We start from the raw sequence: 67190 nt of genomic DNA, 5'->3' as shown, positions 1-67190 counted from the left end.
TTGCATCTATGACATACAGCTATCTACTGGGGCTTTGGGGGAAAAAAATAAATAAATAAATAAACATTTAAAAAAAAAAAAAGTACTATCCAGGAATAGGTTGAAGGTGGTTTAAATGATCCTGGTTAACCTGCTGACATCCTCACCGCTTTTGAGGCGCTGCGTTCTCTTATTTCCTCTTTAGCATGAGCTCTTCTCCTTGCTCTGAGGGTTAATTATTCATCTGAGACTGTAGTGTCATATTTACAGAGCTAATACTATGACTTCAAAGGTTCATTATCTCAGTTTACTTTATGGTCTGTTGGGGGCCTGGAGAAAAGTCACTTGAATGAATTTTAGTTAACAAAGATCTCAAGGGAAGGGTAGATCCTACAATTCCTCACCCACAAGAAAAGAAACTTTGTAACTATGTATGGTGACTGATGTTAACTAACTGTGGTGATCATTTCACAATATGTACAAATATTGGATCATTATGTTGCATACCTGAAACTAATATAATGCTGTATGTCGATTATACTTCAATTAAAAAAAAAAAGAATAAGAGGAAGGAAGAGAAGGAAACCAGAATGGAAAGTGTGTGGAACATGGAAATGGCCTTTCTTTTCCAGAGTGGTAAAATGGTCCCTTGCTGCTAATGTGAATTCACTTCACATTCCTCCTTTGCTAGACTCAGACCAGTGATAATATCCGTACTGTCCTATATTTGGACAGAATACTTAATCCTCCCAAATGTGAAATTAACTCACAACTACTAGCTTTATATTTTTCACGAAAATCTTCTCCTAAAAATAAAAGGCACGTGTTTTCTGAGGAGCAGGAGAGCCAGCTCACTGGAGTCAGATGATTTACCTCACAACAATAGATGAGAGGAAAGCCTAACTCCAGCTTCCAGCTGCCAGGAGCCTTTGTTTACCAAGAAGCTACTCTTTTTTTCTTTTGCTATTCTTTTTTTTTTTTAACTTTTATCTTTGCTCTCTTTTCCTTGACCAAGTCAGTATAATTGAGTGCAGAAATAGCATATGGTCATTATGATCTGGACTTATATCCTAAAAGCTGAAAAACTTTTTGGTTGATCTTTATAGAATAAAAACAAAACAGAACATTTTTACCTCTTTTACAGTGATTCCTTACCTTTTTAGAATTCTTTGATTTTATTGATACTTCTCCTCTCCCAAAAGTACCTTACCACAAATCTGAAGTAATATAGGTAGTAGGACTGACAGGAGAGTGTTATGATGCTGTCCTAGGACAGTGGGACTAATTTACAGCAAGAAACACTTTCTGTCCTAGGCCAGTACCCAACACATATACAGAAGTTATGCAAAACAGTACTTTCCCCTTCTGCATGCATGACATCTGGTGTTTTCTTTATTAAATTTGTCAAAATACTAGTTCAGGTTTGCCCAACTAATATCACAATCCAGCAATGTTAAAAAGTGTTGCCTTAGGATTTATTATTTTCAGAGTTGAGTCCCTGATCTGTACATATTTTAACTATATAGCATTTAATATTTCAAAATATGATGCTCATTTTAAGTACTTATTTTTATCTTGATTGATTCTCAGTAGGGCAAGATAAGTTACATTTGTATTCGTCAGTGTGACGGTAGTTTTAATCCAGTAATAAGGGGCTCATGGTTAAGTTCTTAAATTGAACCAGCAAAAGCAGGAAAGCAGTGATTGCCAGCCTCCGGTGCTGACAGCAGGACTCCTTTTGTTTGTGGCCACGTTGGAGATGTGGACGTGGATGCTGTTTTGTTATGTCTGTGCTAAAACTCTATTTCTCCAGCCTCTCTTTCATCCAGGCATCCTTGAGCCTTGAGGTAATGGGAAAGTTGTGTCTCTCAGGTTCTTTACGTGATCATTATTTATTGTTTTTCCCAACAGTCTTCCCCACTTTAACTTACAGCAGACACTGTTAACAGTCCTGCAGGGTAAGGGTGTCCTGTGGGTGCCCAGGCTGCTGCTGACCCCTCTGGGGCACCTGGCTTTGCTCCCTGCAGATGCTCTTCTCTGTCCCTACCATGAGCCTGGTTAGATTTTCTCAGCGGTGGGTCCCCCAGCTCATCCTGCTGCCGCCTCCCCTTCCTGACCTTCCCGCCCCTCACTCAGCCCAGAGACCCCACACTCAAATGTGCAAGCCTGAGGCCCAGGGCAGCGAGAGCTGCAGAGGAGCAGCTGCCCAACCAAGGCAGTCAGTTATGTGTCCTCTGATTCATTCCTGTAGCCGCTTCTGCAAGGCCTGGACTGGAGAGAAACCGTTTTACTGTGAGGTGAACCTATCCACAGACCCACTCAAAATAACGACTAGAATTTGGCCACCTCAAATACATTCATACAACTTGACTTCGAGTCTTGAAACCTGGGTTCAACTAAATTGTTTTTTGTTTGTTTGTTTTCAGAGTTTCTAAAAAGGGACAGTTCAAAAAACTAATTTGCATGCATTTGAAAAGTGTTAACATCGTAGGAGGAATTCAAGAAACTTGTTTCTAGGTAGTAGAAAATTCAGTGTTTCTGTGTATTTTTTTCACACCTAAAGCAGTTAATAACAATTTAGCAATATCATATATCCAATCAGTGTTCAGTCAGGAGCCAAGCAGATATCTTTTCAGTTGATGTTTTTTGATGAGTAGCCAAACTGTGCCATTGCACTGCATTTGCTTCATATGTCTCTTAAGTAGCATCACCATATAATTTATTGTCTAAATTAGGAAACTTTTGATTAACAAAAGACAACTCTATTAATTATTATGCTGGGACAACAGGCAGAAACCTGAATTGTCATGGACAAATTCTACTTTTTATTTTAATTGTGGTAAAAAATACACAACTTTAAATTTACCATCTTAACTGTTTTTAAGTGTGCAGCTCAGTAGTGTTAAGTATATTCACAGTGTTGTGCAACAGATCTCTAGAACTTTTTCATCTTGCAATACTGAAACACTATACCCACTAAACACTGATACTCCCTCCCCCTTCTTCCCAGCCCTTAATAACCACCTTTCCACTTTCTGTTTCTATGATTTTGACCACTTTTGTTACTTCATATGAGTGGAATCATACAGTACTTGGCCTCTTGTGACTGGCTTATTTCGCTTAGTATAAGGTCCTCAGGGTTCATCCACACTGTAGTATGTGACAGGATTTCCTTCTTTTTAAAGGCTGCATAATATTCCATTGTATGTATATGCCACATTTTCTTTATCCATTCAACTATTGATGGACATTTGGGTTGCTTCCACCTCTTGGCCATTGTGGAAAATGCTGTGATGAACAAGGGTGTGCCAATAACTCTTTGAGATCCTGTTTTTAGTTCTTTTGGATATATACCCAGAGTGGATTGCTGGATCATATAGTAATTCTATTTTTAATTTGTTGAGGAAGCTCCATACTGTTTTCCCTAATAGCTACACCCACCAGCAGTGCACAAGAGTTCCGATTTGTCCACATCCTCCACAACGCTGATTTTCTGTTCTTTTGATAGTGGCCATCCTGATGGGTGTGAGGTGATATCTCATTGTGGTTTTGATTTACGTTTCCCTGGTGATTAGTGATTTTGAGCATCTTTTCATGTGCTTATTGACCATTTGTATATGGAGAAATGTCTATTCAAGCACTTTGCCCATTTTTCATCGGGTTATTTGATTTTTGTTATTGTTGTCGAGTGGTAGAAGTTCCTTATATATTCTGGATATTAACCCCTTTTCAAATATATGATTTCAGTTATTTTCTCCCATTGTGTAGGTTGCCTTTTCACTCTGTTGATTGTTTCCTTTGACATGCAAAAGTTAAGTTTGAGATAGTCCTGTGTGTCTATTTTTAATTTTGTTGACTGTGCTTTTGGTGTCATATCCAAGAAATCGTTGCCAAAACCAATGTCCTGAAGCTTTTCTCCTATGTTTTCTTCTGGGAATTTAATAGTTTTCAGTCTTATGTTTAAGTCTTTAACCCTTTTTGAGTTGATTTTGTGTATGGTATAAGGTAAGGGTCCAACTTCATTCTTTTGCATGTGGATATCCAGTTATCTGTGCCTTTTTTTAAATCTGTAGAAACAAAAGCCTACCAGTTGCTGAAGTGGTCTACCCTTCAGGATAATACAAATCAAACTGAAGACAGGTTCCAAAAGGCAGATGCTTCTGCATCACAACTGTCAGGTAAGTGAGCAGATTCAGCACTCACAGCCAGTGTCTAGGTGACCCAAGGCAGCAGCTAGTGCTGTGCTCAGGGAAGGGTGGTCATTCTTTGAAAGTTTCTGGAGTTTGCTTTGTAATAAGCTATCACTGGATCAGAATCAGCCAGTACTTTTTCAGTCCTTAACAAACAAGAATTTGGAAGAGTCTTCCCTCCTGGATATGTGCCAGCCCTGGCATGGCGATGGTCCTTACAGGCCCTTGGATTATACCTGGCATGTCATGATAGTAACTTGTCGCTAAGTACCACAGGAGACACCCCAAATTCTTTCTTTTCCCACATCTTCCAGTTTCTTAATCATCAATGGGGAACATCATCCTGGGCTATTTTCCCTCACCAGAATGTTGGAAAACTTTGGGTTTTTTAAATGAAAAGACTGTAAATCCCAGTAAAGCTAAATTTTAAGCTTAAGTGTATTTCCTTCAATCTAGGATTTTTGTTTTAATTGTAATTTTCTTTGTTTTCGTATACTTTATTGCATTTTTATTATTTTCATTGGTTTTTATTTTATTACACGTTTTTTTTAGTATGTCACTTCAGCTCCCTTTGTGCAAGTAAATGGATTCATACAGAAGGAAGTACACCTTAGTCACTTCCTTATCCTTACATAAACCACCATTCCATAATTTCACCCATCAGAATGAACAGTGATCTCTTAACATCACATAATTCCCAGGCCATATCCAGATTTCCCAATTGTCTCAAAGATGTCTATATCAGACAGGCATTTTTTCGAGGGACATATGGTGCATTAGACTTAGCTGTCTGTCTTCAGAGAGCTATTTCCTAGATAATATTAGTGTTAGAATTGGTTGCTGCAAAATTCTGTTATTTTGGTTGTTTTGAGGATTCAGTGAGCCACTGCAGGCGAAATGCCCAGCACAGGGCCTGTTAGAGAGCAGCCCTCGGCGACTGCTGGCCGCGGTGGTGCTGGGTGTTATGTGAACTCCGCGAATGTGAGACATTGTAGTTGGCTGAGGTATGAAGCAGGGCCTCTGCCCCGATGGAGGGCTTCATCACTTTGGAAAGATGTAGCACTCGTGAGCCCTTAACCGTTTGCTTTTCACCACTTTCTTCACATTTGAGTCACAGAATTAGAATCCAGAGAGATTTAGAAAGTATTTATCCAACCCCCTCATTTCACAAAAGGAGGCGACAAGAGAGTAGCACCTCCCTCGGAGCCTTACAGCCAGTTAGCAGACACACGTGGTTGGAAGGTGACTCCACACATCTATGTTTGGTAAGTTTATTTTATATGGATAGTTAATTGGACAAGTTCAAAGGATGAGTAAATTTGACATAAGTTGTAGTCCCTTGGATGTATATCAAAAATGTTGGGGGCCGGCCTCATGGCTTAGCGGTTAAGTGCACGTGCTCCGCTACTGGCGGCCCGGTTCGCATCCCGGGCACACACCGACGCACCGCTTCTGCAGCCATGCTGAGGCCGCGTCCCACATACAGCAACTAGAAGGATGCGCAACTATGACATACAACTATCTACTGGGGCTTTGGGGAAAAAAAGAAGGAGGATTGGCAATAGATGTTAGCTCAGAGCCGGTTTTCCTCAGCAAAAAGAGGAGGATTAGCATGGATGTTAGCTCAGGGCTCATCTTCCTCACACACACACAAAAATGTTGGTACTGTTAATATACTAATGATTAATGTATTTGTTTATTAATTTATTCATAAGTGATACTTTATAGGTTGTATAATCAAGCACCCCTAGATTCAGTTCCCTCACTCCACACTCAAATTTACACTATGTGCTTTGCAAGATTCCACATTTTCCTGCGTTGGGATCATAGAAGTCCTTCTGGTGGTGTCAGCCGTTTCTCAGGTCAGATACGGCCTCTGGCGTTTAGTTTACGTGTGCTCACACAATACTTTTCACTCTCACTCTCACTCTCTCGCTCTCACTCTGATCCTGGGGACTTCTCTGAGCTCCAAAGAGAAGCAGGAGGCAGGCTGGCAGGGTGGAGGGAAATGGAAGCCACGTACCCCGTGGTTAGCGTACCCCGCTACTGCTGTTACAGGTAGTGGTGAGGATGGGCACCCTGAACTCAGGAGCCACCCCAAATCTGACTATTGCAGAAGCAGTGCATGTTTCAGTTACTTTCTGCATCAGATGTGTTAGGTCTCTGCCTCTGGACCTGTCACTAAGGAAAGCCACTGCAACCTTGCGCCTTCCTTTCCATGTCTGAAAAGGCCTTATGCTGGTAAGCACATGGAAACCCTCTTCAGGCTGAGCACGGACACATTGTTAAGAGAATGGCTTGGCTGCAGAGGTTACATGCAGGCAAGCAGGTTACAGGATAGAAACTCAGCAAATGCCTTTTGCAGAGACACCCATGCACTCTCTATCCATGATCTCAGGTGACTGCCAGTTAAGAATCAGAATTGAAGCAGAAACATCCAAGGCTGAAGTCACCCAGGGGGCAGAGGTCAAGGATTGCCCTGCACGCTGATAGCATCATGGGAACAGTCTGGTTCCCCTGGCTCCAGGAAAGAGGTGGATTGTGCATCTTCCCCATCAACTTTTTCAGGCTGGTTAAAGAGTGGCCTTGATGGTTTTCAATGGAGATTCAGTCTCTCCTGGGAGATGGAAAAACAGAGGATTTGGCAGAGGGCTTAAGGGTGGGTGGGGTGGGTAACTGTCATCCAGCGGTGTCAGTTATTTCTGAGACCTGGTTCCCAGCACCCATTATTTTGATGATCCCTTGCTGCCCATGTGTTATAACAAGGTGAATTATCCAGTGCATGGTGCTGTAGTAGAGACCCGTGTGCTCACATGTGCATCGTGGTCATTTGGAATAGAGCTCTTCGAATGATTTTATTTTTTATTTTTTGTGGCTTCTAAGTATCACCGGAAAACGCTCCACTTCCTTTCAGAGTTCTATCAACATGTTCCTTGCCTCAGAAGCTCCCTGCCTTCTGTGGCTTGAGCAGCATCTTCCCCTGTTGACATTTGTTTCACCAAAGTTATTGTGAGCCCTCTTCTTCACTCGTTGCTGCGTGGTGGCTGACACTCCCTCTCCATGTTTGTGCTTCTCACAGGTTTGAATATTGGCAGCGGTACATTCAAGACAAAGACAACTAACAAAATCGCTTCGGAAGCTAGTTTTTCATCTAGTGAAGGAAGTCGTTTGTCAAGGTAAAGTCCTGAAAGCCTGTCTAAATAGTGGCAACAAGATGAGAAATGTCGCTACGCAATGAATTAAACTCCGGCCGCGTGTTCTTTTGTTTTGTGACTTGATGGAAGGTTATGGTTTGGGGTTTTGTTTATCTAAAATAACAGTTGAAACTTTAGTCTACCTTTGAAAATATTTGCACCAGAGCCAAGTATTGTTTTGCAGCTGTTGTTTCCTTGGTTTAAGACTCAATTGACACCTCAGTGAACCACGAATTAGCGTCTACAGCTGCTCACAGTAGGGCTGCTTAGAGACCACACAATGGAGGGTGTAGGAAAAGGGCAGAGAGAAAAATGTCAGGCCTTAAAGGAAATAAAGTGGCCTGTTTCTTCTTTCTGAGATGGCTGATACATATACTAGCAATTTCTGGTTATTTGTTTTTGTATTCCTGTTTCTTACCAAGTATTTGGGCTAAATTATTCTTTCCTTTCCTGATACTTTCTTCCTTATTTTCCATAAAGGACAAAATGTATTTTTTCAGTTTTGTTAAACAGTAGCACTTCTTGTAAGTTTTTCAAGCAATGATAAGTGAGTTGTGTGCGAGATTTGTCATCAACATAAAATACTGATCAGGCAAGGGCACTGAGTCACTGGGGAAGAATTTATAGATGGGAGTGGAAGCAGTCACCTGCTGAAATACCTCCCTTGTTGCTTTGGGCTAAATATCATTTAAAACAGCCCAAGTCTCCTTTAGTAATAGCATTTCTCATTAAAAAGATGTCCTTTAGATGACTGCATTCCATTTGAATTAGTTGCTTGCCCCTGATGAAATTTTAAAGCAGGAACTTTACATTTCTCATGTTCCTTAATTTTGATGATGAAGTTTAACTTATTTATTCATTTATTTAGTTGCTTCTGCTTTTGGTGTCAGATCTAAGAGTCCATTGCCAAATACAAGGTCATGAAGATTTATGCCTGTGTGTTCTTCTAAGTGTTTTATAGTTTTAGCTCTTAAATTTAAGTGTATGATCCATTTTGAGTAAACTTTTGCTTATGGGATAAGGTTAGGGTCTAACTTCATTCTTTTGCATATAGCTATTCAATTGTCACAGCACCATTGGCACCCTTGTGAAAAATCAGTTGACTATAGGTGTATAGGTTTATTTCTGGTCTTTCAGTTCTGTTCCATTGATCTGTATGTTTGTCCTTGTACTAGTACCACACTGTCTTGACAACTGTTGCTTTGTAGTAACTTTTGAAATTAGGAAGTATGAGTCTTACACTATTTATTCTTCTTTTTCAGAATTGTTTTGTTAGTTCTAGCTTGTTGCCTTAGAATTCCGTATGAATTTAGAATCAACTTCAGAGTATAAGTTTTGCATTTCTTTGGTTAATTTATTCCTGGTTTTGGATACTATTGTGAATGGAATTGTTTTCTTAATTTTACTTTTGGGTTTTTCAATGCAAATGTATAGAAATTCAATTGGGTTTTGTATATTGATCTTGTATCCTGCAACCTTGCTGAACTCATTTATTACTTCTAATAGTTTTTTGGTAGATTCCTTAGGATTTTCTATATACAGGATCACTTCATGCAAATAGAGATAGTTTTACCTCCTCCTTTCCGATATAGATGCCTTTTATTTCTTTTTCTTGCCTAATTGCCCTGGTTAGAACCTCCGCTACAATTTAGAATAGAAATGGCAAGAGTGGAAATCTTTGTCTTGTTCCTAATCTTAAAGGGAAACCATTCAGTATGTCACCATTAAGTATGATGTTAACTGGAGATTTTTTGTAGATGCCCTTTATATTGAGGAACTGCCCTTCTGTTCCTAGTTTATTGAGTTTTTTTTTAAACCATGAAAGCGTGTTAGATTTTGTCAAATGCTTTTTCCTACATCTGCTGAGATGGTCTTGTGATTTTTTGTTTTTCATTCTATTTGTATGATGTATTACATTAATTATTTTTGGATGTTTAACCAACTTTGCATCCCTAGGATAAATCCCACTTGGTCATGGTGTATAATTCTTTTTATATATTGCTAGATTCAGTTTGCTAGTATTTTGTTGAGGACTTTTACATCCATGTTCGTAAGAGATATTAGTCTGTAGTTTTGTTTTCTTTCTTTTTTTTTTTTTTGGTGAGGAAGATAAGCCCTGAGCTAACATCCGCTGCCAATCTTCCTCTTCTTGCAGAGGAAGATTGGCCCTGGGGTAACATCCGTGCCCATCTTCCTCTATTTATTTTTTTTCATATGGGACACCGCCATAGCATGGCTTGACAAGCAGTACATCAGTCCATACCCGGGATCCAAACCTGTGAACCCTGGGCCGCCACAGTGGAGCGTGCAAACTTAATCTCTACGCCACCAGGCTGGCCCCTGTAGTTTTGCTTTCTTGTGACATCTTTGTCTGATTTTGGTATCGGGGTAATATTAGCCCCATAAAATGTGTTGGAAAGTGTTTCTTCCTCTTCTTTTTTTTTTTTTTTTTTTTTTGTAAGAATTGGTGTTAATTCTTCCTTGAGTGTTTGGTAGATTTCAGCGGTGAAACCATTTAGGCCTGGGCTTTTCTTTGTGCATAGTTTGTGGATTACTGATTCAATCTCTTCACTTATTATAGGTTTATTCAGATTATCTTGAGTCATTTTTGTAGTTTGTGTTTTTCTAGTAATTTGTGTATTTCATCTAAGTTATCTAATTTGTGTACTATTATTCATAGTATTTGTTTATAATCCTTTTTGTTTCTGTAAGGTTGGTAATCTTGTCCTCTTTTTTTTTTTTCCTCCAGTTTTATCTTTTTATTTTATTGATGTTTTAATAGTTTTTAACATTGTGAAATTTTGGGTTGTACGTTTTTGTTTGTCCATCACCATATATATGTCTCCCTTCACCCCTTGTGCCCACCCCCCACCCCCATTGCCCCTGGTAACCACAATACAGTTTTCTCTGTCCATGTGTTGGTTTATATTCCACATATGAGTGAGATCATACAGTGTTTGTCTTTCTCTTTCTGGCTTCCTTCATTTAACATAATACCCTCCAGGCCCATCCATGTTGTTGCAAATGGGATGATTTTGTCTTTTTTTATGGCTGAGTAGTATTCCATTGTATATATATACCACCTTTTCTTGATCCAGTCATCAGTCGAGGGACACTTAGGTTGCTTCCACTTCTTGGCTATGGTGAATAATGCTGCAATGAACATAGGGGTGCATAAGGCCCTTTGGACTGTTGATTTCAGGTTTGTTGGATAGATTCCCAGTAGTGGGATAGCTGGATCATAGGGCATCTCTATTTTTAATTCTTTGAGGAATCTCCATACCGTTTTACATAGAGGCTGCACCAGTTTGCATTCCCACCAGCTGTGTACGAGGGTTCCTGTTTCTCCACATCCTCTCCAGTGTTGGTTGTTTTTTGGCTTGGTGATTATAGCCATTCTAACGGGCGTGAGGTGATATCTTAGTGTTGTTTTCTCTCTTTTGTTTTTGATTCAAGTAATTTGAATCTTCTCTCTTTTTCTTGGTCAGACTGGACAGAGGTTTGTCAATTGTGTTGATCTCTTCAAAGAACCAGCGTTTTCTGATTTCCCTTTAGATTTCTTCTTCGACTCATTGGTTATTCATGAATGTGTTGTTTAATTCCCACATATTGATGAATTTGCCAAATTTATTCCTACTATTGATTTCTAATTTTATTTTATTATGGTTGGAGAACATACTTTGTATTATTTTTATGCTTTTAAATTTATTGGGGTTTGTTCTATAGCCCAACATTTGATCTGTTCTGGAGAATGTTCCCTATGTACTTGAGAATGTATCTTCTGTTGTTGGATGGAGTGCTCTGTAGAAGTCTGTTAGATCTGGTTGGTTTGTAGTGTTGTTCAAGTCGTCTATTTCCGTGTTGATCTTCTGTCTAATTGTTCTATACATTATTGAAAGTGGGGTATTGAAGTCTCCAACTATTGTTGAATTGTCTGTTTTCATTTCTATTAAAAGTTTCATGTATTTCAATGCTCCGTTAATAGATGCATATATGTTTTTAATTGTTATGTCTTGAACTATTGACCATTTCATCATTATAAAATGTCACTATTTCTAGTATTCTTGTTTTAAAGTCTATTTTGTCTGATGTTAGTGCAGCCACTCCAGCTTTCTTGTGGTTGCTGTTTGCATGATATTCTTCCCCATCCATTTACTTTCAGTGTTTTTGTCTCTGTGACTCTCGTGTGTCTCCTGTAGACAACATATAGTTGGATCATGTTTTTTTTAAATCCAATCTACCAATCTTTCCCTTTGGATTGTTCAATCTATTCACATTTAATGTTACTGATAGAGTTGGATTTACATCTGCCATTTTAGTTTTTGTTTTCTATATGTATTTTCTAATGTAGCATTTTAATTTCATTAGTGATCTTTTTTTTAGTTTTTTTTTTTTTTTGAATTTTTTTAAGCAATTGCTCTGGGGTTTACTATACACATCTCATCAGCTTTAGATTTGTACTAGCTGAATTTGGGTAATATGCAGAACCTGTACTGCTATGTAGCTTGATTCCCATTTTCCCTTTTTTTTTGGTATTGTTGTTATATGTATTATATCTGTTAATGTTACAAACTCAACATTGCATTGTTATAATTATCATTTTACCATCTGCAGTCATTTCCTTAGCTCATTGCAACTTTGCTTCCATCCACCTCCTTTTGGGCTGTTACTAGGAAATAGATTACACTTATATTAAATTGTGCGTTTGAAGCCATGATACGTTGTGTGATGTTATTTTATACAATTGGTTTTTAAATCAGTTAAGAATAGAAAGGATAAAAAATATGTATAATTACCTTTACTGGGGTCACTTGTTTTCAGCCTGAAGAACTTTCTTTAGTATTTCTTGTAAATCAGGTCTACTAGCAATGAATTCTCTCAATTTTTGTTTATCTGGCAAAGTCTTTGTTTTTTCTTCATTTTTGAACAGTACCTTTCCTGAATATAGAATTCTTAGTTAACAGTTTTTTCCTTCAGCACTTTATATGTGCTATCCCACTGCCTTCTGGCCTCCATTGTTTTGTCCCAAACTAGCGTGGGACAAAAGGAGAATTTACTGGCTCATAGAATTAAAGAATAGGTTTACCAACCAAACTGCAGGAAGAGGGATTTAGCTGTACTCAAAAACCACTGGAACCAGGGACTTAAATCTGCTTCTCTCATTGCGGACTGGCAGCAAGTCCCATTCTCTTTCAGCTTTCAGCTATCTGGGAGGGACTGCCTTGCCTTCCTATGGTTCTCAGTTCAAAAATACTGGGCAAGGACTCTCAATGGCCCAATTTGCCCAGCTGTTCAATCACCTACCTTGTGTGTGGTCTTACAAGAACACAGCACCTCCTAGGGGAACCAAATACTTGATGAGGAGGGCCTGTTTCCAGAAGAAATGAGGGACTTCACAATAGACACAATACTCCGGAATAGTTCTGGCTGTCCTTAAGTAAAACATGGGCTAACCATTTCTCTTAATTTCCACACCAGCAGTTTAAACAGTTTAAAGAAGTTTAAAGTGGCATCAGACCACAGAGGAAGGGGCAGTAAATATTTGCACACCAGGTAGCAAGGAGAAATACTTTCATAAAGGCCTCTTGAGGTGAGCCTTGAGGACTGAGCGTGATTTGTCAAGCCAAGAGGGGATTCCATGGAGAAACACTTCCAGGCTTGAACAAATGGACATAAATCTCTCTTCTTCCAGATCTCTTTGTATATGCTTAAAAAAAGGATTTGAAGCCATCAGAAAATAAAGGATAAAAGCATCCTGTTAGTGTAAGGACAGAGCAGTAAATGATCTTTACTTGGACTGAAACACAGCAGTATGAATAAGCAAGTAACTTAACCCCTTTACAGCTCGGCTTTCTCATCTGTTACATGAAGATGATAATATGTAACACTCTCAGAAGGTTCACGTGACAATTAAATGAGATAATCCCTTAGCCAAAGCTTTAGTACGTGGTAAGTGCTCAAATAAATGCTGGCGAGTGATATCAGCAATTATTTTATATTCATAAATGTAGCTGGAAGGTTGAATTAGATGCTAAATGCCGGCTAGATCCCATTTTATAACTAAAGGGAGTTACGCAAACCAAACCAGCCATCATTCGTGTAAAATACCTAAAAATATTCCTTTTCATAGTCCAAGTACGTACTGTGGCACAAAACCGGGAGAAACCAGGACATAGAAATAATGAGTGTGTTTAGATGCTTTGATTCTACTCTGAATTGAGATGGGTGAGAAAAAGGAGGTGATCAAACCGGCAAGGAAGACCTACCTCCCCGGGCGCCTGCGGAGCACGGGGATCCCGCCCCAGTGGAACCCGAGGGCTGGGGAAGCAAGACGCCGGCGCAGCCCGGGATTCCCCGCGACTCACATGAGGTCGACCTCGGGCTTCAGGGCTGGCACCACTGAAAGCTAACGCCGCAAGCGAGGCCAGCCGCAGCCCCCACCACCCGGTCAGCCGTAGAACCCCGAATCCGACAACCAGCCCGGCCCCGAGCCTCCTTCCCGGCTTCCCCTGCGGTGGCGGCGCCGTGACATCACTTCCCATCGACGGCGCGCACGTGGGAGGAAGTCCGGGTGCCACGGCTGCGGCTGCCGCTCCCGCCTGTCTCTTCTGGTTATGTTCGTGGGGGGCCGCACCGCTGCTATGGGAGGCCCGGCTTTCTCTCGCTGGCTCAGCCGCAAGTCCCCGTCCATCCTTGTCAACTGCGTGGAAGAGAAGGTGAGGAGGTGCCTGGCGGCAAGCCTGGAGCCCCAGCGCGTCTGGGCCGCGGCCCTCGGGACCCGCCGCCTGTCCCCGGGGTGCCGCGCCGGGGCCCGCGCTGCTCTGTCGGCCCCGCGGGCGGCCGCGGCCCGACACGCGGTTGGTCGCCGACACTCGTTTTCGGGGCCCTGGGAGAGCAGCCTCGGCGGGGCGAGGGCCGAGCGGGGTCTGAACTCGCTGGAGGGCTGCTCCTCCCCTGCCCGCTTTTTCCGGCCCGGAAGGCCCCGCCCGCGGCTGTGTTTCCTCTCGGCGCAGCGCGTTTCGGGTTTCAGAACAGGCTCGAAGGTGTTGGGCTGCGCACGCCTGCTCCGCTGAGTTAGCTGGGGAGCGAGGCGCACGTGTTGATCCCAGCCTCTTGCAACCTTGTAAAGTCACCCCCCGCGGCGAGTTTTTGTTGTTTACTGCCCCTGCTTGAAAGGTTTTCTCCTGGTGTGAAAGGACTGTTGTTGCTGTTTTAGATCCTATGGTGAAAGCAGCATCTTAGAAACGTCTAGGACGGGACAGAAGTCTCATAAGGGCCCCCTTCTCTAGGTGCCCCCACTGCTGGACAGAAGGCTTGTTGAAGTTTTCAGAATTCCTGGATGCACTTAAATACTTTGTTGTTTGTTTGTTAATGTATGTGTCGACTTCTGGCCATGATTGAGTTTTCTCTTTATCGTTCCCGTGATCCCGTCCGAGTTCGATTTTGTGCCTGGAATTTCTGGATTGGGAAGGTTCAGCGGCGCTTCATGCCCCTCGCCCCTTCGTTTTTGAAGGAAGTGCCCGTCAGTCACAGTGAACTGCATTCTTTTGCTGAGGTTGGTGAGATCTTGATTTTTACTTAGCTCCTATCCAGGAGGAACCGAAAGCCTTGTTTTGACGGCAGTTTCAGTATTCCTTGTGTTTTTCCCGAAGAGAAAGTGTTAAACTGAATGCTGGTTTCCTTTGTTTTTAAAACTTCCATCAAACTTGACTTGCATCTCATCCCATTTCTACTCTGTAGAGATAACCATTTTTAACTGTTTTGGTTCTGTCTCTAGATATCATGATTATGCCTGAGTTATTGGTTTTGGATCTATCTATTGAATTCTACCTATGATAGAAGAGGATTTCATCACTCATGCGGCATCCCCTGCCCCATTCCTAATAGTAAATCACTGTCTTTATTTCTTCTCTTGGTAAGCTTTATAACTTTGAGTAGTGTGTCTTTTTTATTACATCTTCTATTTAAAGTATCCCTTGACTTCTCACTTTCTAAGGTTAGGTATTAGCTTTTCTACTTCTGCTGTTCTTACTCTTCACCCTAAGCTTGCCAGCTGTACTTTTGCCTTGTTGGCATCCCAAATTAAATTGTCAGGGCTTTGGCTATATATGGGATTGTTTTAAAAGCTGAAAAATCAAATAGTATTGTAAATTCTTGTCACTTTCCAGATTCAAGTTATGCTGTGATACTGTTTCTTTTCTTGTGCTACTTTTGTCTTTTTCTTGGTGTTCTCTTTCTGTTTTCCTCTTTATACGGTTCCACATCCAAACTCGCTGTTTTATTAGGTATTCTATCAAGTCCTCTTTCTTCTTGGAGACTCCTTCTTGAGGTCTTTATTTCTGTTGCTGTCACACCTGGTTCTTTAAGGCTTGCTGGAAAGCTGCTTCCTGAGATTTTTAAAAATTCCTTTCTTCAAGTGAAGGTACTATTTTCTGATCATCTTTCTTGGCCTAAATCCTTCCTTGGTTTTTATTCTCAATTGAATTCTTAAGAAATGCTGTGCGGGGTGTGAGTTTTCTGAATCTGTTCTACCCTTGTACACATGAGTGGTCATTAGCTAGGCATCAAGTTTGAGCTTGCAAATTAGTTTCCCTCAGATCTTTGAAAGTGCTGTTCTTTTGACTTATGTCATCCAGTATTTTTGATGAGTTTTTTTTTTTTTGTGAGGAAGACCGGCCCTGAGCTAACATCTGCCAATCCTCCCCTTTTTGCTAAGGAAGACTGGCCCTGGGCTAACATCCGTGCCCATCTTCCTCCACTTTATATGGGACACTGCCACAGCATGGCTTGCCAAGCGGTGCGTCGGTGCCCGCCCGGGGTCCAAACCCGCGAACCCCGGGCCGCCACAGCGGAGTGCTAGCACTTAACTGGTTGCGCCACCAGGCCGGCCCTTTGATGAGAAGTTGAATGTTAATGTGATTTATTTATTTAACTGATACTTATGTAGTATTTAACACATACCAGGCACTGTTCTAGGCACTTTATAGATTAATTTATTAAATTCTCATAACAACCACATGACTACTACTACTTACTATTATTACTGTTATAGATGAGAAAACTGAAGCACAGAGGGGTTATGTACTCAGGGTCACTTGGCTAATACATGGCAGAGCCATTGTCAAAATCAGGAAGGCCATGCTCTTAATTTCTATGTTCTGCTTTCGTTCTTTTGTAGTTGATCTATTTTTCTTTCTGAACTTTTTCAAGATCTTTATCCTTGGTAGTGTAAGTGTTCATGATTATGTACTTAGGTATAGATTTTTTTTAAAATTTCAGTTTATTTTGATCGGTGCTTGGCTGACTCTGAGGCTGAGGACTTGTGTTCTTCAGTTCTAGGGAATGCTCCTTGATTGTTTCTTGACCTCCTTTTTCACTGCCCTCTCTGAACTCTGGATCCTGGTCCTCCTGGAGTGATTTCTTTTTCTTTCGTCTCTCTGTTCTCCCCCTCCTCTCCTCCTCCTCTTGCAGCTTTATTGAGGTATTATTGACCTACAACAAACTGCGCATATTTAAAGTGTACAGTTTAATACATTTTGAGATATGTGTACATCCATGAAACCATCACCATAATCAAGATAATGAGCGTCACCTCTAAAACATTCCTTCTGGCCCTTTGTTATTCCTCCCTACAACTGTGTGCTGCCTGTCGTTAGTCAACCACTGATTTATTTCTGACTCTGTAGATAAGTTTTCATTTTCTACAATTTTATATACATGGAATTATATAATATGTACTCTTTGTTTTACCTGGCTCAGTTACTTTCATTCAGAATAATTATTTTGAAATTCGCCCATGTTCTTCCATATATCAATAGTTCATTTCTTGTTATTTTTGAGTAGTATTCTGTGTTGTGCGTGTATCACATTTTGTTTGTTCCTTCACCTGATGGAGGAACATTTGGATTGTTTCCAGTTTTGGGCTATTAAACAAAAAAACTTCTGTGAACATTGGTGTACAAGTCTTTGTGTGGACATGTGCTTTCATTTCTTTCGAGAAAATACTCAGGAGTGAAATGGTTGAATTGTGTGGTAGGTGTGTGATTAGTTAAAAACTTGCCAAGCTGTTTTCCAAAGTGGTTGTACGATTTTACATTGCCGCCAGCATGTGTGCAGGTTCTCGTTGCTCCACTCCCTCTCCAGCACTTAGTCTGGTTAGTCTTTTTTAGTTTTAGCCGTTCTAGTCTAGTGTTATCTCGTTGTCGTTTTAATTTTCATTTGCCTGATGACAGATGGTGTGACCATCTTTTCAGGTGCTTATTTGCGTGCTGTATATCTTCTCGAGCAAGGTGTCTATTCAGATCTTTTGCTCATTTTTAAGTTGGGTTGTTTGTCTTATTGAATTGTAGAGTTTCTTACGTGTTGATATATCTTTTGCAGGTATTTTCTCCTACTCTGTGGCTTACCTTTTTACTTCTTACCAGTGCAAAGAACAGAAGTTTTTAATTTTAATGAAGTCTGTTTTCTATATATTTTTTTATATTTCCGCTCTTTGCATTGTATTTAACAATCTTTGCCAAAGCCAAGGTCACTACGATTCTCTCTTGTGTTTTCTTAGAGATGTTTTATAGTTTTAATTCATTCCATGGTTTCTGTTTTAAGTTTTTTAATATGATGAATTACATTGATTTTGAAATGTTAAACTCGCCTTGCATTCCTTGGGTAAATCCCACTTGGTCATGGTATATTATTTTTATATACTGTTGGATTCAATTTGCTAAAGATTTCTTCATTTACATTTTTACATTTATGTTCAAAAAGGATATTTGTCTGTAGTGTTCTTGAAATGTCTTTGTCTAGTTTTAGTTTTTGAGTAACCTTGGCCTCAGATTGAGCTGCGCGGTATATACCCTCCCCAGTTTTCTGGAAGGGTGTGTCCAGAATTGGTGTTATTTCTTGCTTAAATATTTGGTAGAATTCACCAGTGAAGCTTTCTGGGCCTGAAGTTTTGGGGGAAGGTTTTTGTCTACAAATTCAATTTCTTTAGTAGATATAGAGCCATTCAGATTATCTGTTTCTTTTTGAATGAGCTGTTGTAATTTTTAACTTTCACAGGTTTTGTCCATTTCATCTGAGTAGTCAAATGTGTTGACAAAAGTTGTTCGTAGTATTCCTTATTATCCTTTTACTATTGATAGAAAATGTGGTGATGTCACCTCTCTTATTTCTGATACTAATTTTGTCTTTTCTCTTTTGTTCCATTAATAGTCTGGCTAGACTGATCTCAAAGAACTAGCTTTTGGTTTCATTGATTTTTTTCTCTGTTGTTTTTCTGTTTTCTTTTTCGTCAACTTCTGCTCTTATTTGTTTCTTATGCTCATTTTGTGTTTAGCTTGCGTTTCTTGTCCTTATTTCTTAAGGTGGAAACTTAGGTCATTGCTTTGGTACATTGCATTTTCTCTAATAAAGGTGTTGAGTGCCATAAACAGCCTTCTAGATACTGTTTCAACTCTATGCCACAAATAATGCCATGTTGTGTTTTCATTTTCATTCAGTAACAAATATTTCCTGATATCCTCTTTGACTTCTTCTTTGGCCCATTGCTTATTTAGAAGAGTATTATTTAATTTTCAAATATTTGGGGGATTTTCCAGACTTTTTTTCTGTTATTGATTTCTAATTTAGTTCCCCTGTCAGAGAACATGCTTTGCATAATTTGAATCTTTTAAAAGCTTATCTGATTTGTTGTATGTCCCAGGATATGGTCTTGGTAAATGTTTCATTTTGACTTTAAAAAGATATATGTGCTGCTGTTATTGGGTGGAGTGTTCTCTAAATGTTATCACGTTTGTTGATAGGATATGAAAGACTTGAACAACATTTACTGATTTTCTGTCTCCTTGTTCTGTCAATTATTGGTAGGGGTGTGGAAATCTCCCATTATAATTTTTTGGATTTGTCTGTTGCTTCTTTTAGTTCCATTGTTTTTTGCTCCTTGCATTTTGAAGCTCTTTTATTAGGTACATAAATGCTTAGGATTGTTATGTCTTCTTGATGAATGGACTCCTTTATCATTATAAAGCAGTCCTCTTTATCCCTGGTAATATTCTTTGCTCTGAAGTCTACTTTGTCCAATATTAATGTAGCCAGATCTTTTGACTAGTGCTAGCATGGTCTATTCCCATCCTTTTACTTTTAGCCTGTTTGTGTCTTTATATTTAAAGTGTTTGTTTTTGTAGGCAACATACATTGGGTCTTGCTTTTTTATAGTTTGATGATCTCTGCCCTTTTTTTTTTAATTGTGGCAAAATATACGCAACATAAAAATTGCCATTTTAACCATTATAAAGTTTAGAATTCAGTGACATTAAGTACATTTACAATATTGTGAAACCATTGTGACTCTTCATTTCTGTAACTTTTTCATCATCCTAAACAGAAACTCTATACCCATTACACAATAATTCCCCGTTCTCCCTTCTCCCCTACCTTCTGTCTTATGAATTTGCCTATTCTAGGTACCTAAGATGAGTGGAATCATATAGTATTTGGCATTTTGTGTCTGGCTTATTTCACTTAGCATGTTTTCTAGTTTCATCCATGTTTAGCATATATCAGAGTTTCATTCATCTTTAAGGTTGACTAATATCCCATTGTATGTGTTTATCACATTTTGTTTGGACACTTGGGTTATTTTTACCTTTTGACTATTGTGAATAATGCTGCTGTGATCATTGGTGGACAAGTATCTTAATGCCACATCAATGCTTTGGGTGTATACCTGTGAGTGATTCCTGCTTTCATTTCTTTGGGTATGTACCTATGAGTGGAATTGCTACATCATATGGTAATTCCGTGTTTACCTTTTTGAGGAACTGCCACACTGTTTTCACAATCTCTGCCTTGTAATTGGGGCATTTAGAACATTTACGTTGAATGTGATTATTGATATGGTTAGATTTAAATCTGTCATCTTACTGTTTGTTTTCTGTCTCATCTGTTTTTTGTTTCCCTTCTCCATTTCTTCTTCTTTTGGTTTAAGTATTTTTTATGATCTCGTTTTATCTCTTTTTTTAGCCTTTTAACTATTAATTCATTCAACCATCAATTTCTTCACTTTGTGTCCTTGGCTCATACAGTCCTCCATTCGTTAGCTTTCTGATCTTGGGAAAATGACTTAAACTCTCCTGAACTCTAAAGAAGTGGAGCTTCTTGCATTACACCGCACTGCTCCCTACCATCTCTATCCTCTGGTCATTTCTGTATGAGAGCTGAAATAAGGCAGTGTCACCTTGTTTGACCTCAACTGGAACGTGTGTGTTGATAGACTGAAATTTTTCACTGCTCTGCTCATGTTTGCGAATGACCATGAGAATGCTGCAAATACTGATTTGGGATTCCAAAAAAATTTTAGTGAGTAGGTGAATTCACAAATATGGAACTTGTAAATAATGAAGATCAGCTATATATGTACCACATAGGGTGGTTGTGTGGGTTAAATCAATTAATACAAGTTAAGTTCTTAAAACTATGCCTTAACACAGACTCATTTGATGTTTCAGAAATTTACTTGGTAAGTGAGTTTTTAGTAGTTTGTATGTCCAGGTATAAGTGAGGATATTTTTATGTCTAATTTTTGGTGACATTGCATAATGTAGAATTGTGCTCTTTTCATGTGGTGAAATCCAGGTTTCCTACCCTGCTTTTTTCCTGTCACTCGTCTACTTCATTTAGTTCTTTTTTTTTTTTTTTGCAAACATGCAGGCATGGCTTTAAGGGCAGGAAGGATTAATAATGAACAAAAGCGATGTTGCTCCCTGACCCTACATTCTGCTTTCTTCAGTATGATGTTTTTTTTTTGGAGCTGGCTACTACATTTTTGAGGCAGCTTTATTGAGATATGATTCCATACCTCAATTTTTTTTTGAGATATGATCCCATACCATACAATTCACCCATTTAAAGTTTATAATTCAGTGGGTTTTTTTATATATTCGCAGATGTGTGTAACCATCACCACAGTAAATTTTAGAATATTTTCATCACCTCAAAAAGAAGCCTGAACCCTTCAGCTACCATCCCTTTATCCCCTGACCCTGTTTACCCCATACCTAAGCAACCACTAAGCTACTTTTTGTCTCTATAGATTTCCCTATTCTGACTTTCCTATGAATAGAATCATATAGTATATGGTTTTTTTTGGCTGGCTTCTTTCACTTAGCATTATATTTTCAAGGTACATTTATGTTGTAATATATAATACAAAATATACCATTTTAACTATTTTTAAGTGTGTAATTGAACAGCATTAAATATATTCAGGTTCCTTCATTTTTAAAATAAAAAGAAGACTATTTTTGATTAGATTTTTTACCTACTTTCTCTGTTCCCTCTCATAGAAATGTGTCTTTGAAAACTCTTTAAAGACACATTCCAAAGCATGCATGTGCTCATTCTTTCTACTCTCCACTTTTTCTAACATAGCTTGTAAGTATACGAGGCTTAAGTCTCATAGGTAATAATGTCCATGGCACATGATTTGTTTGTACAAGTAATGTTTCAAATGGTTATTCTTAAAAGGAACTACAAATCAAATATATTAAACTTGTTGATACTTTAAACTTCTTGATACTTTTAAGTTACTCCTAGTTTCTGCATATTTTGGGTTCACTTGATTATATCCAGTCTCTAAAGAGGTTTCTATCTGTTTTAAGAATATGGTACCTCTTTAAAAGACATAGTGAGTGAAAAGAGCAGGTAAGAAATATACTGTATGCTCACAGAGAAGGGTCTAGAGGCATACACATCAAAATACTGGTTGGCTATCCGTCAGAGATTGGCAAACTCCAGCCCTCTAGATTTGGCCTATGAGCTAAGAATGGTTTTTACTTTTTTTTTTTATTTTTTACTTTTAAAGGAAGATTAGCCGTGAGCTAACATCTGTGCCAGTCTTCCTCTATGTTGTATGTGGGTTGCCGCCACAGCACGGCTGACTAGTGGTGTAGGTCTACGCCTAGGATCCGAACCTGCGAACCCTGGCCGCTAAAGCGGAGCATGTCAAACTTAAGCACTATGCAGGGGGCCGGCCCTGGTTTTTATATTTTTAAAAGGTTGTAAAAATGAAAGAAAACATGAAAGAATATGCAACTGAGACCCTGTGTGTCCCGCACAGGCTAAAATATATATATTTACTATCTGGCCCTTTGCAAAAAACATTTGCCGATCCCTGGTCTAGGTATGATTGGGATTATGGGTAATTTTTATTTTTAAAATGGTTTGGTGAGTTCTTTTTTTATTTAGTACTTGTAATATTAAAATGGATCTTGCTTTAAAAAAAGCTATAATGTTCGTTTGGCTGGAAAAAAATTACAGGGTTTAGAGTAGACTTGTTTAATCTTTACTCCTTTTGTTGCAGCACGATGAACTTGCAGATAGTCTTCCTTGTGCAGAAGGAGAGTTTATCTTCCTTCGTCTTGATGTTCTTTGTGAGGTATGTAGCAATAATCACTGGAATCAGCCCTCTAAAGCAGAGTGCCGTTTCATAGCTTTAATGGCAGCATTCCTTTTTGGTTGTAGTATTTGGAAAGAGAGCTCACCATGGCCAGCCTACCGTTCACATTTGATGTCAAGAGGAGCACTGATGACTGGGTCTTCATGTGCTTCTTTGTGGGAAATGACTTCCTTCCTCACCTGCCATCGTTAGAGATTCGGTATGTGTGTTTGTGTGGGTTTTTAAACTACTGTTGTAGCCTTCTTGCTTACAGTGCATACTGGTCCTAATACATAATGTTTGTTTCCTGGTGGCAGGGAAGGTGCAATTGACCGTTTGGTTAACATATACAAAAATGTGGTTCACAAAACTGGGGTGAGTTCATTCTTGAATAATTTCAAAACAGAAGTATTTGCTTTTATAAGAAGATCATTTTACATGTATTTTATCACTTACAGGGTTACCTTACAGAAAGTGCTTATGTCAATCTGCAAAGAGTACAGATGATCATGTTAGCAGTTGGTGAAGTTGAGGATAGCATTTTTAAAAAGAGAAAGGATGATGAGGTAAAGTGTTTCTATTGCAGTAGCTAAATTGCTCCTGTCTCTAATATGCTGTGATGATCCTGTGATTGGACTTTTAACCTCTTTGAGTGCGTTGTTATATTATTATAGTGTATCAAACGCCAATATAATCATGAGTGGCCAGTGCTTTGATTATTTTATAAAGGCTGTGATGCTTGCTGTGTGGAACTGTGTATTGCACGCTGTGTGAATTGCACTGTAATTTTTTTCTCTCTTCATAATCCTTATTAAGATAAAAATCCAAACACGTGTCTGATCAACGGGATGTGAAATGAGGGTTCCAAGACTGGAAGGATGCTGGGAATGAACTAGTGGACGCCATGTTTTATAGGAAATGTTGATGCTGTGGAAGTCAGGTGAAGACCTAGGAACTCTGTACTCTGGTAGTGGAGTGTAGGGGCCTCTGGGTTAGATAGCATCAGTCTAGGCAGAGGGTTGCAGCTCTGAATAAGCAATTAAACATAAAAGAAAGAAATAAAATAATAAAGCACTTGGAAATTGATGACATATGATGGAGTGAGTGCTTAGGTGAGAAGTCCAGTCTGGCTTAGGCAGTTGGGAGTGTGGTTGGGCCGTTCATGAGACAGCAAGCAGTGGGGGTAGAGCAGGTTGGGGTGAGGACAAGGTAGAAATTGAGGTTCATTTTGGAGATACTGAGTTGGAGGGGTCACAGGACACCTGAGAGGAGAAAAGTCCGTGAAGCAGTTAGATGGATGTGTGTAAAGCTCAGGGCAGAAGTCTTTTGGAAGGAGATTTGAGAACATTAGCAGAATACTTCACGTCATGAGTGTGAAGTTGAAATCCCTGGAGCTTTGTATGGAGTTCAAGTGCCTCCAACAGAAACCTTAAGAAGCATGGATGTTAAGGAGAAAGGGGAGTCAGTTCTAGAGAGGTGGGAGGAAATCCCTGAAGAGATGAGAAGCCACTGGTGCTGCGGGAGGCGTCAGAGTGAGATAGGCCCCTAGTCCATGGCCAGGGGCTCAGAGGTCCTGAAGAGTTAGTGGGGTGGAGGGGCAGTAGCCTGGAGGCAGAGTAGGTTGCAGGGTGATTGTGCAAGAGTGGCAAGGGAGGCAAGCAGTGGGTAAAATGAGCAGATAGTAGCTTTTTAGAAAGAGAGTGAAGGAAATCCTTTTAGAAACTGATTTTATAAAAAGTCATATGGCTATTTTGAGCAAATAGCAACATAATAATATTGCTACATTGCTTCATTATCTCCTAACAGATTAAAACATGTCATTGCATCTGACAAGATTTTATATTTTCTTCAGCTTTGTATGCTATAGCTAGTGATCTCTTTTTTAGAACCTTGGGTACCATTTTATATACCAGTGTGAGTAGACTGTAAGTGTTCTTTTTAAAGCCTTTGGTACTTGGTAATCTTCTGTGATGGCAAGACTTTTTCACATGTAAAATTTAAATAGCATAAGTGACTTTGTCTAGGATATCAAATGTCTATCAGGACAGCCATTTTTAACTAAGCCTTCAACAATTATGGTGGCTCCACCTGACCTGCTGCCATTTATGCTTAAGAAAAAACTACACAGACGGTGTAGTACTTGGTGTAAAAGCCTCACGTTAGAACAGTCCTTTTATGTGGTTTTAGGTTACTCTGTACTATTAAGTATTGGTGATATTTGCCATTAGAGTGGGATGTATGGGATTTGATAGATACCAGAGTGCTTCAGATTTGAGTAATAAAGTTTCCAGCTGACCTGGCAGAGAGGGCATTTTAAAGCTTTGGATCGTTTTTGGTATCCCTGACATCATATGATGTTTGTCAGCATGGTTGGACATCGGAGAAATTTATGAACCCTCAGAAATTCAATATGATAGTATCTAGGTGTGTGTATTTTCCCAGGAAGTGTGTCTCCGGCTTTTGACAGACTTCCAAAGCAGTTCATAGCACACAAAAATTAAAGATCAGTAAAGTCCCACCAGGTGTACCTATTTTGCTTATGTGTAACTACCACCCTTAGAAATAGGTATTTAACTGACCAGCAGAATACATGGTAAAAGAGGAATACATCAATATTTATTATTAAAATTGAGCAGTTAGGTCAGAAATATGATGCTTTTTATTTTATGAGCTTTGATGTTTGCCTTTTGTCTTGCAAATCTTCTTCATTTATTCAGCATATATTTATTAAGTGTTTACCGTGTGCCAAATAGTATTCTGAGTGTTACTGATACAACAAAAAACAAAAGAAAAAAGCAGACAAAAATTCCTGACCTCATGGAGCTGATATTCTTCCGTGGGAGATGGACAATAAACACAAAAAACTAAGTAAAGTGTGTAATGTGTTAGAGAGTGATAAGTGCTGTGAAGAAAAAAGCAGATGAGGAAATATCTGGGAAGGTGGACATGAGGACATTGCAGTTCTAGAAAAGATGACTAGAGAAGGCCTCACTGACAGATGACTTTGAAGGATATGAGGGAGTAATCATGCAGGTGTTTGCAGGAAGAGCATTTCAGACAGAAGGAACAGCCAGTGCAAAGGCTCTAGGGCAGGAGCTTACCCAGGATGTTCAGGGAACAGCAAGGAGCCAGTGTGGCAGGCACAGAGGAAGCAAAGGGGAAGTAGTAGGGGTAGGAGAGGAGGTCAGAAAGATGGTGGAGAGCCAGATCTGGTAGGACCCTATAGGTCATTATAAGAACTTGAGCTTTCACTCTGCATCAGTGGAGGGTTTTGAGTATAAAAGTGACAAGATCTGACACATATTATAAAAGGATCACTCTAGCTGCCCTGTTGAGACTAACTGTATGGAGGCAAAGATAGAAACAGTGAGCCCAATTAGACTCTTTTGCGATAATCCAAGGGAGCCAACATGGTGGCAGTGGAGATTGATAAGAGGTAATTGGATTCTGAACATGTTTTGAAGGTAAAACTAGTGGATTTGGCTGGTGAATTAAATGCTAGGGGTGAGAGAAGGAAAGCTATTAAGAATGACTCCAAAGCATTTTGTCTGAGCAATTGAAAAATGGTCTGAGCTACTGTGATAAAGAAGACTGGGAGGTACAAAGCTAGGGGGGGATGCCATCTGGGGCATGTTAAGTTTGTACACCCAAGTGGAGATGTTGAGTGGGGAGAGGTCCTGACTGGGGAGTCATCAGCACGTAGATGGTGTTTAAAGCCGTGAGACTGGATGATCACTCCCATGAGAGTGAGAGGTCCAAGTACTGGGTGAAGAGGAACGCCAGTATTAAGGTGTTGGGAAGTTGAGGAGTGAAGGCATTCAGCAAGAGTGAAAGAGGAGAACCAGGTGAGTGTAGTGTCCTGGAAGCCAAGTGAAGAGCACGGATCAAGAAGGAAGAGTCACGGTCAGATACGGACTGAAAACTGAGTAATGGATCTCACAGTCTGTGGGTCATTGGTGACCTAGATAAGTTTAAAGATGGGGCAAAAGCTTGATTAAAGAAATTGGTGGTTTTGCTGTCTTAGGAGGTTTTAAGGTCGTCAGTCACCATGTGTCCAGCATTCAGCCCCTCTCCTGGCACAAAGCACAAATTTCAGATCTCAATGGGGTGTTATATTGCAGGTGGCAGTACTGACTTGGAAGTGATGGAAGTGCAGCTGCTGGTAGAATGACAGTCAGTACAGGACCTGCTGGCCCCTGTTTCAGTCCACAGCAGCAGCCCTGGCCACCGTAGCTGTCGTCTCAGTGCCTTGATGCTCACAGAAACTTGGGCGTGGGAGGAGTGCTTTCTGGGGTAAAGGAGGCCTTTGAGTGGCCCAGAGTAAGTGGGGAGTTACTTATTTGTATCTTCTCCGTATTGGTGGGCTACTTGCTCCAGGGTAAAACAGAGGGTCTTTGTTATGACTCTTGCATTCTTTCCTGAAATGATATCAAAAACTATCTGAAAAAAATTAAGAGGAATAATTAAAGTGTATCTAAACTCAATTTAGAATGCTCTCTGTCTATCTAAAGTTCTGATAAGCAACACTTTGAACATATAGTCCATTGCCTAGTTTAATTAGTTACGTTTCTGGGGTCTTCCTTTAAAACTTTGTCTCCCAAATCATTCCTGGTAATGTTTAACTCTTACATTTTTGTGTAATTATTTGACAGAATATGTGGATTTTATACTTTTAGGACGGTTTTAGAAGACGACAGAAAGAAAAGAGAAAGAGAATGAAGGTGAGTTTTAATTAATTTCATCAGATTGGCAATAACATACATTTACAATTTGGGAGGAAGATAGCTTTTTATTCCTTATCCAGTAGTTTGTTAGGGACATAATGTCTACCCAGCTGCCTCTTACCTGGAGAAAGAATGCTGGTGTCAGTTTTAAAGAAGTCCTTTCTAAGCTCTAGAGTCTGAGGGGATACACTTGATGGGCCAGAGGGGCCGGGTAGCACTTAGCTATTTGAATTTTTTCCGGTAATTGGGTATTGTTTTTGTAATAAAAATAGTTAGCTCTTTGTATCTTCTTGAAAGTTACTACACTCTGTCTATATCCTTGTCAGGTTACTCTTCCTAGAACACAACACTCGAAACTTTGTTGTTTCTCTGCTCAGAAATTACCAGTGACTCCTTAGTTCCCGCAGAATCCAGTTCTGTCTTAGTCTGGCGTGCAGAGCATACTATGATCTGGTCAAGTTCTCACCCTGCTTTCCCCAGTTGTCTTCTAAATATACCAGGTCCCTCCTGACTCAGAGCATTGCCTTTGTTTGGTCCCTCTCAATGGGTTTCTGACTTCACGGCTCCCTCCCATCTTACATTTTCCACGAGGCCTCCCTATTGCTTCCGCTTGTAATCCAGGTTGAGCAGCCCTTCCTTTTAACTCGAGTGCTTCTCGCTTGTGATATTTGTTTGCTTAGTTAATTGCATAACACTTTATAGTCACTTAACTTCTTAAGTTTTTGTTTTTCTTGTCTTCCTTACTGGATTTTAAACAAATGGAGTTTGGGGACCACCTTTTATTATTATATTTTATTAGAATCGAGCAATTTCAGGAACCTATAAGGGAGAAAAGTAGAGTTGTTTATTGTTGCAGGTGGGTTCAGAACCACTTAGATAGGGAAGGGCGTGTCTGATGTCTACCTCATATATTATTATTTTCTTTCAGTCAGTGTCTGTTTAAAAAATATCTTTTATCAGTCAGCCGTGACTGTCACCTACTGTAGCTATAATCATAGCTCTAACTAATTGGAAACAAAGAGTTAAATTCCATCAAGGTGAAGGATAAATAGAAGTTGTATTTCCTAAGTATAAATCAAACTCTTGGCTTATTTTTTTACCTTAATAGTTATCTTTATTTGCCTAAAATTGTGTCTTGAATGCGTTTTGAAATTGTAAGTGAACATAAGGGAATAACCTAATGAGATTTGAATAGCTTCTATGTATCAGAAAAGTGTATTATATGTACTTTTATAGCAGAGTTATTAAATATTACAGACTATTGTTTACAGGGTAAGTTACCATCAAATCAAACTGTAGACAACCCTGTAATGTTAACGGAAATCCATTTCGTCTTTAAAGAGCTTACAGCAGGGACTCTTTTCCATTGCCTTCATTTCTTCCTGTCATCTAACTGTGTTGTGATTTAATTTTAATTTCTACATTCCTTTCCATTTATGTTAGAGAGATCAACCAGCTTTCACTCCTGGTGGAATATTAACCCCTCATGCCTCGGGTTCAAGAAATTCACCAGGTTCTCAAGTAGCCAATAATCCGAGACAAGCAGCCTATGAAATGAGGATGCAGAATAATTCTGTAAGTAACTTATTTTTATGTAGCATTGAAGAGTGGTGACTTTCAGATGCCTCTTACAGTTGTGTGTGAATTTTATCACTTAGCCTGGAGTTGTTTTGTTTTATAGTTTTTCTCAATTTCTTTTGCCTTGAGATATCTTTAACTCTGTTAAATCCTTATTAATATGAAAATATCTAAATGATGTGAAAGAAAAGAACATACATGTAAGTGTGGATAGCTAAGTGGCTGCAGTGTTTCTCTAATGCAGTCGGGCCACAGTGCTTCCTGCTTCCCCAAAGGTAGTGGGTGGTGATGGTGCTAGAAGCATGACAGGACATCCAAATATCTCATAGCTAGAGCAAGAGAAGACGGTGGTTTTGCTGCCATATTTCCCCTTTCCTCCCAGGGGTCAGTTATGGGCATTTTGCAGGATAGTATTCCTCAGTTTGTCAAATACAGGTACTCCTCACTGCCTAAACTCTCACTCTCCAACTCAGACGTGGAATATATCTGAATACATATTTTAAGGTAGCTCTCATTATCCAAAATTTTTTTAGAGCTCTTTTTTTTGTTGCTGGGAAAGATTTGCCCTGAGCTAACATCTGTTGCCAGTCTTCCTCTTTTTTTCCCCCTCCTCAAAGCCCTAGTACGTAGTTGTATATTCTTGTTATAAGTCCTTCTAGTTCTATGTGAGCCGCCACCTCAGCATGGCTGCTGTCAGACAAGTGGTGTGGTTCTGCGTCCAGGAACCGAACCTGGGCTGCCAAAGCGGAGTGCGCCAAACTTTTTTGTGAGGGAGATCAGCCCTGAGCTAACATCCATGCTAATCCTCCTCTTTTTGCTGAGGAAGACCAGCTCTGAGCTAACATCTATTGCCAATCCTCCTCCTTTTTTTTTCCCCCCCAAAGCCCCGGTAGATAGTTGTATGTCATAGTTGCACATCCTTCTAGTGGCTATATGTGGAACGCAGCCTCAGCACGGTCGGACAAGCGGTGCGTCAGTGCGCGCCTGGGATCCGAACCCGGGCCGCTAGTAGCAGAGCGCACGCACTTAACCGCTAAGCCACGGGGCCAGCCCTGAGCGCGCTGACCTTTAACCACTAGGCCACAGGGCTGGCCCCTGTTTTCTTTTTTCTTTTCTTTTTTTTTTTGATAGTATTAGCCATACAGTATCATGAATAAAATTGATATTATACATTTATTAAAGGAAAGTGTTGTGAGCTCTATGTGAAATATGGTTTTGCTTTGTTGTAACTTTTCTTGGCCTTTGGTGTGAACTACCTTCATGCTGAGGTTTTAGTTACAGTATCATTAAAATAGGCTCCTGAGTTCTCGATTTAAAAATAATTTACTTGAAATATCTAATATACTGTGAATAACAGAAGAAAAACTTTACCATGAAAACATTTTCTGCCACTTAGGTTTTTGGTCATTTAACATTAAAGTTGCAGAACATTTTAATTTTTGTGTGTGTGTGTGTGTGTGAGAAAGATTGGCTCTGAGCTAACGTCTGTTGTCAATCTTTCTCTTTTTGCTGAGGAAGTAAGTTTGGCCCTAAGCTAACATCCATGCCATCCTCCTCTATTTTGTATGTAGGATGCCACCACAGCATGACTTGCTGAGTGATGTGTAGCTGTGCGCCCGGGATCTGAACCTGTGAACCCCGGGCCGCTGAAGTGGAGTGTGTGAACTTAACCACTATGCCACCAAGCTGCCCCTAATTTTTTAGTTAAATATTAAAATACTTTAGGGTGCTACTATGTTCATTGAGTTAGGTACAAAGGGAAGATAATGGTAAATTTAAAGTGGTATCCAAGTCTTTGAAATAATAATAAAAGCTGCATTTTTCTAAGATGACTAATAGATTTTATTTGTACAATGAATTTTAAAACAACATGTATAAAATAGTTTAACAGATATCTGGCGGAGTCTCATTAAACTGTTGCTTTCTGGAATGGTTGTACTAGGTTGAACCACTTACATCTAACTTTATTCTCACCAGCATTGAGTATTTTATGTATTAATTTATATACATATATATATATTTTTCCCCTTGCAGCTTTGTTAGTTAATTGGTGGAAAGTGATCACAAATTCATAACACCAGGGAACCACCAAAGGAAAAAAATGTTCAAGTCCTATAATTAAAAAAAAAATCTATGAAATTAAGCTTTTCTTATTTGTTCTGAAGCAGTTTTTACCTTAATGTTCAAATTCTTTTGAGTTTAAGCGTAGGAGGCTTGGTACTATATTATTCTATTTTGGAGAGGTAGAGTATGCCAAGATCAGTCTTTATACTTTCTAAATATATTTACCATATCTATTTAATAGCTTAAAAAAAATGTATTACTGTGGAGCATGGTGGTAACAGTAGTTGGATGTAACTTCTTATGTGAAATGAATAATTAAATCCTTCCTCTGTAATGTCATAATTGTCTACAGAGTCCTTTAGTATCTCCTAATACGAGTTTCACTTCTGATGGCTCCTCGTCTCCGATAGGAGAAATTAAGCGAAAAGCAGAAGACAGTGACAGTGAACCTGAACCAGAGGATAACGTCAGGTGAAGCCATATTTTGGCAGCACTTTGTTAGCAAATTGCTGAAATAGATGCCGTCTAATTAATGCTATTTAGCTTAGAGCAGCAGTGCCTTCAGATGCTTGCCTGTGATCTTTTTATCCTCCAGTAATTAATGTGGAGGGTTAGGGTAGTCAGTAAATTCCAGTGAGATGTGTAAGCTATAGCTGTTAAACCTAAGTATCTAGATTAGTATGCATGCTGGTTTTCGTCCTCCAAGCCACTTTTCCCTCTGAGACCAGGCACTAGATCGGCTAGACATGAAGTGTTTAGCTCTATGTGATCTGAATGTTACTGTTATGAGATTAAATTTTCAAGCTGCTTAACCCAGAAACTTTCAGTTACATTTGGTTACTTGATATAGTTTGTTTTAATCATCTCAATTGAAAAGTTTCTTCTTTAAAATGAAATATGCAAAAGGCTTTCGGTTAAGAGATAAATGTATTTTTAAAAACCACGAACTTGCATATGCACCAACTATATTTCATGACAGAGAAGATTCTCATTAGCTATATACTTAAAATTTATATAGGAAAATTTATATAGGAAAATTGGATTCTTTAATTTATACAGAAGTTTGAGATCATTATATAATAAGATTTAACAGCTTCTTGTGTGATTAAATCTGGATTTGAACCCTGGGCTCAAGTGCAAAGGGCCAACAACCTCAATAATTGTAACTCATTTAGAATTTTGCAAAATGATTTATTTGAAAGTTAAACATTAGTGGTTCACAGCTCATGCTTCTTTTATAGGACGTGGATGATGTGTTTGTATTTATGATTAGAAACTTTAGAAGTGTGATGTCTGGTTCTGTATTTTCCCAACATCTTTGATGACAGATTCAGAGATCTGTGGTGACTTGTGATTGAGCATCTACCTGATCTGAGTTTTTATCCTCTGCTTCTGCAACTCTTGGAGTATATTTTTTGTTTTACCATGTAGCCATCATGATCAATATCAGCTTAATAGTTAACTTGATTTTTTTTAGTACTTTATTGTTTAATTTTGGTGCTGAAGATAATCAAAGTAGAATTGCTTCTATCAAGAAATGCTTGGAGTTCTTAGCATTTATTTCATTAGTAGTTTCTGTAAAATAGTGATATTCAACATTATGGATAGAAGATATTTCTCCTAATTGATGTTCTGTAAATCTTTTGCATGGGGGCAAAGTTAAAATTGGTATGGTGTAAGGGCCGGCACGGTGGCACAGCAGTTAAGTGTGCGCACTCCGCTTCAGCGGCCTGGGGTTCGCAGGTTCAACCGCTTGTCAACCCATGCTGTGGCGGCATCCCCTATAAAGTAAAGGAAGATGGGCATGGATGTTAGCCTAGGGCCAATCTTCCACAGCAAAAAGGGGGAGGATTGGCATTGGATGTTAGCTCAGGGCTGATCGTCCTCAAAAAAAAAAGTAAATAAAAAAATTGATATGGTGTATTCTGAAACATGACTGCAATTAATTAGTAAGATCTGGCACATGGTAGAAAAGAGCCCTTAATGGAGAATCATCCTGATGTTCTTGATCATTCTTGATTTTTTTTTAGTATTCTTTGGCATCTTTAAATCTTTCAGAGATTGAGAAATGAGTACTTAAAAAAATAAAAAAATATACTTTGAGTGAAAATGTGGTTTTTCACATTGTATTTTCAGTGATTAATGAAAATTTAGTGAATTGATGACCTCCTTCTAAGTTTTACCAGAACGTGTGTGTGTGTGTCCATGTCCTTCACTTATGCCAACAATGCTTTGCTGAATGATGGAGAAGGCCCAAGGATAGGGAGAGTAGGTATATACATAATTTCTGCCTGGCTTCTAGATTATTCTTTTTTAAAAAAGTAATTTAGTTGACTTTCTTTGTGTAATTTAGATATACTTTAACAAACTGAGAAACTTGAACTATATAAAATATCTTCAGTATTTGCATCTTAAAATGTAGTTTTAGAATTGTTCTACAATCAAAAAAACATGTAAAACAGTATGAAAATCTGAGCAAACAAGTGTTGTGTATCTACTTTAATAAATGGTTATTCTCTTTTTTTTTTTACTGTAGTTTTGTAATGATCTTTGTAGAATCAGTGTTTGAGTTTTTAACGTTTAACTATCTTTAAGTTGATAATAAATCCTGTGAAAGTGGACTTTTTAGAAATAATTAAATGAAGCTATGTTAATATTACTGTTTAACTCGTTTACATTTTACCTGGCTATTAAGTATAAATTGATTTGGATGATAAATTGGTAGCTAGTTACTGAAAGTGTATTAATTCAACATGAACTGGCTTTGCCTGATTTTTAGGCTTTGGGAAGCTGGGTGGAAGCAGCGGTACTACAAGAACAAATTTGACATTGATGCAGCTGATGACAAATTCCGTCGTAAAATTGTACAGTCTTACGTTGAAGGGCTCTGCTGGGTTCTTCGATATTATTACCAGGTACAAAATGAATATTCTCCTCTAAATGTCTAGTTAATCATTTTAAGAAAATAGTTATTTCTATAATAGTGTGTGTTGTTGAGCTATATTCTGAAATTGAACCCAGAATCATATTTTCAAGCTTCCTATAAAGAAATTCATTACTTTAAATAAGATTTGTTTGTAAAGCCTTTGAAGCTCCTTAGGTGTTAATATATAAACGAAGCTAATTTTTGTTATGCTAAAGAATTTCAGCGTTAAATACTGTGGTTGAGAGTACTTGGTCTTTAAAATTATTCAAGTTTATTGTTTTGTTTAATTGGAATAAAAAATAACAGAGTAACTAATACACAGTCGCTAAATGGCTGAACAAAGGACAAAAGCCTGGAAAATAACTGGTAAGAATTTGAAAGGAATTTGAATGCTCCCATTTCCTCCATATAGTGTAGTGATGTTACATGAAGTGCATTCTCATTGGAGTAATCTGTATCTGACTTAAAGCTTTTGATAAATGAGATGTCAGATTGGTGAGAGATTAGGCGGAAATATAGGGGATTGTAGCACTGATAATACCTGGTTTCGTGCTTGGGGAGTGAAGCAAATTTGATGTGACTTGGGAATAGGTGAAGTTTGTTGGAAAGTAGAAAGTAATTTAATACACTAAGTATCAATTGTAAAATATTCTCATTTCGTGTTTTACTCCGACCCTCAACATTTTTCTCCCCAAAGCTCCCAGTACCTAGTTGTATATCCTAGTTGTAAATCCTTCTGGTTCTTGTATGTGGGACACCGCCTCAGCATGGCTTGATGAGCGATGAGTAGGTCCGAGCCCAGGATTCAAACCGGCGAACCCTGGGCCGCTGAAGTGGAACGTGTGAACTTGACTGCTGTGCCACTGGGCCGGCTCTGACCCTAAGGATTTTAATTCACTAGGCGCAGAGTCAAAACTCATTTCAGGAAGGCTTCTCTTTTCTTTGAGTATAACTTACTGTTTTTTCTTTTTGATTGGTTTACTTAAATATTTTTAAAGTAAAGAGAATGTTGTCACATGAAAATATAATAGGGAATTGTAAAATGAAACTTTTGGCTCTTTTACTCTCAGTCACTCTTCTAGTGATGTCCCTTACCCACCTGTACACTCAGTGAGTGTCAGCTGCAGTTGTTCTTCATTTTATGGGATGATAGCAGCTCTCGAGTTGGAAGGAAATGTCACCAAACACATTTTAAAGATAAAAATCTTCACAAAATTGTGTTTGTTAGTATAAAGTTTGGTATTAACTACTGATTATTAAAGATGCTTTGCAGTATTTTGTAAATCAAGGAGCCGTTGATACGAAGTAAAAGTTTAGATTTAATCCAAACATCTTTTAGGACTCATGGAAAAAAAATAATATATGGCATGTATACCAAAAGTCATATGTTTTATCAATAGAATATTATAGGTTGATAGTTTAATTTTTTTGTCTTTACCGTGTCCATCATTAACATAGATTTGTTTTTGTTGTTGTTTTCTGTTTGTTTTTACTGATTTTAGGGCTGTGCTTCCTGGAAGTGGTATTATCCATTTCATTATGCACCATTTGCTTCAGACTTTGAAGGTATTGCAGACATGCCTTCTGATTTTGAGAAGGGTACTAAACCGGTAAGCTTGAGTATTTAGAGGCATAACATTTGTAGAATTTTGGATTAGATAAAAATTGTGTCTTATCTTAAATGTTTTTTCTTTCTTGCAGTTTAAACCACTGCAACAACTTATGGGAGTTTTTCCAGCTGCAAGTGGTAACTTCCTACCTCCATCGTGGCGGAAGCTCATGAGTGATCCTGTGAGTGTCTTAGTTTTTGAGTGTGTTGATAACTGGATTTTTGTCGTACATTTTGCTAGCACTAGTCACAATTGCTTTTGCATCTTATAGTTACAATAGTGAAGTCCAGAAACAAAGTAAAAGTATTTGGATTCTTCTGTGTATTTTTTACTACTTTTTTTTCCCTGCTTTCCTTGGCCATCAGTACCCTACCCAGTAAATAAAATTGATATGTGTTTGGGAGAAATTCTTATAACAGTCATTTTGTTCTCAGCATACCTGTAAGTCATTATTTTTCTTGGTTCCAGCCATGTGTGGTGGGTACCAGAGCATGAAGGCTGGTTTACCTGCAGTCACCGCTGCGTGTGTTTTGTGTCCTAGCTAGAAAGAGTGACACCCAGCTGAGAAGTAGGAATTATTAGAGTTAATAAACTCTTCACTGTCTTGGGCCCACAGTCGTCAGTTCTAAAATTCTTTTATAATAAGACCTTTTTATTTTCATCTTTTAAAATAAAATTGTTGATTTTGTTTTTACTAGGCCCGGGATTAGTGACCTGATATCTTAATAACATTTTTTAAAAGGAGTGAAACTTCATTTTCTTATCAGGCCTGATAACTCGAATGAAAGTTGTATCAAATTCTTTATAACAGAAATATGTGACTTTTGTTTTGAATCTTTGCTTTTCTCCCTGATACAGGAGTGTAGTATAATTGACTTCTACCCTGAAGATTTTGCTATTGATTTAAATGGGAAGAAATATGCCTGGCAAGGTAAAATTTAGACATTATTCCTTTTGGTTAAAATAATTTTCTCCTTTTGGCAAACTGTAAGCAGACATGATTTATGGGATGAAAGAATTTCTGTAAAAGATAAGTATTTTAAAGATTATATGTGAAATTTTGATATTTTTTCATCTAACCTGGGATTAGCAATGATTAACAGTGATTTTAATAGTAGCATTTTGATAAACAGTAAATTGAGTTGAAATAGATTAATGATTATATCTTTTGTCTCCTTTGTGATTAAGTAATGGGATGTGGGACATGCTCCTTCCATCAGTAGCTCATTGACACCTTTGAGGTTGCTGAGAGTTGTAGAAACATGAAGTGTCCATGTGGAGATTCACTTATACTCTATGGAAACTTTTGAAAAAAGTATTAGAAATTTCGTTTAAATACTTGGCGTTGATCATTACTTAAAGTTTATTTATTATTTACATATCTATTTTCTCATTCTTTCTGTTCACAGATTTTGTAAGAATGACAATATAAAATTAGTACTAAATTTAAGCTACTGTTTATCACTCACCAAATGTGTGATGATGACTGAATGTAAAACACAGTGGAGAAGTCTCTCACACAGTGAGCCAACGATTATTTCACACCTAAGCCCCTTTCAGCAAATTATTTTAACCTTTTCTTCCACCATATATTTTTCTAGGATAATAAGCAGTTTGGTAAAATCATGTTTTCACTCTTTTTCCTTTATTATTCCCTGTGATGCAGATGACCAGTAAAATGACTCAAAGAGAATTGTGGCACAAAGGGGGATAAATAATAATTTATAAATTGAAAATCATTATTTTATGAGATTTTAGGGTTGAGTTTTGGTTATGTAGTAACAGAAATTTCATATTACTTTAGTGGAATGATAATGAGAATTGCAACCTATTGATTGGGGTTGTGTAAGTGTTGTGGTTATATTTTGTTATATGTAAGTGGATTGGGGCCTTAGGTTGTTTTTGAACGTGTTTTGTGGAGGATGTTTTGATTAAACTGGAAGGAGAAGAGACATAGGAGAATGGGAGGCAGTAAAGTAATAATATAAATACATAAATAAGTAAATATATTTATGTAAGTGTTTGTTAAATAAATCCTTGCCTGGATTTTTTAAATAAATAAGTAAATATATAAGCATGCAGATGACTTGCTGAGTATATCAATGTAGTATAAATCATCCAGAGGAAAAGGAAGGCAATGCACAACAGTTAGAGTTTCTCCACATCCTTGCCAAGATTTGTTATTTTCTGTTTTTTGATAGTAGCCATCCTAATGGGTGTGCAGTGGTGACCACTGTGTTTTTGCTTTCCGTTTTCCTAATGATTAGTGATGTTGAACCTTTTTTTCATGTGCTTATTGGCTATTTCTGTCTCTTCTTTGGAGAAATATCTATTCAAGTCCCTTGCCCATTTTTGAATTGGGTTTTTGTTGTATTGTAGGAATACTTTATATATTCTGGACACTAATCTCTTATCAGATATATGATTTGCATGTATTTTCTCCCATTGTGTGGGTTGTCTTTTCACTTTGTTGATAGTGTCCTTTGATGCACAAAAGTTTTTAATTTTGATGAAGTCTAATTTTTGTTGTGCTGTTTGGTGGTGGTTGCCTGTGCTTTTGATGTCATATCCAAGAAATCATTGCCAAATCCAATGTCATGTAGCTTCCTCCCTGTTTTCTTCTGAGTTTTCTAGTTTTAGCTTACATTTAGGTCTTTGATCCATCTTGAGTTCATTTTTGTATATGGTATAAAGTAAGGGTCTAATTTCATTCTTTTGTGTGTGGATGTCCATTTTCCCGGCACCATTTGTTGAAAAGACTGCCCTTACCCCATTGAATGGTCTTGGCACCCTTGTTGAAAGTCATTTGACCATGTATGTGAGGGTTGATTTTTGGGCTCTCTATTCACGTGGTCAATATGTCTGTTCTGGTGCCAGTCAGTACCGAACTGTTTTAATTACTGTATCTTTGTAGTAAGTTTTGAAATCAGGAGGTGGGAGTCCTCCAACTTTATTTTTATTTTTTAAGATTGTTTTGGCTATTTGGGGTCTCTTGAGATTCCAGATGAATTTTAGGATGGGTTTAAACTCAGACCTTTAATATTTCTATATTTTTATATGTTATATAAATATTTTTATTTATTAGACTGTAGCAAGAACACATCTTTCTTGAGGTAAAATTTAGTACTATTAGGAGATAGTCATTTCTGCATATGTATTTAAAACTTATCGGAAGTCATGATAATAAGTAAGTTCTTGTCTAAGTTGAGTACATCTTATTTTTTTTTTAATTTATTTTTTTTAATTTATTTATTTTTCCCCCAAAGCCCCAGTAGATAGTTGTATGTCATAGTTGCACATCCTTCTAGTGACTGTATGTGGGACGCGTCCTCAGCATGGCCGGAGAAGCAGTGCGTCAGTGCGCGCCCGGGATCCGAACCCCAGGCCGCCAGTAGCGGAGCACGCGCACTTAACCGCTAAGCCACGGGGCCGGCCCAAGTTGAATACATCTTAAAATGATAGAAGATAAAATATATCTGGGTACTTTTTCAACATTTATTGAACATATGTTTTTGCAATGTTGTGTTTTCATAATATTTGCTTAGTATGTATTAAAGGAATATAGCATAGTCATTTCAAATGCTGTATTTTTCTACATAAACAGAGAATTTAAGTAATTTGATCAAAGTCACACAGTGGCAGCACTGAGATCTGAACCTGGAGAGCATGGCCACTGTGTTTACCTAAGTATTACCACTGCTTGGGCTGCCTCTGTGTTGTTGAGAGGATTGAATGAGCTAATGCGTGTAACATGGTAAATCAGTGGGAAAAAAGTAGGAAAGAGTAGCTGCTGTTGCCATTGTTACTGTCAGCTCGCTCTCAGGCACGACCGTCATCACATCTGGGTGTAAGACACTCCTTCCTCCCCTGGCCAGGAAGACTGATTTTAGCTTAATAACCTTATTGCTGTCATTAGCACTGCAGGTTGCTTACTGTTTGGAGTTAGATTCTGGAGTTGATATTGAAGGAAAGTCTTTCTGATGATTTGTTTAAATCCTAAATCTAGTAGGTAGAAAACAAAAGCTAGATAATGTAGTTTTGCATGATACAGATTTTGTTAAGTGTATGACTAAATAAAACTTGACCACTGCCTAGGTTTTTTCTACATAAGTGTTTACCGGTAATTGATAAGTAGCCTTACTCAGATAATGGATGTTAATAATCCTTCAAATCACTTTTTGGACCTTCAGAATTCACACTAGAACCTAGTTTCTTTTTAACTTTAAAAAATCTATATATTCCCCTACTAGGTAGTCAAATTGAACATGTTTCCTAATTTTGAAAATATGGTAGCTAAATAATTTAAAGACAACTTTGGAAACCTTTCATTTCTCATCATTTTAAGGGGAACAGTCACAAATACAGCAGTTTTGAGTGGCAGTGGTTTCAAAATTATTTAGCTCTAGTCAGCATTTCTCGTTATTTATCTTAAAATTTTTATTTAGCCAAAATACTATTTATAATATATATAATAATTTACAGCAGAATATATATATGCTTCAATAACGTTGCATGTTTTTGTAGTAATAGATAATTGTATTCCAGTGTGATTCTTTGAAAATTATGCGTGTAGGTCCAAATAATGACCTTAATTCCAGCACACTCCAGAGGACAGTTTTCAGCCTAAAAATGAACAGCCACTATTCTACATGCCCTCCCGGGGACAAAGTTATTTAAACAAGTCTAAAAATTTTTTGTATATAAATTAATTATTAGGTTTTTTTTTTAAAAATAATTTTATTTATTTATTTATTTTTCCCCAAAGTCCCAGTAGATAGTTGTATGTCATAGTTGCACAGCCTTTTAGTTGCTGTATGTGGGATGCGGCCTCAGCATGGCCAGAGAAGCGGTGCGTCGGTACCCGCCCAGGATCCGAACCTGGGCCGGTACCCGCCCAGGATCCGAACCCGGGCCGCCAGCAGCAGAGCGTGTGCACTTAACCACTAAGCCATGGGGCCGGCCCTAATTATTAGGTTTTAAAATGTAAACAGAATACTATGCAATTTTAGAGCTGAAAGAGACGTTCCACATATTCCAGTTGAACAGACCTTCTGAGTATTTTGGTTGAATGATCTCTTTTTACAAAAGAAGAAACCAAGTCCTAGAAAGATAAAGGGATATGCTCAAGCCCTTAGGAGATTACTGGCTTGCCCGAAGGCATCCTAGTAAATAAGTAAGGTGAGAACATAGACCGGTGTCCAGGTGGCCACTTGTTCATTTAATTTAAAAATTTTGTCGTCACAGAGTAAAGATTCAGCAAACGTGGTTTTCCATGTGAACCCTTTTAAAGATGGAAAACAAATAGAATTTTTTCTTCTACCACCACGGGGAAGTATTTCTATCTGAAATTTGGCTAAATAGAGTTCAGTTCCAAAATGTTTTTATATCAGCAGGGAAATTCTACTAGAAATGTTTGTATGGACCAACGGTAGTTGCAATTTAGGTGATCCTAATAGCTGGGCCGCTTGGTGTGCATTTGTCTCCCCTGGTGTTCCTCCGTTGCCGTTCGTGGATGAGCGAAGGCTGCGAGCTGCCCTAGAAGAGGTATACCCAGACCTCACTCCAGAAGAGAGTAAGGATCATACTTCCACTTGGTCGACATTGAGTCTGTGTAATAGAGACTTTACATTTCCTAGTAAAATTAGACCTTTTTTTTTCATTTGTCAGATTTCCCATAGAGGGGGCATAAATCATTGATTTGACTTCTTTATGACAAAAGTTAACTTTGCTTCTTAAAATTTATTATCCATAAGTTGCATAGTAATTAAATACAATTTTTTAACTTACAAATGTTTGTTAAATTTATTAAAAAGCAATACTTCAAGAATATCTTCTGATTTTTTTTTTTTGGTGAGGAAGATTAACCCTGAGCTAACATCTGTTGCCAGTCCTCCTCTTTTTGCTGAGCACGATTGGCCCTGGGCTAACATCCGTGCCCATCTTCCTCTACTTTATACGTGGGACACCTGCCACAGCATGGCTTGATAAGTGGTGCATAGGTCTGCGCCCAGGATCCGAAACTGTGAAACCCTGGGCCACCAAAGTGGAGTGTGCTAATTTAACCACTACAGCACCCGGCAGGCCCAAGACTTTGATTCTTGTATAATATGCATACACAAAAGTATTTTTGCATGTTGGGAGGGTATTATTAATTTCCTCCATCTCCCTTCTTCCCTTCATCCCCACCAAATAACAATAACTTTGCTTGAAAGGTTAGGTTGAAACAAAAGCATTTGCCCTCATATTGCTAACTTGAAATGTTATTTTACACAAAAGGTGGCATTTTGTCGTTAATAGTGACAGTTAAAGTATTGGGAAATTGTAAAGCTGGGCTTTGTTGGAAAATTTATTTAATACTAGTATAATAAACCTATAGAAATAATTATGAACCATCCATAGAATAATCTTTGTTATTAGATGATGCAATTTATTTGTATTTCCTCAGAGAATGTCTATATGTTTCTTATAGTAAGAAATTAAGTTCTGTATAAATAAGAAAACTTTGTCCCTTATCTTGCAAGACTATATTCAGGTATCTTTTAGGGATAATTTTTTTCTGATAGTCATTGATCTTCGAAACTTTATTGTCAAAGCTTTGTTTCTTCTACAGAGATGCATCACACGTTTAGGTCTATTATTTTTTGTAAACTTTATAATTAAGTTTTTAAAATTTAGGTGCTTCCTATTTTACTCTCATAAAAGTTGCTTTTGTAGGTATAATTGTTAGATCTTTATTCTTTTCTTCCTTTCCCCCAGCTAGAAGAAATAGTCTTGGAATCGATGTCTTATTTGTGGGGAAACATCACCCACTGCACGACTTCGTTTTAGAGCTGTATCAGACAGGTTCCACAGAGGTATGGTCTTTTTTGCCATCATGAAGTGTTTTCAGTTAGTTCATTATTTGGTTAATTAATTGAGAATGCATTTAAAAATGTTTGGTAAAGTAGAAAAAAAATTTACCATTTTAACTGTTTTTAAGTAGGTAAAATTCTGTGGCATTAAGTCCATTCACGATGTTGTGCAACCATCACCGCTATCCATTTCCAGAACTTTTTCATCTTCCCAGATAGAAACTGTATACCCATTAAACAATATTAAACAATACTTCTCCATTCTCCGCTCCTCCCAGCCTCTAGTAATCTCTCTTCTATTTGCTGTCCCTATGAATTTGCCTCTTCTTGGTACCTCATATAAGTAGAATCATGCAGTATTTGTCCTCTTGTGTCTGGCTTATTTCACTTAGCATAATGTATTCAGGGTACATCCATGTGTCAGAATTTCATTCCTTTTATGGCTGAATAATACTCCATTTTGTGTACATACGCCATGTTGTTTATCCATTCATCTGTTGATGAGAACTTGGGTTGTTTCCACTTTCTGGCTATTAAGAATAATGCTACTGTAAACATCGGTGTCCAAGAATATGTTTGAGTCCCTGATTTCCATTCTTTTGGATATATAATCAGGAATGCGTTTTTCCACAGCCAGTGGGTGTACCACCTGAACTATGTCATGGGATTCAAGGAAAGTTTTCTTTGGATGAAGAAGCCATTCTTCCAGATCAGTAAGCATTCATTTGTGTCTAATTGGGTCAACTAGGAGAAAGTTTAGTTAGCATCTTTTTCCTTGTTGCCTAAATGTTTTATTTTCTAGTAATAGTGAGGAAACAAAATAACAACAACAGAAATCTGCTGGGCTAAAAAAGACTTGGCGTCAAAGCCCAGCTCTTCAGCGTAGTAGCTCTGTCAGAGCTGTGACATGTCTGAGCTGTGACATGTCTGACAGAGCTACTATGTTAAAGAGCTGGGCTTTGATGCCAAGTGCAGGGAGCCCTGGAGGTCCCTAGGGAGATCCACAAGGTCAAAACTATTTCCATAATAATACTAAGATGTTATGATCTTATTTCCTTTTGTTGCTCTCTTTCTTTCTTGAGTGTACAGTGGAGTTTTCCAGAGGCTAAATGTAATGTGATATCTCAAGGGACTGACTCAGAAGCAGATAAGAGAATCCATCTCTTAAGATAGATATCAAGCCAGATATTAAAAAAATTTTCAAAAATGTAAAACAATGACACTTCTCATTTATTTTTGTTTTACTTTGTAAAATAGTTTTTCATAAAAAAACGTTATGTTGACTAAATATCTGTGTATGTTGTGTAATCTATTACTGTTATCTTTAAATTAGTATTTTCAAAAGATTTTCAGATTTCTTAATTTCTTAATTTTCAATTAAAATTAACCTTAATTTTTAATAGGTAAATACTGATTGACATAACCAACATAAACAAAAGCTCTTTGAGGTCCTCAGTTTTTTAAGAGTGTAAGGGGGTTCTGAGATCAGAGTTTGAGAACTGCTGCTCAAGGGTATATATCGAGGAATAGAATTTTGCTAATGAAAGATGTATCTTCATCTTTTCTGGATAATGTCGGGTGGTTTTCCAAAGTGATTACACTATTTTATAATTTCAGTGACTGTTTGTGAGAGATCTTGTTGCTGTGCATTCTTGCAAACCCTTGAAATTGTCACTACCTTAGTTTTTGTCAATCTAGTGGATGCCTATTGGCACCTTGTGGTTTACAGTTGTGTTTCTCTGATTCTAATGAAATTGAATGCCATGTGGTATATTTATTAACCGCTTGGTTTTCCTCATTTATGAAGTACCTATTCTCTTTTTCTATTCACTTGTCTGTTCCCCCAACCCCTCCTCATGGTTTGTTGGTATTCTTTACAAATTCTGGTATAAGCCCTTTGCCCATAATAGTTCTCTGTTAATGAGCTTACAAACAAGGAAGATGGGGTCCTTTTTTAAAGATATAAATGATCATATTTTGTTGGTGCATTTTAATGATTTCTCTTTCCTAAAGCAACATCTTACTTCCACTTAGCAAAAAGGTTACAATTTACGAATAGATAATTCTTCTCTTCTTTCTGTTTAGAATAGTGTGTTCTCCTGTTCCCATGTTACGGGATCTGACACAGAATGCTGCAATCAGGTCATTTTTCCAAAATACGTGACATTCGCCCAAAACACAGCTCTGAGCTTGCAAATAAGTTTAAGATGACCTCTGATTCACAAGGAAATGGCAGCTATTATTGCACCAGTGCTTTGAGATTGGAGAGTCCCTGTATTGCAGACCTCAGAGCAGAGCCTCTTGACTTTAAATTATGTGTATTGTTAAGGTTACTGATTTAACAAGCTTGTTTCTCAGCTTTCTGGTTTCCCCTGACAACTTCCAATTCTTCCGGGATTAGGAAAGTGGGAGGTAGGAAGTAGGAGTTTCTAGGGATAGTTTGCTATATAGGAGCAAACAGACCTCTACACCCCAGAGGCCCACACAGCGTCACTGTATTATAACAGGTTGTTTTAATTATGTTATAGTTGTGGCCCTGCAGAGTTTAAAAAGCAGACTGTTATATACTTGATCTTGGGTAAGTTGAGATAGAATGAATTTGTGGAAATTTTTATCAATAATTATTATAAACTTAAAGGGCTAATTTCTGCTATCTGAATAACTTATTTATAGTTCATTTCTTCAATGGTAATAGCATTTTCTATTGAGCAAAAATAATGTAAAATATAATATGACTTTAGAATAAAAATCAACCAACTTACCTACTCATTTGTGTAATTATTGTATATAATTACTAATCTTGATGGCAGGGTTTATGTTGTCATTTTCTTCAATGTTTAGGCAAGACTAAGGCAAACACATTCTAGTAATTCAAGTGTTTCATAGAAGCCTGCTTGGGAAGGCTATTCCTGAATCCTCCTTTCCCGCTCATTGTTGCTTTCACTCTCAAGAAATAGTTTAGATTCTACTTAGATTTCTCATTGTGAAGTATAGGCGTATTTATTTTCCTGTCTTTAATGGATTTAGATAGCAACTGCGATTCTAGAAAGTCTTTTATTTCAGGAAAACTGTGGGGAATTTGGAACATCTTCCTAGATGAGTTGCTTTTGTTTATCTTCACACACAGTTTTGTTTATCTTGACACACAATTTGTCCTGGCTGTTTGTGTTTGGGCTCTTTTGTTGAGGGTGGAGTTCAGAATTGCAAGCTGTGCTCCTGCACCCGTCACGAACAGTCTGGCTCTGACAGGTCCAGTGTGGACGCTGCCTATTAATGCTTGGGGTCTGCGGCTGGCAGTGGTGCTGCGGCCCAGTGAATGCCACTGGTTCCCTCTTTGGATTGTCACTTGTTTGCTTGTGCTCCTCAATTTTTCTGCATGTTTTCGAGGGCCTTCCTCCCCAGCCCTTTGGAAATGGTTAATTCTACTTAACTTTCTAATTAGTTAGAGAGACTTGCCCAAGGGAAGAGTTACAAAATTGACAGATCCTGGAGTTTTTGTTTGTATGATGTTACTGTTGTTGGTTTTTTTCCTGAGCCTGAAGGGGCCTTTGGTATTATTTGGCGTCCACTGTGTTCACAAGATTGTTAAATTTATAAAACAAATCCCAGATCTAGGTGCATATTTAGGTCTATATTGAAAATAACTTCATAATAAAATTGATCTGAGTTAATTTCCGAGATTTGTGAAAGACCAAAGTTAACTTTGACTTTATGAGGGATTTTCAGTGTTTTCTCTGAGGGGTAATGTTGAGGCTGAGATCCAGTTTACTGCAGTTTTTTGTGTGTTTGTTTCGAGGCTTGTACATCCCAGTGTTGTGTCTGAGACTGCAGCCTCCAGTGCCAATTACCAGTTATTTCTCTCTATTTTGACTCCTGGCATTTTTTTCCCTTCTCTGTTTGCATATGGTATTCCATTCCATATTTGAGAAGTTGTTTCCTCAGGTTGAATTTAGGTGGGTTCTTCCCATTACATTAAGTCTTATCTGTAGTGTTGAGAAAGTATATTATAGACGTTATTGAAGTGTCTTAAGTTCACAGAAGGATCCTTAGAGCATACAGTCGGCTGTAAGCTAGGAGATCTTTTTTTCTCTAATTCTGATTCCATAAATCATTCAATGTGTTAGTAACTCCACTTTGAATAGAACTGAGCTATCTCCCTTACTTTTCCTCATCTTGCTCTTCACCATTGTAATTTGCTTAGACATAATATTTTTAGAATAATTCTTTTTTAACTTTTAATATATAAAACCTGCATATGATTTTAAAATTACAGAAGAGTTATCTTCCCAGTGCAGCAAGCACAATTTTCTGTTCATCTGGAGGAGTACACACACGCGCACACACATACACCCCTTTGTTCTACCTCAAACTCAGTGCTCCAGACTGACGTCTTTGTCCTATGCCCGTCCCCAGTTCTCCTTGCCAGTCTCTCCTTTGTGTCCCTGGGCCTCCTGTTTCCCCAGTTGCCCAGACTTGGGAGCCCATTATATGCTTTGGCTTCTCACTCTACATTACTCTCTTTATCTACACCACTGTTGTGGAATATTTTTTTCTTTCAAATTATTTTTCATATGTGGCTGTTCCCAGTGAGCCTGTTTTGTATTTTCTTCTCCTGAATTACTGTTGTGATCTCGCAGCTGCTTTATTTGATTCCACCTTCCCCCTGAATCTATTGGCTTATCTTTCTTAAACACTACTGGCCCTCAGAAATCTTTGGTTGCTCTGTAGTGCTGCTGGAATTACGCTCGTTTGCTTTTTCAAGGAAGGCCTTTTATAATTTGGCAGAGCCCTAGCTCTGTGTCTGAATCCCCACAGTTCTTCAAGGACGCTTGTTCCTTGCTACCCAGGTGGGTCCCTTCGGTATCCCATTGACCTCTATGCCTTCCTCCCATTGTTTGGAATGTTCTTCCCCTTTGTAGCCTTCATTGCTTTTCTTATCTTCTAAAAGGTAATCTATAATTTGTGTCATCTTTATATTTGTTATTTTCGTCAGTAGCATTGTTAGGTTTTTCTTTTTCTCTCATCGCACCTAGCATAGTTTTAAATCCATGTAAAAGCTCATTTGTTCATAGTGTTGGAACCAGTGTTTGCTAAAGTCTTCTAAGAGCCTAAACTTATTTCTTCAGGGGAGTATTTTCAAACTTTCTGTATTCACCTTTGGATGAATCAGGCAAAGGATAGAATGTTTCATCTCTTCAAGGAGATTTTTAAAAAATGTAATGTGTGTCAAGATAGATTTTTTTTTTTTTTTTTTTTGTGAGGAGGACCAGCCCTGAGCTAACATCCAATGCCAGTCCTCCTCTTTTTTGCTGAGGAAGACTGGCCCTGGGCTAACATCCATACCCATCTTCCTCCACTTTATATGGGACGCCGCCACAGCATGGCTTGCCAAGCGGTGAGTCGGTGTGCACCCGGGATCCGAACCGGCGAACCCCGGGCCGCCGCAGCGGAACGTGCGCACTTAACCGCTTGCGCCACCGGGCTGGCCCCTGAAGATAGATTTTTTAATATAACCGTTACTGCAGTGTTTGTCAGGCTCATGGTTGCCGAGCAGATGACTGAGAACCAGACGCCTGCAGGAGGCGGAGCACATGCAGCCAGGAGCAGACTCGATGGTTGAAAACACTTGGGAGAGTTTAACTTTCACCGCATGTAATACTTCATAGGACGCTGCACTGGTTAACCTCTTCTGATAAAATGTCAAAAGATACATCTTACGTCCTATAAAACTCTTTAAGTGTTTTAAAATATCAAGTCTATGAATTGTGACATCTTCCCTGCCAGAACAGTTTGCCTTGGTGTTGCTGATGTAGCTTTACTCGTGGAGTGTATCTGGGAAAGGTAGAGTAAAAGTGAAACTTGATATTTGGGATTTTCTGCTTTCTTTGTGAAGTGTGCTAGTACTCTCAAACAATAATGGTACTTAAAATAGCATTTCTAAGGTTAATTCTTAAAGTGAATTGAATCAGAAAAAAGTGTCGTACATTCTGTTCCTTTTCTATTGAGACTTGCTATAGTATTTTCTTACTAATAGTGTTTAAAGTGCTACTTGTGATACAAGTAAAAGCACTGTTCAGTTTCCTTATTTTCAACCATGCTTAGGTTTTAAACTTTTATTTATTTTGTCCTGGGTGTGTTTATGAAGACAGACTGCTTTTACGTTGAGCCAGCAACTGATCAAAGAAGAATCAGTAAATATATATGAACTGTTCGGTACTGCCTCAGGTAAATGTAAGATACTTAAGGGATACTAAAACGTATGCAGTATGTTTCCCATAAAAATAATTCATAATTAGAGATGCATTCAGTGTTCAACTACAGTGGCCACACGAGGTTCGTGATGGACAGGAATGTGGTTGGATGACGTCTGGTAGGTAGTCGCCTGAGGATTCAGTAAGGTATCATGAAAAATTCTGGGAATAAGTGGAGTGAGGCTGGGTTATGAAGGACCTGGATAGATTGTCATAGGCGGTTTGACTTGATATAAACTTGGTTTAGACCATTTGTTGGTTATTGAATTTGAACAGCACAGGGAAATTTTAAGAAAATTCTGAATGCAAAATATATTAGAATTGCAGCGAGAACTAAGGTAGAGATTAGCTAGAGCGCACAAGAATGGAGACAAGCAATCCCAAATCTAATTAAAGGCTCTGAATAGAATAGAATAGAATGTATACCAACATAGTTAGATAGAAATAGGAATCCACAGATTTTTGCTAATTCAGAGGAGAACCTCAGACTGGGAAGAATGTTTAGAGTAATGATGAGGACTTCAAGTTCTTCTAAAGACTATCGCATAACACTATATATTTAACAGTGTACATGAGAATAAAAACAACACAAAAATTCTCATTTATCAGAAAAAATAATTTTAAGTTTTAAAACATTTAGAAAGCATTATATATTCAGAATGCTGATGCCATTCTCATGAGTGGATAGGATTTAAGATGAGGCACCTTTCTTGACATCAGTGAATTGGCCTCCTAACACTGTAACTAATCTAGAGAAATTTATTTAATTTCTGTTTATATGGAGACAGGAGTTTTCTTTCTCTGAATTTCAATAGGATGACATTTTCAACCACTACTCAGGCTGCTTTTCCATGTATAAAATGTGTGTGAGAGGTGGGGCTGAATGAGAGTTTAGATAACCTCTACTACTCGATAACACCCCGGAAATTAATGATTCCATCTATATGATAGTGTACATTTGAGTGGTAATTCAGGGAACTCACCTGCTTGCACTTTAAATGCCAAACTGTTTCCTCCTGACCCTCTGATATATATTTTTGTGTGTGTGAGGAAGATCAGCCCTGAGCTAACATCTGTGCTAATCCTCCTCTTTTTGCTGAGGAAGACCGGTTCTGAGCTAACATCTACGGCCAATCCTCCTCCTTTTTTTTCCCCCCAAAGCCCCAGTAGATAGTTGTACATCATAGTTGCACATCCCTCTAGTTGCTGTATGTGGGAGGTGGCCTCAGCATGGCCTGAGAAGCGGTGCGTCGGTGCGCCCAGATCTGAACCCGGCCGCCTGTAGCAGAGCCCGCGCACTTAACCACTAAGCCACGGGCCGGCCCCTGACAGTCTGATATTGATGATAGGAGGAAAAGCCCAAGAAGATGAGTAAGTTGCTTCGTGTTGTGAATACAATGATTAAGGGATGCAGCAAAATTTAGTTGAATGAGAACAGCTTCCAGAAGTAGGCAAATCTGATACTTACTTAATTCACTGACCAAGAACTAATCACAACCGCTTTGAGTCTCGGTTTCCTCACCTGTTAAGTGGGGACACAGGAATAAACCCTACTTCAAATGCGGATACTGAGTGTCAAATGGATTATATACCAAGTGTTTAGCAGGGAGCCTGGACATACGAAACGGCAAGTGAGAACTGCTGGCATCACTGCTGTTAATATTATGGATGTCAATATTAATAATTATAATGATGATTGTCTTAAATAGTTTTCTGTTGTTGTCTCTTGATTTCCCATGGAGAGAGGTGTACACACATTTCCCCATCAGCAGGAGTTCAGCACCCCACTCACTGTGTAGGTGTGCCATATCCATGGGGGTTGAGCCCTGCAGACACAGCCACAATCATAGCTGGGGTCCCATAGCCAAAAGGATACAGAAGCCTCTTCTTGAGTCTTTTTGTGCTGATGTAGTTGGCCACTTTGAGGTTCCTAACGGTGAGGAGGAGCTGCTGTCCTTCGAGGAGCATCCAGGCGAAGGAGGCCAAGTAGAGCTAGTGCAACACCCTCGCGATGATGGAGCACAGCACCTGGAGGGGAGGGGAGAGTCACTGGAGTGCCTGATGGGCACAAAGAGCACACCACCTGCTACTCCTCAGGGCTGTCTTGGGACACATTTAGTGGGAGAAGTTTGCTTAGCCTTCTTTTTTTTTTTTTTTTTTATAATTTTATTTATTTATTTTTCCCCCAAAGCCCCATTAGATAGTTGTATGTCATAGCTGCACATCCTTCTAGTTGTTGTATGTGGGACGCAGCCTCAGCATGGCCGGAGAAGCGGTGCGTTGGTGCACACCCGGGATCCGAACCCAGGCCGCCAGTAGCGGAGCGCGTGCACTTAACCGCTAAGCCACGGGGCCGGCCCTGCTTAGCCTTCTTTGAATGTCCTTCTTTTGTTTAGATTTGTTGGCAAATAAATCTAGGATGTAATTTTATTCCCACTGTAGCATCACATTTGAACTACTGAAGAGAGATATAAACTTAGAAACAGTAAATTTACAAATAAATTTCACAATTTATATTTGTAACTATAAAATATTGACACAGGACAAGGAAAGTATTCAATGTGTTAGAGGTTTAAGAACTAAAATAATCCCCGTTGTCTGCCTCCTTAGGTGGGCTGGCATTGAGTCTGAAGTCTTCTTCTAGAAAGACGTGATTCCTGCCCCAACTACAAAGGTTTACAAAAACCAACTCTTCTGGAAAACTTGTGGCCAGCTAATCCCCCTGTGTGTCTCATTCCTATCACACTTGATCATTGTTTGAAATGTTTCATTTATTATTTTCCATGCTCTCATTCCCACATGACTCCATGTTTCCTCAGCCCCGACCCAACCACTTTGTGCCTCACTTCCCTCAAAACGGTTCCCCTGGCCCTGTGAATTTCCTGCCACATCTTTACTGAACTCTCCTCCAGCTCCTTGATTTTCCTCAAATCTGATTCTCCTTTGGAGATACTACTTCCCCTGCATCTATCTTAAGTAGATATCTCTTCCATGTAGACTGTGCGCCTTAGGGTCTAAAAGTGGGTCAGTTCTCTTTTTACTCATTAACACAATTTCCTGTCTATTATTCCTGCACAGAAAATCCTGCCATCCAGCTCCAGCTGTGTCATCCTTCACCCTTTCTTATCCTTGGCACTTCCTAATTACTGAGTGACTCCTGTTCTGCTTTTACAATTTGAGTGCCTGCCCAGTTTCTGCCATTGTCCTGGATAAATTCAGTATCCACTGCCTTGGCTTCTAAATTTCTTGACCTCTTACCTACAATGATCTACATTTCACTTTGAACGCCTAATTCCACAGCCACACCATACTCCTTGCCATTAAATTCAGACATTCTTCTTTCTAAACTTGTCCTTCCAGGTTTTTAAACGTGCAGTGACACCAAACATCCTTGTTCTTAAACTTTGCCAAGACATCGGGCTTGATCCTTGTGCTTTCTCCACACTAGTCTATTCCTTCTTTTGTTCATCTCCTTCCCTGTCTATCCTAGACCTCAACTTATACTGCTTCAGCCAGTCTTGGCAATTATATTCAACTCCCTTGCTTTTTTTTTTTTTAACTTTTTGTTTATTGCAGTAACATTGGTTTATAACATTGTAAAAATTTCAGGTGTACATCATTGTACTTCTATTTCTGCATAGATTACATCATGTTCACCACCAAAATACTAATTACAACCCATCACCACACACATGTACCGAATTATCCCTTTCACCCTCCTCCCTCCCCCCCTTCCCCTCTGGTAACCACCAATCCAATCTCTGTCCCTATGTGTTTGTTTATTGTTGTTGTTATCTACTACCTAATGAAGGAAATCCTACGGTATTTGACCTTCTCCCTCTGACTTATTTCACTTTGCATTATACCCTCAATGTCCATCCACGTTGTCACAAATGGCTGGATTTGATCGTTTCTTATGGCTGAGTAGTATTCCATTGTGTATATATACCACATCTTCTTTATCCATTCGTCCCTTGATGGGCACTACAATGAGATATCACCTCACGCCCGTCAGAATGGCTATAATAAACAAGACAGGAAACAACATGTGTTGGAGAGGATGTGGAGAGAAGAGAACTCTCATACACTGCTGGTGGGAGTGCAAACTGGTGCAGCCACTATGGAAAACAGTATAGAGATTCCTCAAAAAATCAAGGATAGAACTACCATATGATCCAGCTATTCCACTGTTGGGTATTTATCCAAAGAACTTGAAAACACCAATTTGTAAAGGTACATGCACCCCTGTGCTCATTGCAACTCCCTTGCTTTTTAATTCTTTTATGAAACTCAATTGGTAAAACTCTATTACCAGATAAGCCTAACTTTCTGCCTCCTTTATTCCGATTAAGATACTGCCTAAGAACTAAAATAATGTATAGTTTTTTATGGTCTCTGACTAAAATGTGTTAACGCTGTGTAGAAATTCTTCTACATTTCCTTTTTCTTTTCTGTTTTTTGTTTGTTTGTTTATTGTGGTAACATTGGTTTATAACATTGTATAAATTTCAGGTGTACCTCATTATACTTCTATTTCTGCATGGATTCCATCATGTTCACATGTTCACCACCCAAATACTAATTATAATCCATCACCACAGACATGTGCCTAATTATCCCTTTTGCCCTCCTCCCTGCGCCTTTCCCCTCTGGTAACCACCAATACAATCCCTGTCTCTATGTGTTTGTTTGTTGTTGTTATTGTCTACTACTTAATCTGTGAGATCATACGGTATTTGACCTTCTGCTTCTGACTTATTTCACTTTGCATAATACACTTAATGTCCATCCATGCTGTCATAAATGGCTGGATTTCTTCATTTCTTATGGCTGAGTAGTATTCCAGTGTGTATATATACCACATCTTCTTTATCCATTCGTCCCTTGATGGGCACTTAGGTTGCTTCCAAGTCTTAGCTGTTGTGAATAACGTTGCAGTGAACACAGGGGTGCATGTATCTTTACGCATTGGTGTTTTCACGTTCTTTGGATAAACCCAGCAGTGAAATAGCTGGATCATATGGTAGTTCTATCCTTAATATTTTGAGGAATCTCCATACTGTTTTCCATAGTGGCTGCACCAGTTTGCACTCCCACCAGCAGTGTATGACAGTTCCCTTCTCTCCACATCTTCTCCAACACTTGTTGTTTCCTGTCTTGTTGATTATAGCCATTCTGACAGGCGTGAGGTGATATCTCATTGTAGTTTTGATTTGCATTTCCCTGATAGTTAATGATGTTGAACATCTTTTCATGTGCCTGTTAGCCATCTGTATATCTTCTTTGGAGAAATGTCTGTTCAGGTCTTTTGCCAATTTTTTAAGTGGGTTTTTAGTTTTTTTGTTGTTGAGATGCATGAGTTCTTTGTATATTTTGGAGATTAACCTCTTATCAGATGGATGGTTTGCTAATATCTTCTCCCAGTAGTTAGATTGTCTTTTTGTTTTGTTGGTGGTTCACTTTGCAGTGCAAAAGATTTTTAGTTTGATGTAGTCCCATTTCCCCAGTACCCTCCAAAGTGAAAACCTCGTTTTTGTTCTCTATCCTGCCTCTTAGTCTTGCTTGGGTCCCCCTGTCTGTTGTTAGTCGTGGTTCTTCTCTTGGGCACCTTCTGAAATGCATTTAGATATTATCAAGTCTCTTTCATTTTACTAAAACCAAATACCTCGCTGGTCTCAAGTTCTGCTCCAGGTTCATCCCCGTCTCCTCCTCCCTCTTCAAGAGTGCTGCCTTCTCCTTTCCCTCTTCCCTCCACAACCCATTCGGTCCTCAGCCCTCCCCCAGCACCACCCGGCTTCTGCCTGACTACTGCTTTTCCGCAGCTTCCACCAGATCCACCAATGGCCACTTTTGGGTTTGACCATAGAAACTGTTCACGCTTTATTGTCTTGAGCCATTGCAACATTTGACACTTAAAACTCTTCCCTCCCTGGCTGTGCTCTATCTTTTTTTTTTGCTTTGTTTTGCCTGTCCTTCAGAATTTCATCCTCAATACCCTTCTCATTCTGCATCATTATTCCCAAGAGTTTTCATCCTCTCCCTGGTTTCCATTACCTCCAGTTGGTGTGCTAATTATTTCCAGGTGTATTCTTGCCTGAGCACTAGATCTATGGAGGGAATTGTCCTCTAACCACTTCAATTTGTATCTGCCAAGGACATCTCAACATGTCTCAAAGGGATCTGATCTAATGAGCTCCTTACACTGTATTCTGTGAACAGGACAATCATCCATCCATTCCATTGGCCAAACCTGCATTCTGGGTGTCACTCCTGATAACTTCCCCAACCTCATCCTCCACATCCCAGCAGTGAGTAAGTGCTGTAGATTCTGCATCTTCTCTCACACTCAAATCCATTCAATTTCCTTCTTAGTTGCCACCACCTTAGAGCAGTTTTCAGCCTTGAACGTTTCTCTACATTCTGTTTATTCAGGTTTAAAGGCTAAGATACCACACAACACCCAGAACACCTGGAAGGTGGTATTGCCTCCTCCTCAATCCCAGCATATATTCCGTGTTAGTGGCTCTCAGTATGGTCCCTGGACCATCAGCATCAATATGACCTGGGAGCTTGTTATAAATATAGGTTCTCAGACTGTATGCCAGACCTACTGGATCATAAAACCTAGGTGTAAGGCTCATTTTTTCAAAAGCCCTCTGGATGAGTCTGACGCATGGGAAAGTGTGAGAATCCTTCTTCCAGGTAAACTGAGCTACCTAAGGTTACCCAAATAGGTTGAGACCCAGCTCACATCCAGGCCTTCATCAGGTCTCTCTAGAATACTATTTCCTTCTACTCACTAACTTCTTCCACTAACTAAAGGACACAGCTTAGACATAAGTTCCTTCAGGGAGTCTTTCTTAATTTTGACAGTGGTAGGTGTCTCACCTATGGGGTCCTGAATCCCTGTGTGTTTGCTCCTGCTGTGAAAACAAGTTCTTTAGGTTTTAATTGGATGAGGACAGGAACTGTGTATCCTTAGTGCCTAGCAAAGTTCCACATCCAGAGTTGGCCCTAAATAAATATTTGTTAAAGTCAGTGAATGCAGCCAATTAAATTAAATTATGAAAATCACACAACTTGACCTATACAAAATGCTTTGCAAATGGCAGCAACAAATGAAACATTTTTGAAGTTTGCCATCAGGGTATTTCTTGTCACATCACATCTCCATATACCTCTTTTCTCCTCATTGGCAAGCTCTCCATAAAGAAGAATGAGCTAAGGTTAGTTTTTCTACCTTGGGATTTCTTTGTTTGGTGCCCGTGAGGAAGAGCAGGTGGGCCAGGAAGACGCAGAGTGAGAGCTGCAGGTGGAGGGAGGTGCGGGTGTTCTGGATAGATCTGCACAGGAGAAAGATGAGGGCCGCCATGAGGAGACACAGCAGAGAGACACTCAGCCCCACTGGTGATCACAGTCAGCACAGGAGCTTACTGAATCCAGCAAAAGAAAAAAGATATCAACTCATTTTGGACCTTTGTATTCTTTAATAAATTTACAATTATTGTAAATAGGGTAAAATTGCTTAATTTATTATACATTCTTGATCTGGAGTACCATTCAGCACTTAAAAAATTATGTTTTCAGACCACTTATGGATATTAGACAGTGTCCATGACAATGTTAAATTTACAAAGCTGTATATATACTACATGGATCAGGGTCTCTCAATCTCAGCGCTGTTGACGTTCTGGGCTGGATGATTCTCTGTCGTGGAGGGCTGTCCTCTGCATTGTAGGATATTTAGCAAAACCCTCTGACCCACTAGATGCCAGGAGCACTCTCTCTCACCAAGTGGCGACAACAAAAAATGTTTCCTGCCATTGCCAAATGTCCTCGAGAGGGCAAAGTTGCTCCCAGTTGAGAACCACTGATATGGAGTATGGTCACACATTTGAAAAAGAATACACGCATAAAATTACAGGATTTATTTTTTAAATTAATTTTCATTATCTCTGCATTGTAGAGATCTTTCTTGTTCTTTGTAATTTTCTGTATTTCCCATTTTAAAACCAGCAAGCATACATTGTCTTAATTAAATAAAATCAATATATATTTAAATCCTTCACTGAATATAAATTTGGAATAAGATTTATTTTATAAAAAATGTAATTATCAGACTCTAATTGCTTAGTAATACACTTAAGACCGTGCCTTCATCACACTGGATGCCATAAGTACTGCAAAACTGGAGAGGCGACTGCAGGAACATACCGTTTGTGTCACATACAAAAGATGACATGACAGCCTTCATTGAACTAGGCCATTTTGTGCCAGTAGACACATAGAGGCCTTTCAGTTCCATTTTTCATCTGAAAAGAGAATAATAACCTTGTTATATTGTATTTTACAATCACTTCAGTCAGTATATGTAAATATATGTATCAATATATGTAAATCTATTAGAGTTAACAATTTATGCATATTTGAGGGTAAAACACAGGTATAATTGCACAGGTATATTGTTGATTGAATAATCCCTCCCACATTTGCTCCCTCCCTCATATCTCTACTCCTTGACTATAATTGTGTCCTGTGAGCCCCAATCTTATCTTTGTATGAATAACTTGAACAGGTCTAGCCCAAGGGATGGAAAATTATGACCCGTGGCAGATGTGAACCACTGCCTGTTTTCATGTGCCTCTGAGCTAAGAATTCGTTTTACTGTTTCAAATAGTTGAAAAAATAAAAGAACAATATTTCATGACACTTGAAAATTGAACAAAATTCAAATTGCGGCATCCATAAGCGAAGTCTTGTTGGAACACACCTATTCGTTATGTAGCTGATGTTGCACTACAGTGGCAGCATTGAGTCATTTTGTCAGACCATACGGTTAGCAAAGGTGAAAATAATTAGTGTCTAGTCCTTTACTAAAAAAATTAGCTGACCCTTGTTTGAGCCTACCAGCTATGAGTGACCAGCTTTAGACCAACTGGAGAACTTTGCATCCAAAGTGGGGAAAAGAACTATTGTTTGTTGAAAAACTGCTGAGTGCATCAACTATGTTATATCATTAAGTTACCACAACAACCCTAATGAGGAAACTAAATCTCAGAACATCAAAAACTTGCCTAGGGGCCAACCCCCTGGCATACTGGTTAAGTTTGGCCAGCTCCACTTTGGCGGCCCAGGTTTGCAGGTTTGGTTCCTGGGTGCAGACCTACACCACTTGTCAGCCATGCTGTGGCAGTGACCAAAGATTGGCACAGTTGTTAGTTCAGGGTTAATCTTCCTCAACCAAAAAAGAGAGGAAGATTCGCAACAGATGTTAGCTCAGGGCAAATCTTCCTCAGCAAAAAAAAAAAAAAAAAACACCTCGCCTCAAGGTCAGGCTGCTGGAAGAGTCAGAAATGGACCTACTGTTTCTCATCAAAGCGGTTTTCACTGGACTCTTTCTTTTTGGCATAAAATATCTATGATGCCCTCTCTGGACCCAGCAGCTCTTGCAATAATAAGCAGGTAGCAGCCATACTTAGTGGGATATACTGACACGTGAGATGCCCTTGTATTTGTTTCATAAAACATGTTCTTGGGTCAGCCCTGGTGGATCGTGGTTAAGTTCGCGTGCTCCACTCCGGTGGCCCGGGGTTTGCAGGTTTGGGTGCCGGGTGCAGAGCTACACACCACTCCTCAAGCCATGCTGTGATGGCATCCCGTATACAAAGTGGAGGAAGACTGGCACGGACATTAGCTCAGGGACAATCTTCCTCAAGCAAAAAGAGGAAGATTGGCAACAGATGTTAGCTTAGGGCCAATCTTCCTCAAAAAAAAGAGAGAGAGAGAGACATGTTCTTAAAATCTGAAGTCCAGTGCCAATATTTAAAATTTATTCTAGGATATGAGAGACTTGAAGAAAATATTGAGTCACTTGTTCTAAAAATTTCAGGAAATTCTTCAAATGGAAAAACCCCAATGCCAGGCTGGCCCCTGCAGACCTGGTTTACAGGCCTGCACCAGTGGTCCCCAGCACAAGGCTAGCCGTGTGAACATAGGCTTCAGACCTGCCTCAGTGCCAGGCCAGCCTCTGGGGACCCGAGGAGGTGAAAGACCTGTACATGAAAACTATAAAACATTGCTGGAAAAAGTGAAGAATTACAAATCAATGGAAAGATATCCCATGTTCATGGCTTAGAAGAATCAAATTGTTAAAACGTACGTACTACCCAAAGCAGTCTACGGATTCAATTTAATCTCTATCAAAATTCTAATGGTATTTTTCATGGAAACAGAAAAAACAACCCTAAAATTCTTATGCAACTGTAAAAGACCACAAATAGCCTAAGTAATCTTGAGAAAGAAAAACAAAGATGGAGGCAACACACTTCTTGATTTCAAAGTATACTGCAAAGCTGTAGTAATCAAAACAGTATGGTACTGGCCTAAAAACAGAAACATAGGCAAATGGAACAGAATAGGGAGCCCAGAAATAAACCCACAGATATATGGTCAACTAATCTTTGACAATGGCACCAAGGACACACACGGGGAAAGGATAGTATCTTCAATAAATGGTGCTGGGAAAACTAGAAATCCACATGCAAAAAAATGAAATTGGACCCTCATCATAAACCATACACTAAAATCAATTCAAAATAGTTTAAAGACTTAAACATAAGACCAGAAGCCATAAAGTCCCCAGAAATAACATAGGGAGAAGCTCCTTGACATTGGTCTCAGCAATGATTTTTTTTGATTTAACACCTAAGCACAGGCAGCAGAAGCAAAAATGAACAAGTGGGACCATATCAAACTAAAAAGCTCCATGTGGCAAAGGAAACCATCAACAAAAGGCAACCTACTGTATAGGAGAAAATAGTTACAAACCATTTATCTAGGGGTTAATATCCAAAATATATAAGAGACTCCTACAACTCAATATAAAAAAAAAAACCCAATCACTCAATTAAAAAATGGGCAAAGGACCTGAACAAACAATTCTCAAAAGAAGACATGCAAATAGTAAAGAGGTGCATGAAAAGGTGCTCATCATCGCTAATAATCAGGGAAATGCAATTTAAAACCACAATGAGGTATTACTTCACACCTCTTAGGATGGCTATTATTTAAAAAAAGAAAATGGAACCCTAAGGGTAAGAACTGTTGGTGAGGATGTGGAGAAACGGGAACCGTCGTGCATTGTTGGTGGGGAATATAAATTGATATGGCATTAAGACAACAGTATGTAGGTTCCCTAAACAACGAAAAGTAGAACTACCCTATGATCCAGCAATACTACTCCTGGGTATACATCCAAAGGAAACAAAATCAGGATCTCAAGAGATATGTGTACTCCCAGGGTCATGGAGGCATTATTCACAATAACCTCGAGAAGTGTAAAGTGTTTCCTGGTTGAGACAGAAGATGCCATTGCCTAATAGCAGAATAAAGAGTACTGCAGTGGAATCATGATGCAAAGGTGCAGAGTACTAGGGAAGGAGATTCAGATCTGCAAATGGGAGCTAGTCTGGAGCCCATGTTGAAAGGAACCCCATTCCAGAGAGCTCCTCCCAGGATGAGAGGATCCTGTTCCAGTAGCTCAGAGGCTGAGGGGAGGCTTCTAAGATGCCAACTGGGGGAGTGGCCTTGGGGCATCATGGGTTGCCTGCAGGTCTCTTGCGGGATCAGTGCCAAAGATGCTCCATGAGAGAAGCAGCCAGTGTCTGGGGATCAGAAATACCTGGAGACCCAATTCTAGGTGACAGCAGCTGCAGCCACCTGAGATGACAGCCTTTTCTTTGCGCTGGAGAGGTCATAACGGCAACTGGCTTGTGGCAAAGAGGGTGGAAACAGCATTGGATCCAGAGCAGGAGGATCTGAGAATGAGTCCCAAATTTTCCTCTTTAGTAGCGTATCACATAGTGATTAAATCTCAACCTCCTTGAATCCATTCCATCACCTATAAAATGCAGTACCTTCCTTGCTCACTCTACAGGACTGTCATGAGAACCAAATTGGATAGAGTTGGTGAAAGCTTTTGAACCATGTGCTTCACCTTGGAAATAAGGTACAATGGTCTACTCCTAGTTCTAAAATGCTTTTGTCTTGTGGTCAAGGAGTTGTTATTTGTGTACTTATCTTACATTCATGTGTAATCAGATTACAAACTCCTTGAGCCCAGTAACTTTTGCAATCGGCTTTGTTTTACTGGTATTTTCCTTTATTTAAAAAAATACGTTCCTGACATTTTATCACAAATGGTCAGGCAGATTGCACGCTGAACACCCAAATACCCACCACCCAGACTCTACAGTTGCTAACATTCTTCTGTATGGCTTTCATCACTTATTTATGCAGATATCCATCCATCAATCACTGCATGATGGGTCAGTTTATTTTTTATGGTATTTCCTTCTCCTCTCCCTCCTTAACCACATCCTTGATTCTGATCTTATTGAACGGTTCCTTTGGCGGCCCTACCTGAAAGTAGGATTTCCATCCTCTGGGAAATAAAGTCCTTTTACACTGATTATAATGTCTGCCATGTAAGGGTACTATTTCATGTACTCACATCTTATTTCTCCATATCGGTGCTTCTGAACCAGGTGTTATTTGTGCCCCTCAGGGAAAACTGGGTACTATCTGGTGATATTTTGGTTTGTCATGATGTCGGGGTGGGGAGAAAGTTGGTTCTGGCATCTAGATACCATTTTGCTGCCAATTGTTTTATAATGCAAAGGCAGCCCCCACAACAAAGAATGCTTCAGCCCCAATATCAATATCGCCAAAGTCAAGAAACCATGCACTAGATAAGTTATAAGTCCCCCCAGGATAGCAGCTGAGGGTCCCCATTGAAATATGAACTGGGAAAATACCCAGAAAGAATGTTAGATATGTGGTTAGACTGAGAGTGACCAGTGACAATCCTTCCACCCATGATTTCATTATTCTAGGACATAAGTAACACTCTGTGGATGATCCAGGAATCCTGGCCTGTGTAGGTTCTGAAAGATTATTATTTTAATTGCGGGCCGTGAATTTTTTTTTGCAAAGACAACCCATTTTGAAATACATACATTCAAGCAGATGCCTTGCGAGGAAGCGTGACTGGTGTGGGCTTACCCATAAACTGTGTCTCTACCCTCCGTCTGCCCTCTGTTGTTTGTTTCTGAGCCACACTGTATGCTGCCGATTGAACGCTCTGAAGATGCAGAGTTACCACCACAGCCATTTCTTCTTTCTTTCAGGTAGTTCCATGGGCGGTAATGTTGGTGAGGAGATCAAAAGAATTAGCTATTCCCTGCCATAAAATATAGATAATGTCACTAAGGAAATGGAAAGAGATGTCTGAAACTGCTCATTCTGTGCCCAGATCTTTCTCTAAAGCATTTGGAACTAAACAAACACCTTCCTTGGGGATGCTTGTCTTCCTACATATCAAGATGATAGGTGCATTGCAAGTGAATGCTTGGGAAATCAATGCAATTCTTCAAACCTGGTAGGAAGTAACTCTGTTCTGCTGGTGTCAGATCACTTCTTGAAAAACTAGGGATGAATGCTGCTCTGCCTTCCTGTCCCACATTCTACCTTTTCTGTCATTATTTTTCCTGTATGTGTTGCTTTTCCTGTTCCCGTTCTCTTTCTTCTGTCCTTTATTCTCTTACTGTAAAGATCCATTGTTAACCAATTGAGTAAAACAACAACTATATCAAAAATATAGTAAAATGAATAGAGTTAATCAATATGGTGAAAGAATCTGGTGAACTATCAGTGACTTCATGTATTGGGGCAGCAAAGGACACCTGTTTTCACCTGTTTACCTAATGAATTAGGCAAAATACATGTAAGTCTGTGGGCTTCTAGGTTGAGGAGCTTTTAAGGGATGGGGGTGGAGGGAGAGAGAAGCATACCGTCCTCAGTACACTCAGAGACCTCTTTTGGAAACAGTTTTAATTATGAAAAATTCTCTGAACCCCATGTCTTATTAGTGATCTGGATAATTATTCTGTATGTGCTCCCCTTTTCTTCGAAAATGAACTAGGATTCCAGTGATCTGGCCTGCTATCCAGAGGAGTGAGAGGAAACCCCAGGAGCCATTTGTAATAGTTCTCAACCACCTTGTGCATTAGAATCATCTGGCAAGTTAGATAATACAGGCAATAGAGCTCTACCCTCACAGATTCTGATTGAACCAAGACTCAGTATAAGTACATTTTTTACAGCCCTTCAAGTCTTTCTAATGTTTGGTCAAGTTTGAGAATCACCAAGCATGAAAAGATATTAAAATATTAGAAAGGATTTCAAACCTTTAAAGACAGTGTCGCATTCCCATTTCCACACCTATGTGAGAGCCTCCTAAGTCAGAGCAAACCCATCTACTGTTATTCCAATAATTTGTGGAATTCACCTAGAAAAACACACATAAGAAAGGTGATTTGGACATTTTCTTTATACCACAGAGATCTGGGCTTCATAGAAATATGTGTATTTAACTTGGGCAGACAAGACTTTGAGTGGCTGAGAGTTCATGTGACCATGACATTGACTTAAAGCTAATTATGCATTTATAGAGAGTTAGTACAATTTTCCAATAGGTCTTCTCAGGACAAGTCTATATGTAAAAAAAAAAAAAATCAGTCCTAAGAGATTTAGTATCTGAATTGACCACTTGAGTGATATTTTGTGACATTCAACATACTTAGTATTAAAGAAAGGCTTGTTCAACTGAGATTCAGAAAAAAATGAAATTTTAATGACTTGAGCTATGAGTTATTAAAACATATAAAGCTGCATTAACTAAAAATTTTGTTCCTGATAGGGAAATAAGCAAATAGGTGAAATGAAGAGAGCAGAGAGTGTAAGAACTAAATCCGTGTGTGTGTGGGATGCCCAGCTCCAGGGGTGCAATAAGGCTAATGGTCACTTCTCTATCTGATTCACAAAACAATTGCAGAAGAGTACACAGAATTCCTATACATGCCTCACCACGTTTTACTTATCATATTGCATTTTGAAAAGTCGTATTTTAAATTAGCGGGTATCTAATGAATAAATAAGGATGGTACATTTGGGTTCGTGTTTGGAAAAAATATCTACCACACAACATATTCAAAAATGTTGCAAGAGACTTAAGTATATTCTGTCTCCCCTTTTCATGCCCAGTCCACAAGTTGATGATGGTGTGAAACTCACCTGGACTTCACAGTCTCTGGAAAATTTATTTTTGCCAAGTTGAGAACAATTAGGGGTCATTTCTAAGAATGAAAAGAAAAACAAAGGTTGGAGAGAGTTCCTTCTTCAAGGTCAGGAACTAGTTGACCTTACAAGATGAAAAAAATTCTCCCCGTTTTTCTTCTCAGATTCCTGTAGCATCAAGTATCTAAAAGTGAGACAGGATCAAGTTTTCTAAAAAAAAAAAAAGTTTGGAGACTCAGGGAGACAGAGTAGCATTAATGAAGAATGTTTACCTTCAAAAGTTCTTAAATATTTCTCTCAAACTCCTTATACCATCTCTATAGACTATTCCCTACACTAGCCATGGCCCGTTTTATTATATAAAACAGTGTAACCTATCACCAGCATTGGTGGGCAAGAATTCTTGACATGATTAGTATGATATGGACCCTGCCCTATTTTTAGAGTATTGTTGTAGTTGGCCTAAGACGGTGGTTCTCAAACTCTGGTGTGCATCAGCACTGCCTGGAGGGCTTGTTCAAACATGCCGTTGGGTCCCATCCCCACAGATTTCAATTCAGTAGGTCTGGGGTGGGGCCTGAAAATTTACATTCCTAACAAATTCCCAAACATTCCAATCTCCTGACTGACATGGATGCATCTGCTTCTGAACCAAGGACAACTCTTACCCAATTTCATTAGTCTCATCTCCTACCTGAAAGTCAAAATACCCACTCATCACGTTGCCCTCATTTCCTGACAGCACCATTTACAGAATAAATCCTTGCTTCCTTAGCTCTCCTCAAAGCCACCTGGCGTAAGGCCAGACCCTTCAATAACCCCATTCTATCATCTTCTTAGTGAAACACTGAAGCTTCCCAATGGGAGGTACACTTTGCTGCAGCACATTAATAAACCTAACACTGTGGACTTCATCTGCATTCCTGGTGGCCCACAGACACTGGGCTTTATCACTACTTACCCGTGCGTTCTTCCTCTTCATGTGTGAAGTTTGACTTTCCATTACTTGGAGCCAAACCAGGTTGACAGGTACGAAGGTAGCTTCCAATTGGATAGGTCTAAGAATTTGGGGGTGGGCAGGCAGTGCTATTGTGGAATTCATCCTCATCTGTGAAATGGAGCAAACAGTTCATAATCAAACCATCTGAATGTATACGCTCCACCTATCCATTGGCGGTGGTGCACAAGACGTTTCTGTGGACTGACAGCATCAGAAATATTTAGAGATAATTGTTGAAAATATAAATCCCAAAGTCAGTCTCAGACCCAGTAAAAATGAATTTCAGAGGAGGTGGGATTTAGAATCTGATATTTTCAGAAAAACGCTAGGTGATTTCATTCAGCATACAGGTTTGGGAGCCATTGATATGGACGGCTGGACTGAAGAGATAAGAGATTTTCCTAAGATACTAAGATCTTAAAAACTATCTGAGTGTATGTTCTTTGGGAGAATTCTTAGCAGTAACAGCCTTCTGTGCAAAGAGATAATAATTCTCCAGGATCACAGAGATAATCAAAATGGGAATAGAAGACTAAACTAGTAATACAATATCAACATCTAGGACAGAGACTGGAAAAATGGGAAAAAGTCATCTGTTATGCTGTTATGATTCTCATTTGTTTCCTGCTTTTTGCTTTTGATAATGTGCACAGGCTTCTCTATTTGCTTAGTAACATTTCCAACTAGAGATGGCCTTGGGCTTTGGTTGAAAACTCTGGTCTATTAGTTAGTTATTGCAGAATAAGTTAAGACTCTAAGGTGTGGACTACTTTCAACATTCACTGTTATTTTTTAAAAGCAACCGATAAAAGAGAAAAATCAATTGTGGTCCTGGCGTCACATTTCAGTTCTATGACTTGTCGTCCTGGCATCTGTGCTCACTTCGGCAGCTTTCCTCTAGAATCTCACGCCATATTCTAAGGAACTGGTTCAATTTTGCTGCATCTAACTCCGTTCTGATTTTCTAAGGCTGTTACTCTATTTGGACTTACCGTTGCAATCTTCTGTGTCATTTGTAAAATTCTGCCTTCCAGAACATGGAATAAATCCTGTGTCAGTGGTAGATTCATAACCCTTTGTGATGTTATTGCACGTTGCATTTGGGGGACAAGGAGTGGAGATATTTTCACATGTCACAGCAACTGTTAGAGTGGAGGAGAGGATAGGAATTCAGTTTAGACCCTGGGCTGCATCAAGTCAACTGGAATCTTTGTTACTTGAATCCTTTTGTGTGCTGAGTCTGACACAGGGCAAGTGGTACACACTTTGTAAACATTTGTTCAATGGACGATCTATGAACATGATTGGTGTTGCCAGCTTATGTTATTAGACAAAAAAGAAGTTTTCTTTCAGCAGTGATTAAAACTCTTTTGGAAAACATTGGAGCAATCCTCTTGAACTGTCCTACTCAAGGTGTGGTCTCTGGACCAGCAGCATCAGCATCACCCGGGAGCTTGTTAAAAATGCAAATTTCCTGGCTCCACCCAGCCCTACTGAATCTAATTCTGGGTCCTGGGCTAGGAATCTGTTTGAACAAGCTCCCCAGGGGCTGACGATGATGCTCAGGCTTGAGAACCTCTGCATCTCGGCTGCTTCTAGGATAAAAGACTTCTCTGATGAAAACCCTAAGAATTTTTAATAAGACTTGATTTAGAATTTCTTGACCTGTATTTCATTCTTTTACATCAACTCAGTGAGGTGTCATGAGTCACCCTGTCACTATTTAAAGCCATGGTTTCCATCAGCCAGAATCCCCAGGTTCATATTGGACTTCTTACACCTCAGATTGTTTTCAGCACCAGTTCTATTTCTAGTTCTTCCTTCTTTATCACCTCACCAAACCTATAACTCATTTTCTCTCTCCTCATGAGGCTTTCTCTCTAATCCCCTCCATCTCCTCTCCTTTTCCCAAGATCCAAGTCCTTTTCATATCTTCTTATCCATAATGGTCCTATCTCACACCCTTTCTCCATCATCTCTGGAAGCAGATGGCTATGATTCAGGGGGCAGATTTATTTGTATAAGATTTAATTTTTAAATTACTTTTAATTTCATTAGTTGTGATATTGAAACTTTTGTATTTAAGCCAAATGAGATAAAATTATAAATCAAGAGATTTATGCTCTAACATATGATAAAGTAAGTAAAAAAATTTAAAATTGTGTCCCAAACCATGCGTCCAAATTGTTCACCTGGGAGATTATGTACTCCTTTCAATAAATACACTCCATATAATATATTTTAATTCTTTTCTCTTC

The 67190-nt window shown here is 38.9% G+C and overlaps 1 protein-coding gene across 1 annotated transcript; it reads left to right on the top strand.

Moving 5' to 3' along the window:
• The first annotated feature begins 31345 nt into the window (after positions 1–31345).
• LOC131403873 (5'-3' exoribonuclease 2-like) lies at positions 31346–51590 on the top strand. The gene is made up of 11 exons (XM_058538110.1): positions 31346–31357; positions 31512–31630; positions 33939–34074; positions 35588–35695; positions 35787–35876; positions 36554–36625; positions 41183–41267; positions 42452–42549; positions 43180–43259; positions 44632–44688; positions 51408–51590. The coding sequence occupies exons 1-11, from the start codon at positions 31346–31348 to the stop codon at positions 51439–51441; spliced, it is 891 nt and encodes a 296-aa protein (XP_058394093.1). The 3' UTR covers positions 51442–51590.
• Positions 51591–67190: the final 15600 nt, after the last annotated feature.

Source organism: Diceros bicornis, unplaced genomic scaffold (assembly GCF_020826845.1).
Source record: "Diceros bicornis minor isolate mBicDic1 unplaced genomic scaffold, mDicBic1.mat.cur scaffold_93_ctg1, whole genome shotgun sequence".
Taxonomy (NCBI): domain Eukaryota; kingdom Metazoa; phylum Chordata; class Mammalia; order Perissodactyla; family Rhinocerotidae; genus Diceros; species Diceros bicornis.
This window is presented reverse-complemented; position numbering and strand designations above follow the sequence as displayed.

Excerpts from the sequence above, each read along its gene's own strand:
- LOC131403873 (XM_058538110.1), top strand. Across the intron at positions 34,075-35,587 it reads TTCTTCGATATTATTACCAG|GGCTGTGCTTCCTGGAAGTG; the intron begins GTACAAAATGAA and ends TACTGATTTTAG. Across the intron at positions 41,268-42,451 it reads AGACCTCACTCCAGAAGAGA|CTAGAAGAAATAGTCTTGGA; the intron begins GTAAGGATCATA and ends CCTTTCCCCCAG.